This window comes from Schistocerca americana, chromosome 6 (assembly GCF_021461395.2).
Source record: "Schistocerca americana isolate TAMUIC-IGC-003095 chromosome 6, iqSchAmer2.1, whole genome shotgun sequence".
In the NCBI taxonomy this organism is placed as follows: domain Eukaryota; kingdom Metazoa; phylum Arthropoda; class Insecta; order Orthoptera; family Acrididae; genus Schistocerca; species Schistocerca americana.
In genome coordinates, this window is record NC_060124.1 from 558860208 (window position 1) to 558932296 (window position 72089).

The window sequence follows — 72089 nt, forward strand, 5'->3', positions numbered from 1 at the left end:
ACGCAAAAGGCAAAGGTCCCGAGTTCGAGTCTCAGTCAGGCACACAGTTTTAATCTGCCAGGAAGTTTCATATCAGCACACACTCTGCTGCAGAGTGAAAATCTCATTCTGGAAACATCCCCCAGGCTGTGGCTAAGCCATGTCTCCGCAGTATCCTTTCTTTCAGGAGTGCTATTTCTGCAAGGTTCGCAGGAGAGCTTCTGTAAAGTTTGGAAGGTAGGAAACGAGATACTGACAGAAATAAAGCTGTGAGGACCAGGCGTAAGTCGTACTTCAGTAGCTCAGATGGTAGAGCACTTGCCTGCGAAAGGCAAAGGTCCCGAGTTCGAGTCTCGGTCGGGCACACAGTTTTAATCTGCCAGGAAGTTTCAAAACCAGATTTATTTAGTGCATTTCCACTGATCTCACTAGATGGTACAGTTAACCTTCTGATTAGGTTAAGTGCTTGCTTTCCAAATGAGTTAATTAGTTCAGATTTCACAATAACTAAAAGTAATATGGATCCCTTGAACACCTCATTATAACGAAATTGTGAATCCAGACTTCTCGATCATTTAATGCAGGGAAGTTACATATATATTACTTCTGACCATTTTCAAGAAATGAGGCCCAGTATCCTAACTGTCCAGTAATGCTCTGATATAAAAGAAGACTAAGTAAATATTCCTGAATTCCAGTCAAAAACAACTGCCAAGATGAGAAACACAGAAGTAGATATCCATGGTGTAGCAAAGCAGCTTAAATCACTTAATTAAGGCAAGGCCTCTGGTCCAGATTGTATACCAGTCAGGTTCCTTTCAGAGTCTGGGGATATGATAGCTCCATATTTAACGATTATATACAACCACTCTCTCACAGAAAGATATGTACCTAAAGACTGGAAAATTGCTCAAGTCATACCAATACCCAAAAAGGGAAGTAGGAGTAATCCACTGAATTACAGGCCCATATCACTAACATCAAATTTCAATAGGGTTTTGGAACATATACTGTGTTCCAACATTATGAATTACCTAAAAGAAAATGATTTATTGACACACAGTCAGCACGGATTCAGAAAATATCATTCTTGTGAAACACAGCTAGCTCTTTATACTCAAGAAGTAATGAGTTCAATTGACAAGGGATGTCAAACTGATTACATACTTTTAGAATTTCAGAAGGCTTTCAACACCATTCCTCACAAGTGTCTTCTAACTAACTATGATGCCTATGGAATATCGACTGGATTCATGGTTTCCTACCAGAAAGGCCACAATTCATAGTAATAGATAGAAAGACACCGTGTAAAACAGAAGTAATGTCCGGCATTCCCCAAGGAAGTGTTACAGGCTCTCCATTGTTCCTGATGACATAGGAGACAATCTGAGTAGCCGTCTTAGATCGTTTGCAGATGATGCTGTCATTTACCATCTTGTAAAGTCATCAGATGACAAAAAAATTGCAAAATGATTTACATAAGATATCTGTATGGTACAAAAAGTGGCAATTGACCCTGAATAAAGAAAATGTGAAGTTATTCACATGAGTACTAAAAGAAATCCACTAAATTTTGATGATGCAATAAGTCACACAAATCTGAAGATTGTAAATTCAACTAAATACTTAGGGATTACAATTACAAATAACCTAAATTGGAATGATCACATAGATAATGTGGTGGGTAGAGCAAACCAAAAACTGCAATTCATTGGCAGAACACCTAGAAGGTGCAACAGGTCTACTAAAGAGACTGCTTACACAACGCCTTTCTGCCTTATTCTGGAGTACAGCTGTGTGGTGTGGGATCCACAACAGGTGGGGCTGATGGATGACATCAAAAAAGTACAGATAAGGGCAGCTCGTTTTCTATTATAATGAAACAGGGGAGATAGTGCCACAGACATGATACGTGGATTGGAGGAGCCATCATCAAAACAAAGGCAATGGGATCATCTCATGAAATTTCAGTCACCAGTTTCCTCCTCTGATTGTGAAAACATTCTGTTGGAACCCACCTACATATGGATAAATGATCATCACAATAAAATAAGAGAAATCAGGGCTCATGCAGAAAAATTTATGTGCTCGTTTTTCCCACATGCGGTTCAAGAGTGGAAGGGTGGAGAGACATTTTGAAAGTGGTTCATTCAGCCCTCTGCCAGCCACTTTATTGTGAATTGCAGAGTAATCACATAGATGTAGATGTAGAAGCTTTCATGAAGATGAATGTTCATCTACAGTAATGTGCTGAGTTGTTGTTGTTGTGGTCTTCAGTCCTGAGACTGGTTTGATCCAGCTCTCCATGCTACGCTATCCTGTGCAAGCTTCTTCATCTCCCAGTACCTACTGCAGCCTACATACTTCTGAATCAGCATAATGTATTCATCTCTTGGTCTCCCTCTACGATTTTTACCCTCCACACCGCCCTCCAGTTCTAAATTGGTGATCCCTTGATGCCTCAGAACATGTCCTACCAACCGACCCCTTCTTCTAGTCAAGTTATGCCACAAACTCCTCTTCTCCCCAACCCTATTCAATACCTCCTCATTAGTTATGTAATCTACCCATCTAATCCTCAGCATTCTTCTGTAGCACCACATTTCGAAAGCTTCTATTCTCTTCTTGTCCAAACTGTTTATTGTCCATGTTTCACTTCCATACATGGCTACACTCCATACAAATACTTTCAGAAACGACTTCCTGACACTTAAATCTTTACTCAATGTTAACAAATTTCTCTTCTTCAGAAACGCTTTCCTTGCCATTGCCAGTCTACATTTTATATCCTCTCTACTTCGACCATCATCAGTTATTTTGCTCCCCAAGTAGCAAAACTCCTTTACTACTTTAAGTGTCTCATTTCCTAATCTAATTCCCTCAGCATCACCCGACTTAATTTGACTACATTCCATTATCCTTGTTTTGCTTTTGTTGATGTTCATCTTATACCCTCCTTTCAAGACACTGTCCATTCCGTTCGACTGCTCTTCCAAGTCCTTTGCTGTCTCTGACAGAATTACAATGTCATCGGCGAACCTCAAAGTTTTTCTTTCTTCTCCATGAATTTTAATACCTACTCTGAACTTTTCTTTTGTTTCCTTTACTGCTTGCTCAATATACAGATTGAATAGCATCGGGGAGAGGCTACAACCCTGTCTCACTCCCTTCCCAACCACTCATTCCCTTCCATATCCCTCGACTCTTATAACTGCCATCTGGTTTCTGTGCAAATTGTAAATAGCCTTTCGCTCCCTGTATTTTACCCCTGCCAGCTTAAGAATTTGAAAGAGAGTATTCCAGTCAACATTGTCAAAAGCTTTCTCCAAGTCTACAAATGCTAGAAACGTAGGTTTGCCTTTTCTTAGTCTAGCTTCCAAGATAAGTCATAGGGTCAGTATTGCCTCACGTGTTCCCATATTTCTACGGAATCTAAACTGATCTTCCCCGAGGTCAGCTTCTACAAGTTTTTCCATTCATCTGTAAAGAATTCACGTTAGTATTTTGCAGCCGTGATTTATTAAACTGATAGTTCGGTAATTTTCACATCTGTCAACGCCTGCTTTCTTTGGGATTGGAATTATTATATTCTTCTTGAAGTCTGAGGGTATTTCGCCTGTCTCATACATTTTGCTCACCAGATGGTTGAGTTTTGTTAGGACTGGCTCTCCCAAGGCCATCAGTAGTTCTAATGGAATGTTGTCTACTCCTGGGGCCTTGTTTCGACTCAGGTCTTTCAGTGCTCTGTCAAACTCTTCACGCAGTATCATATCTCCCATTTCATCTTCATCTACATTCTCTTCCCTTTCTATAACATTGCCCTCAAGTACATTATCCTTGTATAGACCCTCTATATACTCCTTCCGCCTTTCTGCTTTCCCTTCTTTGCTTAGAACTGGGTTTCCATCCGAGCTCTTGATATTCATGCAAGTGGTTCTCCTTTCTCCAAAGGTCTCTTTAATTTTCCTGTAGGCAGTATCTATCTCACCCCTTGTGAAATAAGCCTCTACATCCTTACATTTGTCCTCTAGCCATGCCTGCTTAGCCATTTTGCACTTCCTGTTGATCTCATTTTTGAGACGTTTGTATTCCTTTTTGCCTGCTTCATTTACTGCATTTTTGTATTTTCTCCTTTCATCAATTAAATTCAATATTTCTTCTGTTACCCAAGTGTTTCTACCAGTCCTCGTCTTTTTACCTATTTGATGCTTTGCTACCTTCACTATTTCATCCCTCAAAACTACCCATTCTTCTTCTACTGTATTTCCTTCCCCCATTCCTGTCAATTGTTCCCTTATGCTCTCCCTGAAACCCTGTACAACCTCTGGTTTAGTCAGTTTATACAGGTCCCATCTCCTTAAATTCCCACCTTTTTGCAGTTTCTTCAGTTTTAATCTACAGTTCATAACCAACAGATTGTGGTCAGAGTGCACATCTGCCCCTGGAAATGTCCTGCAATTTAAAACCTGGTTCCTAAATCTCTGTCTTACCATTAGATAATCTATCTGAAACCTGTCAGTATTTCCAGGCTTCTTTCATGTATACAACCTTCTTTCATGATTCTTGAACCAAGTGTTAGCTATGATTAAGTTATGCTCTGTGCAAAATTCTACGAGGCGGCTTCCTCTTTCATTTCTTCCCCCCCAATCCATATTCACCTACTACGTTTCCTTCTCTCCCTTTTCCTACTATCGAATTCCAGTCACCCATGACTATTAAATTTTCATCTCCCTTCACTACCTGAATAATTTCTTTTATCTCATCATACATTTCTTCAATTTCTTCATCATCTGCAGAGCTAGTTGGCATATAGACTTGTACTACTGTGGTAGGCATGGGCTTCGTGTCTATCTTGGCCACAATAATGCGTTCACTATGTTGTTTGTAGTAACTTACCCGAACTCCTATTTTTTTATTCATTATTAAACCTACTCCTGCATTACCCCTATTTGATTTTGTATTTATAATCCTGTATTCGCCTGACCAAAAGTCTTGTTCCTCCTGCCACCGAACTTCGCTAATTCCTACTATATCTAACTTTAACCTATCCATTTCCCTTTTTAAATTTTCTAATCTACCTGCCCGATTAAGGGATCTGACATTGCACACCCCGATCTGTAGGTTGCCAGTTTTCTTTCTCTCTCCAGATAATGTGCTGAGTATGGATTACTTTTCTTTTTAATTTTTCTCTTTAACTATATACACATCTAAAGAAATCTCTGAATGCTTTTACAATTTTCTCTTGGTTTTAAGTTAGTGTGCCATCAGTAATAGCATACCCTGGATCTGGGAAGGGGGGGGGGGGGGGGGGTAACTTATATTAGTTTTATAGACTGGAGGAATCTAAGAATTTCTTGCAAAATAGTAATGAAAATTCTTGATCGACTATATTAGGTATCTATTCCTTACAATGTTCTTAACTAAGAAAGTATGGTCTGTGAAAGATTTGTACATGTATTATTGGAACTTTATATTTTAAAATAATTGTATCATTATGGAAACAGTGTGTCTACTTCCTAAATTCAAAAATACGACTTAACAATTTAATAGTTTGTACCAGCTATTGTTGATTTCTTTCATATAAACCAGCTACAGCTTTATATCTCCTGAAGCTGTCATCTTTTTTATTTTGTTACATAATCAGTACATTTAACTCATACAGAAACAACAGTCTAATGAAAGTCATTGTTCATTTCTTTCATATAAACCAGCTACAGCTTTTTATCTCCTGAAGCTGTCATCTTTTTTATTTTATTACATAATCAGTACATTTAATTCATACAGAAACACCAGTCTAATGAAAGTCATATGATTGTTTACAAATGAGTACGCATAAGCTGTTGATTTTTATTAATGTGTGAAGTATATACTTGGCACTGTAGAAAATAAATATTTGATCACACTATATGTATGACTCCCACAAATATAACAGAACTTTCTTACTTGCATAAAAGAAGGAAGTAAAGAAGGCACAATGTAATGAGGCTTAATGCTGATAAAGTCATCTTAGTACAATGTATATTGCAAATTAGCTTTGATACACCATATATCCACTCAATATCTGACAGTGCTTCATTATGCTAGTGTGTGTCACTCATCATCATAACTCTAAGTAGATTTAATAATACAATAAATGACACCAGTGTGTACATTATGAACATCTCTTTAAAGAGAGCATTTGTCACTCTAACTCATTCTCAACAGTATGTTCTGTAACATTTCTGACAGTTATCTTTTTAAACATGACAAAATATAGCAATTCAAATGCTTCCAGTGAGATAAACTGAAAGAAGTATAGAAAAAGACAACTCATTTCTCTGAATGCAGTGGTCATTTTGGAAGCAGCAACATTTTTTTTTTAAAATTGTACCACTTTAAACAAAAGGTTCATGAATGGTTGTACATAGAAAATATAGTAGTAAAAATTTAATTTTATTATAATTTGAAATAACACAAAATTTATGTCATCAAAAAAGTGAAAGAAATTTATTTTAAAATTTATGTAGTGGAAAGGATAATTCTTCAAAAGAAACACTTCACCAGAAACTTCTTGTCAGATTAACATCGTGAACAGGATGAAAGATTCATTCTGCAAAGTAGTTCATGAACAGTATCAATAACTTTGCAAAATCAGAACAGTTTGGTGCTGGTACAGAACTATGTTTCTTAAAGATTTATAGAAACAGTGGTTATTTACTGGATCAAGACATGGCACAAGTATTTGAGGGAATGGCTGACATCTTCACTGACTGGTTGATTTGGGAGAGGGGACCAAACAGTGAGGTCATAGGTCCCATCAGATTAGGGACCAATGGGGAAGGAAATCAGCCATGCCCTCTCAAAGGAACCATCCTGGCATTTGCCTCAAGCGATTTAGGAAACTCACGGAAAAAAGTAAATCAAGATGGCAGGACATGGGTCTGAAACATTGTCCTCCCAAATGCGAGTCCAGTCTTTTGCTGATGCCACACAATCTGCAACACTACATTGCATTTACCCAGTAAATGCCCTTGTTATTCAACGCTGCCAGCCATTGTTGCAAAAGAGTTCATGCCATCATTAAGGACAGACTAAAAATTTGCAAAGTGTACATCCAGTTGTTGCCTTACCATCTTTGATCAACAGAGGAAGCATGTCACATGGGACTCTCATGAACACATGCAGCTCTAGGTCAAGGAAGGAAACAAACTTGTCATGAGTACTGGCTGTAGACAATATATGGTGTCACTGGGCATCTGAGTCAAAATGGCAATCTCCAGTGGAAACATCCAGATTTGCTGCAACCCAAAAAATCCATTGCCATCCACAAAAGGGTGGGAAAGTTGTGTTTGTCTTCATCTTTGGCCAATGGTGTCTCCTCCTTATTGATTTCCTGCAGCATGGGACAATTTTAAATGTGCAGTGATACAAACCTTTACCACCATTCCAAAGGGATCACAACGAAAGGACCACAGCAGCTCACCCATGGGATCATTCTGGTATGTGATAATGCAACACACCACGCAGCAAATGCAGTCAAAGATCTCTTGCAGACATTCGAATGGGACTCCCTCAGTCACCCTCAATAAAGTCCAAAACTGCCTTCCTGTGAGTATGCCACTTTTGGTGAGTTGAATAATGCTCTGAGAGGTAAAATGTTTACCTCAGATGAAGATATCACGAGGAATTTTATGTAATGGTCATTTACTGCCTTTTGTTACAGTATGACAAGAACCACAACAGTGAAGGGGGATAAATCTCAAATAAAGGTACAAGTTCCTGTTCACTGACCTCTGGGTCATTTTTCTTTAAGGAGCTCTGGAAAGCCCTAGATTTCCAGTGTTAAAATAGGGGTTATAAATTACATGTTTTCTTAGAAAGTATTTGAGGAAGCTGAAAGCTTTACAGGTTATTTGTTGAAGTATTTGCTACAACTTAAAACAGGGACTTTTAAAAAATTTATTTCAGTTGGTAGAGATTAATTTTTTTCTATTGTGATGAAAATTCACTAGTTTTTGCGCCATTTTTTGTTTATAAATTCACTAGTATACAAGTTTATGGTAAAAGGCTGTTAAGTTATGCAGAAGGGACTATGTAACTTTTCCTGAAAGTTTGAAGCAAAGTGGTTTGGTAGATCCCAAGAAAACATTTAATTTGTATGAAAAAATAGAACTTTTGGGAACTGAGTGACCAAGTTTGGGTGACCCCTTTAGTGCATTCCATGTGATTGGATGGATTATCTTCATCTTCTGTCAACCTCTTCTGTCAGAAACCTGAAGATGTTCCTTGCCTAAAGCAAGCATCGTTCATACCATGTTGCAACCTATCTTCATTCCCATGTATCAAAATACTTTGCATCTTACAACAGTGGCATCACTGAAAGTAACAACAGCGTCATATACACCAAAGGAAGTGTTCCTATTGGAAGAAACACAATCTCGGTGATTCTTGACCATATAACACTATTTACATTTTCGTTGGGGTTTTGAGTTATTCCATGAACACACTTTTTCCAGAGTTCAGGTGCTGCTAAGTGCCTGAAAATAGGTTTTACCATCTCCATTACCACATCAGACAGTCTGTATTTATGAGTGTACACTTCACCAGTTAGCAATCTCTTGTTGTATTTACACCAACTGTTCTCTTCTTTGGAACACAAGCAATGATGGGACTTTCATCGGATGAAAAATTATGAAGAAAAAAAAAAAAGCCCAAACACCCTTCTTCTTTTTATGGACATTACGTGTGTTTTGCCTGATAGCCATTCCATAATAGTTCTGTATTTTGTCAATTAACCTTCCCTTCCCGTCCAACCCTTTACTATCACTGAATTTTTTGTGTCAAGCTTTCAGTAGCTGAATTCTCGATCCCATTCATTTCTGTACATGTCAAATACACCCAGATTTATGCACTACAATGTCATTACCGTGGGGCTTCAGTTCTTGAAGATGCTTGAAAGTAGTAGAAATGGATTAAAATATGTGCTGCGGCCAGGACTCACACCCGGGTCTTCTTGCTTGCTAGGCAGAAATGCTAACCATTACACCGCCACAGTAGTGTGGTGAACATTCCTGCATGAGTTACCCAAGCTGAGTTCCCTTCCCAACACTACTTCAATTCGCATCTTTTGCTTATTTTCCCTTATATTGTTACTACTGCCAGGGCTCTCCGGCATTGGAATAGCATCCCAGCGTTGGACATAATGGGAAAACCCTATACCACAGGTGATCTTATAGATATTATAAATATATTTTTGCCTGAGACATTTAAGTCCCGCCCACAGCACAAATTTTAATCCATTTCTTCTGCTTCAATCATCATCACAGACAAAGAAGAGACTACATGTCTCAGGGAAAAATATAATTATAAGATCTATAAGATCACCTATGGTACAGGACTTCCCCATTACATCCACTGCTGGGGTGATATTCAATTGCTGGAGAGCCCTGGCAGTAGTGACAATGTAAGGGAAAATAAGCAGGAGCGTGAATTGAAGTTTGTGTCGGGAAGGGCACTCAGCTTGGGTAATTCATGCAGGAATGTTAACCACAGTGCTGGGGTGGTGTAATGGTTAGCATTTCTGCCTATCAAGCAAGAAGACCTGAGTTCAAGTACAGTCCCCCTTCAGCATTGCAGCGGCTTGGATGTGCCAAGCACACAGGCCGGGGGGCCCCGTTTAGCATGAGCTTTGTTTACATCCGTTAGGCTTCACATAGTGGTGTCTTGACTACTACAGATCATGACGGCTCTTTCTTACTGGAAGGTGACTATCAAGTTCATGTTCGATGCACAATACACAAGACCAAAAGCACACGAATCTGAATGTTTCATGTGCAAAATGGTGAAACTAGATCCCTGGGAGCTGATAGGAATTGACCTATCAATAGTGGCCAGTGTTTTATATGTAAAACTCATAGACAAGGCATTGTGCAATAGACTTATTTATCAATCCACTGACAGTTACCGCTTTTACCATGCCGACGGGAACTTGGGAGTGATTTCTGTTGATCATGCTGGTCTTGGAGTGAGAGTGGTACATGTATTCGAACTTCCATTCAAAGTTCCTGGAGACATGGTTATCACAGCCCTTCGCCCTTATGGCACGGTCCTCAATCATGCTACAGAGAAATGGGTGAGCTTCGAGACGTATCCCACTCTCAGCGGAGTGTGCCAAATAAGAATTGAAATCCAAAAGCACATACCATCTTATGAGACAATAGATGGCTGTCAAGCCATTGTTATATACGATTGTCAACAGAAAACCTGCTCTGGCTGGGGGCAGGAAGGCTATGTGTGAACTGACTGTCTTCAGTGATGTCTAGTACAGCTACTTTGGGACACCCAGCACCCACCATAGCAGATGACATCGCTGACTATTGTGTACGTGTAAGCATTACAGAACGATGTGGACAACACTCATGACAAGCTGTTTCCCAAAGAATTTGTGAGTATCACCCCTCATCCCACGTCACTGACAGTGCAAATGGCCTCATCACACCACCAGCCAGACGCCCCACAACAACAGTGGAGCCATGGTCCTACCACGCTCCAGTGGAACCCATCTGCAGATGTGGAAGTGGATCCGCAAGAGGATCACACTGAAGAGCATCCCTCAACAGACGTGGAAGCTCCACCATGAAAACAGCGTCGAAGAAACGATGGAAGATATGGCTGTCCACAGAAGACGAGCGCCACAACCGAGGTGACGAACAAGACACTGCGAATGATCAAAATTCGTTTCCACTGCCAGGCCAGGATGACATCACATCCACAGTTTCAGTGCCACAAAGTGTGGAGAAGCCAACACATCAAAGAGACACAATGGACACAGATACGCAACAGGATGGGGTCCCATCTGCAGATGAAATTCCATTACCAGTGAGAGTCCTCATCAATGCATTAGTAGATTGGTCACAAGAAATGGAACAAACTGATGAGATGCAGGAGGCTGACCTTTAATCATTGGCTCCCACTGACAATGGGTCGGGAGGGAACCTTGCCCATGGTGGCCAATGAGGCCATGTTGTGCGGTCCTGGTCCAGGAAGAATGCTCCACCGACAGCCGATTAGTAGATGCGTGACATCACAGCAGTGCACAACCAATAAGATGTCACATGTCTACTGTATTGGTAGAGTTAACATCAGTGGTATTTGCACCTCAGTAAAGATACAAATGCTGCAGGACATAGTATTTCTGAAGGAGGTATGAAACAATGCCCAGTTGAGTTTTACAGTTATGATGTCTATTGTTCAACAGGTTATGATGACAGCCATACTGTTATGAGAAGGAATAGTGGCTGAAGATGTGGAATACTTACCATCAACCCTTGGTGTTACCCTGACTGTAGGGGATGTACCCTTGGTGAATGTTTACACAGTGTCTGGCGTGACCAAAAGGCACAAATGCACGACTTTTTACACAGAGGATGTGTCACCGCAATTTCGAGGACATCAAGAGAATTATATTGTCAGCGGTGACTTCAACTGCATTCTACAGCCCGAGGACCAACGACCAATCTTTGCTCCTTTCCCAGCATTACAGATGCTGGTTTGGGATCTTGCACTGCATGACACCTGGGAAATGATGCTCAGTGACAGCTGCGGTTATACGTACTTTACAAGCCACTCAGCTAGTCAACTGGACAGGGTGTATGTGTCACATGGGCTACGCCAGGTGATGGTTGATGCCGAGGTGTGGCCTACGGCCTTTACAGACCACCAGGCTTACATCTGCACCATCGCTCTGTCGAAACAGAAGACATGGTGCAGTAGGGGCCCATGGAAGCTTAACGTTACCGACCTGCAGGATGAGAATTGTTTACGGGAGGTTGAAGTCACATGGTGACAATGTCAATGGCATCAACGTTCCTGTGATTCAATGCTTAAATGTTGGCTCTGCTGCATCAAACTGGCTTTACGCAAAACATTCACATGATATGGACAAGATAAGCCACATTGGCAACGGGTGACTTCCGAATTTTATTTCACAGCCCTACGTGAGTTGGCGATACAACCACCGTCTCCCAACCATCAGCAAGCTGACCAATGTATCAAAGCACAACTGCAGCATCTTACGGCAGTGAAGATGGAATGAGGTAAAGTACATGTCAGGATGCTCAATGAATTACATAATGAATGGCCATCATTCCACTATATACTGAGAGAAGGAAGGCCACATTACAGAAGGATATTGCACATGCTTTTGCTCACCACTACCACAGTTTCTATGTGTAGGATCAGCTGGACAGAGGAGGACTGGCAGATGCGCTTCGTGAAATGCCAGCGGATGAGCATCCCACTGAAGTAGATGGCCTTATGGCTGAAATCACCATAGATGATATGGATGCTGCCCCAAAGTGTGGTGCATTAAACAAATCTCCTGGACCAGATGGGCTCCCCCTTGAGTTCTACCGCACATTTATTCCTCTGATGGGACGGACGTGGGTACAGATGTACAATGAACTCTTAAAAGCTATCTTAAGTGTCCCTACCGAGTTCACAGAGGGTATCATGATACCTGTTCCGAAACCAAGTGGTGGTCATAGACATTATTGAGTGGAGACTACAAAATCTTTGCACATATCTTCCGTGCTCGCCTTCAAGCACCGATGAAGGACAAAATAGATTTAGATCAAACGTGTCTAGGTGGGAAGAGCAATATACACACATTACTAGGGGCATACAGGGATATCATAGCATTGATGTCGGCATGTTGATTATGAGGAGCCCTTGTAGCAGTCAATTTCGATCACGCTTTCGACCAAGTGGACCATGTATTCCTCCAAGGGGCTGTGGATCTGATGGGATTCCTCCTCCAGTTTGTGGACACGATCATGATGTTGATTAATGGCGCAAACTCAAGAGTCTTGGTGAAAAGTATTAGCTCAGAACCTTTCATGATCCATCGCTCAGTGTGGCAGGGTTGCCCCCTTTTGCCATCTTATTTGCAGTTGCTCTTGAACCTGCAATATACAACATCTGACACTGACTTGAAGGTGTCCAACTGTGGACCGCATCTTTACAATGCTGTGCATGTGCTGACAATGGCACCAAAAATAAGTCACTTGGCACATATACTGCCATTGCCCACCATGATCGCGTCAAGACTACAGTAGTCAGCCTTCGGACATTTTGTATTTGCTGCCCATCTCTTCAAAATCAGCTACGACACCTTGACACTGCTGCTGAGAGGAAGAGGCATCAGACTTGTAAACGTGAAGAACAGGGCACATGTGCTATTTCTTAGTATGATGCAGTGCTGTCGGTAAACTGAGCACATCACCTTAATGGGTGTTGTGATCAATGAAGTGGCTTCCCATTCACTCTGTCCACCAGTCAATGTACGCCACACCACAGCACCACCTTCAAGTATTCTTCATCAATTACTGTTATGTTCAGGCAGTTATGTACAGGCAGTTTGCTGGAGACCAGGCTGCCGACAATGAAAGACATATATTGAAGCTTCCTTCAGCAACTATCTCACAGTGTGGCCGAATGGAAGTACCCGGCGGTACAGTGGCAGATAACATGGAGAGTGGTCCATCTTCCCTCTCTCCTTACAGAGGTATGAGCATTGTGGTATGTAGTGGTGAATGGCAAATTCCCAAACCATCAACGACTGTGCTCTATTCATCTGGTAGACATGCCAATATGCCCCCACTGGGCAGTTGTCGACTCTGGTGAGCACCATTTGGTTTGTTGCGTGGTAATGGACTGTTGCCTCTAATGAGGAAAATGCTGGCCCTTTTACTCCGTATGGCACACACAATGATCAAAGCTGATGACTGACTGTTCCCGGACTGAGTATACTTTCCCACCACCAAGACAAATGCTGTAAACTGGATAAAGGGGATGGCGAAGTATTATTTGTATCACACTGATGACAATAACATCATAGACTTGTGGTACATACTGCAAGAGTAACATGATATCTTGCAATGACGTGTGAAATATGGAACATGTTATTCTAATTCTTGGGTTCATTATTGATAGACCATCTGGCTAGTTGGGGTGTTCCATATATGGGAAGTGAAATGAGGAGATAGCTAACATTCAGGAACTAACATTCAAGCCTGATGTATTCAGGGCAGAATATTTAGTTTTTAAGTTAGCGAGAAGCTGTTCTGGATACATGCCAACATGGCCGTTGCAGGGTCCCATTTTCTTTTCTTTCTTTTTCTAGTAAACTCTTTAACTCTAGACAGTGTTGGTAGCAGTTTTTTTTTGTTTGGTTGTGTTGAATGGTGCCTTTAGTTTCTGTTCGTTGTGTTTAGCACCTATGAAACAGAATAAAAATCAACAGACACAAAAACCACCTCAAAAAATTAAAAATACAATAAATAAAAAAATAAAAAACTCCCTTTCATACCTTGGACCACATCACCAGAAAAGGGAGGGTGGAGACATGGTGGCCAGACCACCCTGCCTCTTCCAGCCTGTGACTTGACACCCTGAAAAAAAGTCCCAGCTGCAGTACAAATTTTAATCCAAAACTTTTGCTGTATACATACTGGTGGTAGATACTACACCATGGAGAGATGTGTGTCTCCATTTATCGCTGGTACCATCGAATGCTGCAGTCACACTGAATAGCCAAAAAACTGGTACACCTGCCTAATATCGTGTAGGGCCCCTGAGTGCATGCATAAGTGCCACAGCGTGATGTGTCACAGACTCAACTAATGTCTGAAGTAATGCTGGAGAGAACTGACACCATGAAGTCTGCAGGACTGTTCATAAATCTGTAAGATTATAAGGAGTGGAGATCTCTGCTGAACAGCACTTTGCAAGGCATCCTGGGTATGCTCAATAATGTTCAAGTCTGGGGAGATTGTTGGCCAGAGGAAGTGTTCCTGGAGCCACTCTGTAGCAATTCTGGATGTGTGAGCTGTCCCACTGTCCTGCTGGAATTGCCCAAGTCCATCAGAATGCACAATGGGCATGAATGGATGTAGGTGATCAGACAGGATGCTTATGTACATGTCATCTGTCACAGTATTTCACAGTCTAACCTAGATGTCTCAGGGGTCCCCTGTCACTCCAACTGCACATGCCCTACACCATTACAGAGCATCCACCATCCTGAACAGTCCTCTGCTGACATCCAGGGTCCATGGATTCATGAGATTGTCTCCATACCTATACATGTACATCTGCTTGATACAATTTGAAATGAGACTCATCCAACCAGGCGACATGTTTCAAGTCACCAACAATCCAATTTGTGAGCCACAAAGTTTTGTGTTGGGCAGTTATCAAGGGTACATGAGTGAGCCCTCAGGTCTGAAACCCATATCGGTGATGTTTTGTTAAATGGTTCATGCACTGACACTTGTTGATGACCCAGCACTGAAATTTGCATCAGTTTGTGGAAGGGTTGCACTTACGTCATGTTGAACGATTCTCTTCAGTCATCATTGGTCCCATTCTTGCAGGATCTTTTTCTGGCCACAGCAATGTTGGATGTTTGATATTTTATGGGATTCCTGATGTTTATGGTACACTCATGAAATGGTGAAACTCACTTAAATCTTCATAACCTGTTATTGTAGTATAATGAATTCTACTCTGTAAATGATGAAAGTCTATATGAATGCAGCTTGCCGCTAACTTGGTGTAATGTTTTGTCTGTACAGAAGTGTATCTGTCGCTTTTATCGCTCTTTCCCTCTCACACATAGATCGGTACAATAAAGTCAGGGCTTCGTGTTTTCTAGTTAGGCTGATCCGTGAAAAGACAGAGAAACAATTATGCTAATGGAGGATTCTCTCACTCTCTCTCTCTCTGTCCTTTATCTGTGTACAGTTTAACTATATTATTTACGTGAAATCAGCCTAGTAGAATCTCTGGTGGAGCCCTTCGTCTTAATGTTCAGCGGCTGGCTTGCTGGAAAAGATTTTTACATTTGTTATTATTATTAAGCGCTGCATTCAGTTGGGAAAATCGATCGTTTGAACAATTCGTTCAGTTTACGACAGATCTAAAATTTCAGATGTGGACGAAGCCTTTTTGGACGATTTATAAAAACTCAGAGATTGCAGGCTCTCTTCGTCACAGCTGAAACTTCCCAATTAATTACAGGGCCCAGACAATCATCAATGGTTCAGACAGAGAACTCATTCGTCATTCACTCTAGAATAAAATGGTCACAAACCTTATTTCTGAGGAAAATTGTATATTGAATCCATTTCCGTACATGTTCCGTTTTCTGTTGGTTCCAAGTCTCATGTAATTTTCTTTTACAGGTTTTTCTTTCTCTTTATCTATCACGCTAGCGGCACAAACTTTCCTAGCTCGCTTTAGCGCGAAGAAGAGTAAATAAATCTCCTTTAGCAATCCGACAATCTTCCAACCGATACTTCCGAAGCTGTTCCTTTTTCCCACTATAATCACCATGGAGCATACATATCTGTACCTCTGTTGTTCCAAATAATAAACGTACTAGAAAAATACCTTGGTGTCGACGAGCTGTCGGCGCATATATTACTAGAAAATCTGATCAGATACTTTTCAAACGTAAATAAATGTGGATGATTTGATTGACCATTATTAATTATTGCGTGGTAGGGGGTAATTTTCCGTGGGGAGATTACAGTAGCAGCAGTAACTGATCTAACAACTGCACCAGACACTTGTTGTCTTATATAGGTGTTGCCGACCACAGCACCGTATTCTGTTTGTTTACATATCTCTGTATTTGAATACGCAGGCCTATACCAGTTTCTTTGGGGCTTCAGTGTATTACTACCTCTTCTACATCATTCTTCATCGATTCTATATAGACATCCTTTACTTTAGACTCTATAAATCTGATACGGTTCATAAACTTGGTTGGAGGTTTTGGAAGATTAATCATGCTACAGAAAACTGTACCTGCAGTAGCACCCTTACCAACTGTATGCAAGGCATAGACAAATCTGATGTGTTCATAGATTTTATCATCATTTTCTCCATTTGGAGTTACAGCAACACTGTTACAAAAGGTTGTCATGTATGAACACTTACCACACTTCAGTTCCATTTCATTGGCAAGTCCTACATATTTTTTTACAGGGAGTTCCAGACAACCTCACTACACTGAATAAATCTTACACAGTTAGCAAAAATCACGTTGAGAACTGACATATCAAATATTTCATTCACATCTGAATTGCGCATATAACATTCATACTTTTCACTACCTGAACTGAGCTTCCTCTGCAAAGTACTTTCTTTCTCACTTTCATTACAATTATCAGGTGTACCAATGTTAGGTTCATGCACTTGGTTATCATCTTTATTGTTTATGGCAATAACACCTACATTTGGTGTCAAACATGTCTCCTTTTCTTAAAAGCCTTCAGAGGACTTCTAGCCATTTTGTTTTTATCCATGGTTATCCTTCAGTAAAATAGAAACTTCAATGAATGGAATTCACTATAAATATTTTCACAATTACAAAGAAGCAAATAAATATGAAATACATGACAATTCAGTGGGTGATATTTGTATTGAACTATCACAGGCTAGCCACAACCTTATTTTGTGACATTTATTTTCTCTCACATCACTAACATGTACATGATGTAGATTCTTGAATATAACATTTGACAGCAGTGTATCAGTGCCACATGAGACAAACCCATGCAGAAGATATTTCAAAAAATTTTAAAAATAGTTGTTGTCCTCTGAATGGAATAAAGTACATATCAACTGAAAGGGGAAAGTCTAGACTTTTAAAATGCAAAAAAGCAAAAATTGAACATTTCATGATTTTGAATCTTTCCACAGCCCCTTAATGCCCCTGATAACTTGGTGATTGACTTTTAAATGAGTCAAAGATAGAAGCTATCCACCAGTCAATCACCGGATCATTCTCAAGTGCCAAGTGCTCCCTATGTTGTTCTGTTCTGCATGTACACCCAGGGCCTTTTGAAGTGTGGTTGGTTGCATGCATGCTGCCAACACTGTTCCTTCCTTTATTCAAGCTATACTCATATTCCCAAATAAATGAAATTCACTAAAAGGAAATGGATGGAATTATTAGGGTTGCAGCAGAGAAGATTTGCTGATGCAGAACAATATCAGTGACAACCATTAACAAATGCAGAACCTGCAGTGTAATGAATCTGTTGTGACAAGTGAAAATTTGTGCCTGACCAGGATTCAAATTTAGCTGTTCTGTTGTCAGAGCAAGTCTCCAGATTCACCACAAGCTTTCTTTATTCATGGTATTTTTTCTGTTAATTTTTAACACTACTGCCTGTGTTTTCTGCAGTGAGGTGAATGAGAATAGTACCAACAGATTTAATGGGCAACAGTGGGTTGCCCTGATGCAGGGATATGTACTACGTGAATTAAATAGACTGAAATGAAATGAATGACATCAGTGGGGATGATATTGAATATGCAATGACATGAAATGTTGTCAGTGTAAACCATTTAGAAATTTTGAACCCACTGTGCAATGAGTCTACTCTCATAAACTACAATCTGCACCAAATAAAGACTATAACCTGGATATACCACTTTGGTGAGCAGCCATCTTAATCATTAGGCCGTCTGAGCACATCCCCAGAACTGGGTCAGTCTTTCATTGTCGCTGATGATCTCTGCAATTAGGCCTACTTCTGGTCATACCGCCTGAGATTCTCTCATGGGAGTATAGCAAACAGAGATGGAATAGATTTGGTCAAGGAACTATGTATTAGCCAGATGTCTATATCGATTGATCAAATTCATTGAAATGAAGGGACTGCAAACAAATTCTTACTCCTAATGATGTTATTGTTGTACATGGTGCAGGAGTACCTCTGATTAGTGACACTGAAAATTTAAGGTGTGATAAGATGTGTGGTCATACAACCTATGAGTTAAAGAATCAGGTCATTAGTATGATGTGTACCTTTAAGGTTCAGTCTGGCACAAGCTCATTTATTATGGCATATTCCATATCATTCTATCTTCATTACCACTGGCACCACTGAAATTAATGCAGTCTATATACATCCCAGTCGCTGTAAAAATGATTGTCCACCACCCAGTCAATCCAGTGGAGTTCTTCCTACATACATCTGGAAGGACCTCTGGTTATAGTGCTCAGGACTAATAGAAGGAAACATTAGCATCAATGACAGTCTGAACCAAGCATGGAAGCATGCTCACACAGACTACTATTTTAGGTAATTGCTCAAAATAAGCAGAAATTCTGGGTTAGAGAATTGGTTTGGTTCAACTTTCCATTCCTCACAACATATTAATTCCATAGTATGTTCTCCATTTCTGAACTATTGTTATGATCTTATATCATATTATTGCATACTCTGATTTTGTCCCTACTGACTCTATGTGAGTAGATTTCACTTCACTGAATTTAGTAGATTATTATATATCTTTATTGCTGGGTAGATCAGAGTCCTCCACGAGTATTCCCACATGCTGTGGGGGAATCACAGGTAGCAGTGTTTGGAGGAAGTGGGAGGAAACATCAGTGGCAGTGGATGTTTGAGTCAGGCTAGAGGTGTACTCAGATATATCAGAATGTAGTTAAACACTGACTGATTACAACAAGCAGGGGATCTAGGTTTTTAAATAAAGTTCCAGTCTGGCACAAATTTTTGTCCATCACAACATAGTAGCATTTCCTCTGACACTTTCCTCTCTCTTTCCAATTAAAGACTCTCTCTGGTCCCACAACTTAACATTTGTACAATCTTCACATTTAGATCTGTGACCACTTGGTAAGTGCAAATATTTCCTATTTTTATTACATGAAAAGGAAAGTGAGTTTCATTCCATTCAAAATGATTCATCTCCCCCTCTTTCTTTCCTTTCAGAGTCTGTGGACTGAAAAAATTAATCTTTTATGCAGATTCTGTTTGTCCATGTTGAATAGTGTGACATATTTGCCCAGAATTTTGTCTTTTCAGTGACTCGGTTTGGCAACCTGGAACAGCTAATTAGTAAAATGTATGCACTTTTATGATAAATGTAAAATTAGTTTTTGTGGTGAATATAGTTTGGTAAGCTAGGACAACTTAAATGGCAGTAATACAAAATTGCCACCACATAATTTTCATTTATAAATAAATACAGTCTTCAAATGTGCTGGGCAATCGTGCAAAATATCTTGATATTTTCTGCAAATAAAAGCACAAAAAAAATCCTAGTGTCTGGAACTATTAGTTTTTCCCTTGAAGTAGAAAGAAGAATAGGTTGGCAAGATTATAAAGGAGGGGCATGTAACTCAGACCCCAGTATGTCAGGGTCACACTTCTGAGGATCATGGACAGTAAACCTCATCCAATAGGTGTGAATAAGCCTGAGACAGGAGCCAAAAGGAAAGCAGAGTTGAGAGGAAGAACACACAGATAGAATAGTTACAGATAGAAATAAAATGGTTGTTATACTAAACACCACTCGACCCAAAACGTTGCCCTAATACTATATAACATTGCCTCTAGCATTGATGATGGCCTTAGTTCAATGTAGAAGAGCCCACTAGTTTCTTAATGTATGCCAATTTCAGCTGAAGTCACTCATCGATGATTACATCCCATAGAGCTGCCAAACTGCAGGGATGCTGAAACTTCCTGCCTGATTAAAACTGTGTAACAGGCAGGGACTCTAACTTGGGACCCTTGACTTTCATGGACAAATATAGAACACGAATGCAAAAAAAAAGCGTTAAAAGTGACTACATGTTACATCCAATTAATGGAAGGAAAGAGAGCTAAGAACAAGGTTTCCTCTTGCAGGCTGGTCCACAAAATATGCTGTAGGGACGACAGTGGTCTCAAACTAAAGATTAAATGTCTTTCACCATATTGCTACAACAAATAATAAGTAAAACACGATCAACAGCCTGTGTGTCATTTGCTACAACAGCTGATAACTCAGACAACAGACATACATTAGAATGTAAGTGGTTAAAAAAAAAGGGCATTTGGTCAGGAAATGGTGAACTGTCAGGGTTGATGATAATGAGCACAAAGTTGTGAGTGATCATCACTTAAACAGTAATGGCGAAAACTACAGTGCCCAATATGCAACCTAGGTAATATGATCTCATTGCGAGAGGGCCAAGAAGAGGTCAGCTAAACTGCTGGGAGAATTTTAATCCCCCAGAGCTTGTTCCCATAATGGGGAGAACAGTGGTTATGCCAAAGTGACATCACTTGCTGACAGCAACTCTAAGAGCATTGGAAGGAATGGAAAAACAAGTGGGCTGAAGTAGGAGGACAGCGGCCTTGGCAGCAGTATCAGCAGCCTCATTTCCTGTCAGAGCAATGTGACCTGGAACCCACAAACTCACAGAGGCTCCCTCAAGGGTGAGCACGTGGAAGCTGTCTTGGACCTTTTGCACTAGGGGATGGACTGTGTACAGTGCACAGACAGAGACTCTGAAGGGCATTGAGAGAATTGGAGGAGATGACACAATTAAAGCCTGTGTCGTCTGAAGTGCTGCACAGCCTGATACAGACTGAAGAGCTCTGCTGTAAATACTGAACAGTGTTCTAGAACCTGATACCAAAAATCGTTGGTACCAATGACAAAGGCACATCTTACACCAGTCTGAGAGCCATCAGTGTACATAAAGATATTATCACTAAGTTTCATGTGAAGGTTGAGAGACTCACAGCAGTAGATTACAGCTGGAGAAGTTTCCTTAGGCAGTGAATGAAGTCCAAGGTGAACACGGACTGCCACATGAAGGCAAGATGATCAAGGAAAGAATGGCTAAAGCACAAGAACGAAGGAAAGGCAACAAACACTAAAAGGAACAAAAGAGGACATGGAAACAACAGAGAGACGCTAGAAACAGAAGAGAGTAAAACAAGAAAGCAGATTACAGTGGCTGGCCGACCACGAGAATAAAAAGGAAAAGCCAGCCACTCTGCAACACATTAAAACCTCCACACTAAAAGAACTGGGGTGGTGGACATAGAGGGACAAAGGACATGCACTAAAGTTTAGATCAAATTATAAAACCCACCCTCACGAATAAAACATAAAACTAAATCAGCCAATGAGGCGTTGTCAGATAAAAAGAGTGCCAACAAGTCCGATAACCAAAGATTTCGTTACAGGGCAGTCAAAGTGGGACAGTGCACTAAACTATGGACCACTGTCAACCGGGCACTGCACTGAGACTGAGGTGGGTCTTCACAGTGCAAGAGGTAGCCATGGGTCGCCCAAGCGTGGCCAATGCGCAGCCAGCAGAGGACAACTGATGCCCTGCGAGAGGCCCGCATGGAAGACTTTTACACATTCGTAGTCTCCTTAATGACAAGCAGTTTGTTGTGTGTACTGTTATGTCATTCCGTGTCCCTGCGGCATAAGTCAGAACGCAGGTCACATTCAGAGATGCCTATCTCCAGAAGCAGCTTCCGAGTAGCCTGTTTGGCTAGCCTGTCGGCAAGTCCATTACCTGGAATGCTGACATGTCCTGGGGTCCATACAATCGCCACTGAATGACAGGACCAGTCCACGTCATAGATGAACTCCTGGGTGGACGCCACCGAAGGATGACGAGGGTAGCACTGGTCGATAGGTTGTAGGCTGCTCAAGGAGTCAGTACACAGAAGAAACGATTCCTTGGGGCATGAATGGATATACTGAAGTGTACGAGATATTGCCATCAGCTCTGCAGTGAATACACTGCATCCATCGGGCAAGGAATGCTGTTCAGTATTGCCTCTGTGGACAAAGGCGAAGCTAACATTACCATCAGCCATCGAGCCGTCAGTGTAAATCACTGCAGAGCGCCAGGACACTTCAAGAATCGAGAGGAAGTGATAGTGGAGAGCTGCAGGGTTAATGGAGTCCTTAGGGCTCTGCAAAAGGTCCAGGCGAAGCTTTGGCCTACAGCTACACCACGGAGGTGTACGTGAATGGATCTCGAGGAGAGGTGGTCAAGGGAAGGACTCCAGACAGAAGCGATCGCATGCAAACCGCAATCGTTAGCCCTGACCTGTGCCGCCTATGTGGGAGGTGAACCTCCATGGTTGTGAAAAGAAGACGGTAATTAGGATGTTCAGGAGAGCTATGAATGTGTGCAATGTAACCGACGAGCAGTTGTGCACGTCTGATCTTCAATGGAGGGACTCCAGCCTCCTCCAGTACGCTTATCACTGGACTTGTCTTAAAAGCTCCTGTCACTAGTCGAACTCCGCAATGGTGCAATGGGTCGAGCAAACGTAATGCTGAGGGCGCCGCCGAACCATAAATCACACTCCCTTAGTCAAGGCGAGATTGAACAAGGGCTCTGTACAGCTGCAGCAGCGTGGAGAGATCTGCACCCCAGTTGGTGTTGCTCAGGCAGCGAAGGGCACTGAGGTGCTGCCAACACTTCCGTTTGAGCTGAAGAAGATGAAGCTAAGTCAAACTAGCGTCGAAAACCAGACCTAAGAATCGATATGTCTCCACTGGAGCGAGAGGATCATCATTAAGGTGAAGTGCTGGTTCCAAATGAACGGTATGACGCCAACAGAAATGCATGACACACGTCTTCTTGGCGGAAAACTGGAAGCCATGGGCTAGAACCAGTGACTGTGCCGTGTGAATGGCTCTCTGTAGGCGATACTCAGCAACACCAGTACTGGAGCAGCAGTACTAAATGCAGAAGTCGTCTGCATACAGAGAAGGTGCGATAGAGGGCCCGCCAACTGCTGCTAGACCATTAATGGCCACTAAAAATAGAGAGATACACAATACAGAGCCCTACAGGACTCCATTCTCCTGAATATGGATGGAACTATGGGAAGTATGGGACGACAGGAAGTTTTGGATAAAAATCGGGAGCGGGCCCCAGAGACCCCTCTCATACAATGTGGCAAGGATATGATGTCGCCAGGTCGTGTAGTACTCTTTAGATAAGTAAAAAAAGACGGCAACCAGGTGTTGGCGTCTGGAAAAGACTGTTACGATGGCAGACTCGAGGGCCACAAGATTATCAGTGGTAGAGTGATCCTGGCGGAAGCCATGTCACTCCAGGACCCAAGCCAACCGCCGACACACCATATATTCCAGCAGCTTACAAAGAACGTTGATGAGCTGATAGCTATCCACATCAAGCGGGTATTTACCGGGTTTAAGCACCTGAATGATGGTGCTCTCCCGTCATTGCGATGGAAAGATGCCATCGCACCAGATCCAGTTGAAGATGACGAGGATGTGTCGCTTGTAGTCAGACAAGATATGTTTAATCATCTGGCTGTGGATCCGACCTGGCCCAGGAGCTGTGTTGGGGCAATGTGCAAGGGCACCAAGGAGATCCCTCTCTGTAAATGGGGCGTTATAGTAATCACTGTGGCGTGTAGTGAATGAGAGGATTTTCCCTTCCAGCCGCATTTAAAGAGTGCGAAAGGTTGCATACTGCTCAGCAAAGTGCTCGGCAATCGTGTTTGCGTTGGTAGATAACACGCCATTTATGGTAACACCAGGAACACCTGTTGGGGTCTAGTACCTAAAAAGACGTTTTATCTTTGCCCAGACTTGGGAAGGTGACGTATGGCACCCAATCGTAGAAACGTTCTCTCCCAACACTCCTGTTTCCGTCTTTTGATAAGCTGGCGAACGTGGGCATGGAGCCGTTTAAAGGCTATGAGGTGCTCCAGGAGAGGATGCTGCTTATGCCGCTATAGAGCTCGCTGATGCTCCTTAATTGCTTCAGCGACTTCCAGCGACCATCAAGGGACTGCCTTACGCCAGGGGCACCCTAAACAGCGAGGGATCGCGTTTTCTGCCGCAGAAATAATTGTTGCAGCCACCTGTTCAACCATCACATCGATCATTACCATGTGGGGGAGATTCAACGGTGACAGCAAAGTTGAAAGCTCCCGAGTCCGCCTTGTTTAAAGCCCATCCGGGCAGGCTTCCGTGGGCCTGACGCTGAGGCAGTGACAGGAAGATGGGGAATTGGTAACTACCACACAGGTCGTCATTTGCTCTCCAGTGGATATATGGAAGACGTCCTGGGCTGCTAATTCATAAATCAATTGCCGAGTAACTATCATGAGCCACATTGAAATGTATGGCGGCCCCAATATTTAAGAGACAGAGGTCGAACTGAGACAGTAAAGTTTCGACTTCTGAGCCTCAATCAGTAAGTGCGGTGTCACCCCACAAGGGGTTATTGGCGTTAAAATCTCCCAAAAGTAGGAAACGTTTAGGGAGTTGAGCAATCAATGCAGCTAATACATTCAGGGGTACTGCACCATCTGGAGGAAGATATACATTGCAGACAATTATCTCCTGCGTCGTCCTTATCTGACAGCCACAGCTCCAAGAGGGATTTGATGGGGCACAGTGTCACTACAGACTGAGTTTAGGACATAAAAGCAAACTCCAACTGACACTCGATTATAGTTGCTACAGTTCCTGTAATATCCCTTATAGGCGCAGAGGGCAGGGGTCCACATTGCTGTGAACCAGGTTTCCTAGGAGGGCAATGCAGATAGCAGGTGAAGGCTCAACAGTTGCCGCAGCTCAGCCGGGTAGTGGAAAAATCAGCTGCAAGTCCACTGGAGGATGACGTCATCGTAAGACTGGGAATGCATGGAACATGCAAGGAGGCAATTTACGCCTCAGAGTCACCTGTTGCCACTGACGTATTGCCTGAGCAGTCTATATCCATTGTGTCTGAGGGTGTGGCGAGATCTAGGTCCTCAGTGGATGCCAGAATATCCACCCCACCCTCAGACACAGAGCTTATAGGCAGTGGTGGTGTGGGTACCACCACAATTTCCTTATCTTTCTGGCTTGGAGGACTTCACTGGCTCAGTCTCCGGGACTGAGGATGACCGTGAAGCCCTACGACCAGCTGCTATTGAGCTCTTCAACCACTGGCAGGTGTCATCTTTTCCAGTAGCAGAAACCTGGGAAGGAAATGACCCAAGGGACCCCTTCCTAGCGAGAGAAGCCAAAGAAGACTTACGCTTCTCTGGCTTAGAAGTGGGGACAGACATCCCCAATGGTTGTGGGGGTGTTGCTCCTGAAGTAGGTGGTGCAGGAGCAACAGGGAGGGAAATGCACTCCACCATCAAGTTGGCAGGTGTAGTCTTCCAGCTCTGAGAGGTGACTGGGTTTGGTGGAGCTGATGGTGCCAGAACTGTTGTAGCGGTGGCATTAGATGATGTCATACATACAGGATGTAAGCGTTCAAATATTGTCTTAGCCTCAGTGTAGGTCAGTCGTTTCAGGGTCTTGTACTCCATGATTTTCCTTTCTTTCTGAAGAATCCAGCAGTCTGGTGAGCAAGGCGAATGGTGCTCTCTGCAACTGACACAGATGGGAGGCGGTGCACATAGAGTATTGGGATGTGATGGGCATCTGCAATCTCGTCATGTGACGCTGGAAGTACAGTGGGAATACTTATGGCCGAACTTCCAGCACTTGAAGCACCGCATCAGGGGAGGGATATAGGGCTTTACATGACAGCAGTAGACCATTGGGCAATGTACCGCCCTCGAAGGCCAAGTTGAAGACACCAGTGGCAACCTGATTATCGCTCAGACCCCGGTGGACACGCTGGATGAAATGTACACCTAGCCACTCTAAATTGGTGCGCAGCGCATCATCAGGTTGGAAAAGAAGGTCCCAGTGAAATATGATACCCTGGATTATATTTAAGCTCTTATGAGGAGTGATGGTTACAGAAACAACCCCCAGCTTGTCACAAGCGAGTAACATCCGTGACTGGGCAGAGGATGCTGTTTTGATCAAGACTGTCCCAGATCTCATTTTGGACGATCCCTCCACCTCCCCAAACTTGTCCTCTAAATTCTCAACAAAAAACTGAGGCTTCATCGTCAAGAAAGATTCACTATCAGCTTTCGAACATACAAGGTACAGAGCAGCCTTATGTTCCTCCCATGGTGTCACCAGGGAGGGGAACGATTTTGGGTCATAGTTCTGTGTGTTCAATTGAGCTCATGAACACTTAGAGACTGTTGGTGTTTCACCACCAGAAAGAGATGATGGACTACATCACGTGTCATCTGCCCTGATACCACCCACACTGTCCAGGACACGACCCGGCCACAGCAAAGGCCACCTGGCAGGCCAGGAGTCCCGATACCTGAGGGGGTTGTGCATCTACCCCTTGGCATATGTGGGGAGTTAATGGCACTGGCATCAGAATAGTGATCCCTGTGTGGTGAAGGGGAATGGTGGCCCCACCACAATGGACTGACTACTGTGCTGGATATCAAGTGCAAAGAAGTCCATGGTCATCATCAACACAGAAAGTGACACTGCATAGTGCTTGGTTGAAAACACACCCAGGAAGGTATCCTCGCCCAAGAGATGGACAATGAATGGGACTGAACTGCGACAACGAGAAAGTGGTCTCAAGATCTCAATGCATGATGGACACAATGCACCATGTAAGGTGCCTTTCCCCAATTTGCTCGCTCTTCGGTAAAATTTTGGAGAATGGAGGTCAAACCCTACAGGGGACCATCACATAAAGGCCAAAACGTGTGAAACTCCTTTTAGTTGCCTCTTACGACAGGCAGGAATACCTCGGGCCTACTCTTACCCATGGACCCACATGGGGAGTATCCACTGAGGAGAACATCACCCTGGTATGACAGTGATAGTCCGGAATATTCAGCATAGAGATTCTCAACTGGGCAAGTGTAAAATGTACCAGTAGCCAAACGGATTTCACGATGATTGATTGTATTTATACAGTGTAAGATGGACAGGCACACAGATACATAAACGAAACAGAGTCTAGTTTCGAACACACAAGGGATCGTTACAAAAGGAGGAGGGTGGCCTGATCTGTTCCCTAGCAGGTACCACTTAGGACACATACGACATTGAGAGACTGGGTGCACCAGGTGGCCAGGTAAGATACATGGGAGGACCAAGAAAGCATTTTATGGACCTTTACCACAAGAATTTCGTAGTTTCAGCAAATGGGAGAGCAACAGCACCGAGACGTAAAGATGGTGGAAGACAAACATTGCGCTGCCTGAAATTCATACAAACGGTTTTGTCAGTCTAAAAGCGAAAGCCATTGTCGATGTTCCACGAGTGAAGATGATCGAGACATCGCTGAAGACGCCGTTCAAGCTGTCAAGTCCGTGGAGCACTGCAATAGACAGCAAAATCATCAACGAAAAGGGACCCGGAGATGCCTGGTGGCACACAGGCCATAATAGGGTTTATGGCTATAGTACAGAGGACGGCACTCAGGAGGGAGCCCTGAGGCACCCCGTTTTCCTGGCTAAAGGTATCTGACAAGGCAGAACCCACATGTACCTGGAAAACTCCGTCTTTTAAAAATTGCTGAGGGAAACAGGGCAGGAGGTCTTGAAAACCCCACATACAGAGAGAAGAGGATACCAATCGTCCACCACGTTTCATAGGCATTCTCCTAGTCAAAAGACATGACCAGTCTGGTATTACCACAGAAAACCGTTCTTGACATGGCTTGACGAAGTGACGAGATGGTCAACTGCAGAATGGTGCGCTCGAAATCCTCACTGAGCAGTGGTAAGTAAACAGGGAGACTCGAGCCATTATACCATTCAGACATGAATCATACGTTCCATTACCTTGCAAACAAAACTGGTAAGAGAAATGGGGTGCTATCTAGAAGGAAAGTGTTTGTCCTTACCGGGATTAGGTGTGGGTATGACAGTGGCTTCACGCCAGCATCTGGGAAATGTGGCATTTGCCTAAATGTCATTGCACATATGAAGGAGAAAGTGCTTGCCTGAAAGAGAATTGTTCTCCAACGTCTGAATGTGAACATCGTCAGGCCCTGGAGTGGAAGATTGAGATAAAGTGAGAGCATGATCTGTCTCCTTCATAGTAAAGGTGGCATTGTAGCATTCACGATTATGAAAGGAGAAAAGTATCACCTGAGCCTCATCCACTCGTTTCCAGTGGAGGAAGGTAGCTTGATAGTGGGTGGTGCTCGAAATCTCCACAAAATACAGCCTACGGTCTTGCAGATAGCAATGGGGTTCATAAAGACATCATTTGCTACAGCCCAGAAAGTGGGAAATAGATCATGGTCCCAGAGAGGAGTCGGATGTGTGGTCATATGATGGAAGAGGGAGTCGAACTGTTACAAGAACTAGTAAATGAAATCCAACCAGCTTTTTTGCTATCCTGAAAAATTCGATGACAATACACACAAAGCTGTTTATAACGAACAGAGTTCTTCGTCACAGAATGACAGTTAAAACATGATAAGCACACTGCGGCATTCCTCAGTCCACCAAAGGACTAGGACATGGCGTGGTGATGATGAAGTGCGAGGTATGGAACATTCTATGATGGTATGGATAACATCTGTAAGGTTCTCTACATGGCCATTACAGGTGGGGAAATGTTGTTCGTCGAACGTCTCCAGGGTGGAATAAAGCCTCCAGTCGGCTTCAGAAAACTTGCAGTTGGTTTTACACATAGATAGGGTAGAAGCCAGCAATTGGATACCACACAGGAAATGGTCAGTCGAGTATGTGTGAGAGAGAATGGACCACTCGAGACAATGGGCAATCTGAGCAGTGCAGAAGGATAGGTCAAAATTGGAATTGGTGTGTGTGTGTGTGTGTGTGTGTGTGTGTGTGTGTGTGTGTGTGTGCGCGCATGCTTCAGTGTTAAGACAAGGGAGGTTGAGTTGATTAAGATTAGTCAAGAGGACACCTCTGAGACAGGTTCTTGAAGGGCCCCAAAAGCATTAAAGTCACTGAGCAGCAAAAAAAGGTGTTAGAGAGTTGACCAATAAGCTAGAGGAAGTCTGCCCTGGTGACACCAAATGACAGAGGAATGTAGATGTTCCAAAGAAAAAAGGTGAAGTAAAGAAGCAAAATGTGTGTGCAACAGCTTGCAGCTAGGTGTTCAGGAAAATGGTCTGACTATGAACGTCATCTCAAATGAGCAGCATGTCTCCTCCATGAGACGGAATGCTGTCCTTGGGGGGAAGCTTGAAGTAGTCCAGGAAAGAAATGCGAGAGATCAAAGTGCTCATGAGGACACGATTTTGTTTCCTGCAGGCAGAAAACAAGTGGACACAGATGTTTCAGAACAGCTGTAATTCCTCCTTGTTGGATCAAATGATGCTAACATTCCACTGGAGTCATCACGGGGAAAGGGGAGGAGGGAAAAAATGAAGGGTTGTCACCTCAGTGGCTGCGAAGTGCCAGCCATCAAAGGCTCGCTGCTACAGGGTGCAGAGGCTGTAGGGTCCTGTTCCACATTATCTACAGGGGTACTGGCAGTCTCTCTAGGTCGGCTTCAGATTCCAGAACAGAAAAACGGTTGGTGGAGTGCACCGGCGAAACGGAGGTCGGCTGGGTGAGGGTATCACATGGCGACACTATTGAAGAGGATCTTCAATACGGAAGGAGAAGACTGTTTGCCTTGATTTCTTAGAGCCTTTGCGGTTGACAGATGAAGATTCAGATGATTGCTGGCTGGAGGGGCATAGAAGGTCTTAATGGGAGTAGTCCATCTGTCCTTTCTGGCCTGCGAGGTGTGTAGCAGGTGATTTCGCTGCCGGAGGCGAAGATTTGGTGGCTTGTTGTACAGCTGGAGGGATGCTACCATGACACTGGCCGATTTGATAACTGTAGTGCTGAATTTCAGGTCAGATGTCTGCATTGCCATGTCCTTCTTGGAGCGAGCCATGGTTGTAATATTGACACTGTTAGCAGTGCATTGGATTTGGAATGCACGGTCAGACTGGCTTTGATCTTTGATGGAAGCACTAGTCTATCAGACCTGAGGAAAAGAATGCATGTAGGCACTAAAGTTGCATCAACATTTTTCACTACCCAGTGGACTGCAGTGGCACCCTGATCAGAGACGTAAGTTGGAATTTCTCCCTCAGGGAGACCATTGAGCAGCCTAGTGTAAATAACAGCCTAGTGTAAATAACACCACGGGCATTCAGCCTTCAGTCAAATAAACAAAAACAGGATAGACGTGGAGGAGCAAAGTTGCAAGCATTTGTTGGATTTTAATATATCAATTGGTCTCCAAAAGCAAAGTGCCGTTACGCAAACGAGATCAGGATTTCATAGGGGCTGCAACTACCTCAACACCTGTCTGGATGAAAGGGACTAACCCTAGCAAATGATTTAGAAGTAGTTTGGGTTGGTGATTGGCTCATTACGAAAAAATCTCCAATTATTGCCAGTGTTTCTGATGGCGCGCTTCTCCAACTGGGTCTCCCCTCGATGAGGGGGGAGGGGGGGGGGGGCACAACACTGTGAATGTAACAATTCAGGCAGTCATCCCTCCTTAGGCTTGGCCTGTACCAAGGGGTACCTGCAAACCTAACCTGTCGAACTGGGGCTGGGAATTACGTGTCACCCAGTCACCTGTTGTGCATCAGACATATGGGTAGCTTTCAGGAGGGCATGGGGAGGAAGAACAAAAAGAGGAACCTCAAACACCGAAGCGGAGGAAGGGCAGGAGGTGGAGAATGAAGAAAGAGGGAAAAAAGGGTGGGGGGACTTTTCTGATATCAGGCTACTGAAAATTCAGAACACATTTCCAAAAATATCCCAGACATTTTCCCCAGGGATGTGGAAAAAGAAAAGGAGGAGCGTAGACATGCAGCATGGAAGGGAAAAAATGCTGTGAGGACTCGGGCCCTGTGGTAGCCAAGCATGAACAAACAAAAAAGTTGTGAACGTCCTGGGGATACAAATGATTATATCATAGCACAAAAAGGGTGTATTCCTGGGGAAAGTTATGCATGTAAAAGGGGGACTGGCTGGCCGGGGTGGCCAAGCGGTTCTAGGCGCTCCAGTCTGGAACCGCGCGACCACTACGGTCGCAGGTTCGAATCCTGCCTCGGGCATGGATGTGTGTGATGTCCTTAGGTTAGTTAGGTTTAAGTAGTTCTAAGTCCTAGGGGATTGATGACCTCAACAGTTAAGTCCCATAGTGCTCAGAGCCATTTGAGCCAAGGGGGAACTAACTTTTCAATTTATCTGGCTGCTTTAAGGACATTTAGTGTAAATCGTAACATCTTGATGTATCTGTGCTTTTTGATGAATTGATCCTACTTCCCCAGCATAGTAAGCTGCCTTACAACCACTTACTGTTACATGTATGGTGAGGAGTCTAAGAACAAATAGACAAATTTATGTGGTTCCAAAGAATCGAATGCATCTGCAATAGGAGGTATCCGAGAGTGGGGTTCATCTCTAGTAGAAAGTATCCTAGAGTAGGGTTGAATGCATCCTGAACTGTAATGATACATTATGTCATACTGCACGTCATGACAAATGCTATGTTGAATGACATGGCGGTATGTGGCCTCAAAGCTCCATCTTGGGACTGTTGCTTTATCTTACATACGTTAAAGACCTCTTGCACATTACATTGCCAAATGCTAAGTTTGTTTTGTTGCAGATGACACAAACATTGCAATATATAGCAAGTCAAGTACAGATTTAGAAATTGATGTTAATCAAATTTTCACTGACATTGATAAATGGTTTGAAGCTAATTCACTGTCATTTAACTGTGAAAAGACCCACTACATGCAGTTCAGAACACGCCAGAGATTTAAAAAAAATGGCTCTGAGCACTACGGAACTTAACTTCTGAGGTCATCAGTCCCCTAGGACTTAGAACTACTTAAACCTAACTAACCTAAGGACATCACACACATTCATGCCTGTGTCACTGGACTCGCATTTGGGAGGTCGACGGTTCAATCCCGCATCCGGCCATCCGGATTTAGGTTTTCCATGATTTCCCTAAATCGCTCCAGGCAAATGCCGGGATGGTTCCTTTGAAAGGGCACGGCCGACTACCTTCGCCGTCCTTCCCTAATCCGATAAGACCAATGACCTCGCTGTTTGGTCTCTTCCCCCAGACAACCCAACCCTCATGCCTGTGCCCGAGGCATGATTCGAACCTGCGACTATAGCGCCTAGAGCCATTCGGCCACTCCGGCCGACAAAGATTTCATTCCAGTGGGTGTAACATATGAAGACATACAGATCGAAGAGGTTGACAGTTGAATTTCTGGGATTACAGCTCCATAATATATTCGGTTGGGAAGGGCGCACAACAGAATTTCTGAAGCGCCTAAACAAGTCTGTACGAGTATTTGCAGTGCAAAAGATGTCAGACACCGTAGATATGGAAGCAACAGAAAAAAAACTTGCATACATTGCTTACTTTGATTCTACTATATCGTATGGGATTATATTCTGGGGTAACTCAGCAAACCAAGCAAAAGTTCTTAGATTGCCAAAGCGTGCAATAAGACTCATTTGTGGTGTAAATTCGAGAAACTTGTTGATGGAACTGGGTATTCTAACCACTCTTTCTCAGTATATTTATTCCTTAATGAAATCTGTCGCCGGCCGTTGTGGCCGAGTGGTTCTAGGTGCTTCATTCTGGAACCGCACTGCTGCTATGGTCGGAGGTTCGAATCCTGCCTCGCACAGGATTACATTATGTAAGGCAGTGAAGCATATACGTGAAACATGAGCTGCGAAGATGTTACATTTTGGCAAACAAACACATTTAATGGATGTCAGTGGAATGTATTATATTGTCACGGGTTAGTAAATCTTTTTTGGAGGAATGGCGAGAAAGAGAGAGATAGGGCACATCCAGATCTTTTATAGGAAAGTGCGCCTTACATGCTTTGTGTTGTGTCAGGTCTCATTGTTGTACGTACGTTGCAGTCGGTTTTTGTGGAGTGTGAGAGGGGTAGTAGCCGTTTTGAATCGCATAAAAAAAATAAAACATGTGCCGAAACCCGGGATCGAACCAGGGACCTTTAGATCTTCAGTCTAACGCTCTCCCAACTGAGCTATTTCGGCCGACAAGAAATTCAACCGTTATCAGTTCTGACGCTGGGGCCGCCTCGCAACTGCACTTGATGGCGTAAGCAGTAACCACTCCGAGGCCTATGAGAAAGGCATGTCGCGGCGCGTCCTTTACGGAAGTATGCCTACGCTCGCTCAACTCAGCAAACTACGTTTCCACACCTATGAACTGGTAACTGTGTGTGTACATACAAACGAGAATTGCATCTTCTTCTGGAATCCGGTATTATGGAGTCTTTCTGTCATTAGTCCTACAGTGATCGGAACTCCATAGGCCTACTTATAATTCGTTACGGCTGTACCGCGCGTATACGTATAATAAAATAAAAATAATGCCAAAATCTTTATTAGTTGCATAAGGCACCACTTCTTGCATGAAATTAGGACTGTTAAGCAGAAGAGACTGAATGCTATAAAAAAGCTGTTATATTGAGTATTGATCTTAAATTTTATAGCAGTACTCCTAATCAGTAAGACTTCATAATAGCAGATTCCAGTAGAAGATGCAGTTCTCGTAAGTACGTAGACGCCCAGCCCCGAGTTAATAGGTTCAGAAACGCTTTTTGTCCGCTGAGCTGAGCGAGCGAGCGAGTTCGTGACGGCGCGCCGCGGCCTGTCTTTCTCGTGGGCCTCGGAACTAGAGATGGGCAAAACTGTTCTTTTCAGAGATTGGATCAGAACTGTTCACTCCCTGAAATGAATTAGCTCTTTTTCATGACTCACCACTCATTTACAATAGAAAATAAATGGAAGGCACATTGTCCTTTAAACTTGGTTTATTCCAGTACTACACCTGTATTTTGATCTTATTTGATCCTATTTTTAAGTAACACAGATAATGAGTAAGAATTTTGTATTGTTTATTGAAATTTCCACGATATGACAAAGTTTTTGATTATTGATTTATTTTGCACTATCGTGGTTTTTTGGGTGATCGGAAAATGTTGTAACTTGAGATTTACATTAACAATATATTTGGCTATAATGTATTAAAATTTCATTAACCTCATACAAATTCATCGCAAGCCATATATTTTTAAAGTGAACGTTTCCTTCCGAAGACGCCTAAAATCGCAAAATCCGTACCAGAATAAGAAAAAAAATATATAAATTTGACTGTAAAACGAAAGTGCTGCATATAGCCTTACGCAGAATAAAACAAGGAAAATATTGGTGTATCACATTTTGCGATACGTTTATCGGTTCGCTCGTAATTAAAGCGTAAATTCGAGTGTCCATAATAAAAATCCTATAGTAAGAGGAGTCATCAGGAACCTAATCTAATCAGTTTAAACAAATAAAAATAAAATAAAAACAATTGATGTATACATAACATAATAATGTAATATACATAGCGGTATTACTACGAAGAACAATATCCAGTAGGGACGAACTCCGATGCAGAGGCGCTGAGTCGAGCGGGTCGAGCCGCGAGCTGTATTACTGCGTGAGCTGAGACCGCAGAGACCAGAGTGACACCTGAGTCGCTTTGCTCAACGCTCTGGCTAGAGTCGAGACGGTGGGGTGAGCGTTGAGCGGGCGAGTTCCGAGGGTTGGGGGAGCGGTGAACTCACCCGCTCCGGAACAAATCGTCCGTTCCCTTGCGAGCAGGTTGTTGCAAGTAGTTCCTATGTTATCCGCTAGGTGGCTCTCTGTCCTGTTGCTCGCATCAACTGCCCAGAGGGCAGGACGTGCAACTGAAACGATCGCCGACAGAGTGCGATGCGAAGTTAAGCTGCGCCAGACACTGCGCGCGGCAGACGACGCACATGGACGGCACGGCATATGTGAAACACAAAATCCAATGGGGCACTGCACAATGCAGGCAGCCAAGGTAGAAGCAGGGCAGAGGCCGGCGCTGGCTGTGTTGTGTGGCGTGCACTGTGCTCTGACCAGCAGAGGCGCTAATGATATGCTCCGTCTCTCTCTCTCTCTCTCTCTCTCTCTCTCTCTCTCTCTCTCTGCCGTGGGAAACGTTTGGAGCTACCGTTCTTTTTTTCTGAATCACTGATTGTTCACTCCTTTGAAAGATTCAACTCTATGAATTAGTTCAAGAGCGCATCCCCCATCTCTACTCGGAACCACGTCGTCTTCCCTAGCGTGACGAGCACAGGTATGCAAGCAGAGCTGTGGGTCGCCTGGGTCAGGCGGCCCTGGGCGTGTATCGCGGGCAGGTGTTCGGATGTAAGGTGAGTTAGGTTTAAGTAGTTCTAAGTCCAGGGGACTGATGACCTCCGATGCTAAGCCCCATAGTGCTTAGCGCCATTTTGAAATTTGTTGCAAGTAATATGCCAGTTACCAACCAATAGCTCAATACATAGTATGAATACTAGGAATAAGAATTTACATAAAGACCTAAAATCACTTGTCTTGGTCCAAAAAGGGGTCCAATATTCAGGAACGCGCATTTTTAATGAATTACCACCAACCATTAAAAACTTGATTTCAGGTAAAGCACAGTTTGAAAGACTTTGATAGGGAACTCCTCCTCCTCTACAGGCGAATTTGTTAAAAGAGACTGTTGGGCCAGCTTAAGTGAAAATGTCTGTTGGATTTCACTTTTGACAGCACTTGGTCACAACAGTCAAGATTAGATTTTTTTTTGTGTATGATAAATTTATTACAAGAGCATAACTATGTTTCATTCTGCCAGTGTATTAATTCCAGCCGGTCGCAGTGGCCGTGCGGTTCTGGCGCTCCAGTCCGGAACCGCGGGGCTGCTACGGTCGCAGGTTCGAATCCTGCCTCGGGCATGGGTGTGTGTGATGTCCTTAGGTTAGTTAGGTTTAAGTAGTTCTAAGTTCTAGGGGACTTATGATCTAAGATGTTGAGTCCCGTAGTGCTCAGAGCCATTTGAACAATTTTATTAATTCTGTAAACATTAGAAGTTCCAGTTTACTGTTATGTTTGTCTGTTTTGTTTGTTTTGTTTTAGGACGCAGTGTCAAAACTGTATAATACGAAGGCAAAGAGAGGAGTGCAAACCGACTATCCCAATCAACGGAAGAGATGACAGCAAAACCCGGACGAGGAGAAAGGTCTATAAAATACGTCATAGAGAAATGGAAGTCCAGAACTAAAAATCGCCACATTGCTATGACGGATAAAAAGTAAAACGCGGTCGACAGCCCAAGTGTCGTTCGCTAAAAAGCCGGTAACCCAGACCGCAAATACAAACTGGAACATATGCGGTTAAAAAAAGGGCATTCCATCAGGAAATGGCGGACAATTAAAAGTCGAGCGCAATGTGCACGAAGTGGTGGGGGAGCACCACTTAACGAATGGCGATGGCTAAAAAACTGTGCCCAATAAACAACCTAGCTAAAATAATGTCCTCGCGTCGAGAGGGGTGAGAAGAGGTCATCCAGGCCGCTGGCAGAGGCTCAATAACCTGGAGCCTGTCCGACGAAGGGAGGACCAGTGTCATTCCAAAGTGACGCTATCTGTTGACAGAGGTCATCAGAGGGAATGTAAGAAGTAAAAGGCCGAGGTACGAGGACTGCAGCCTTGACAGCAGGGTCAGCAGCCTCGTTCACTGTCAGACCGACATGACCAGGGCCGTACATAAACATCACAGTGGCTCCATCGAGATGAGCAAGTGACAGCTTTCCTAGACCCTTTGCACTAAGGGATGGATGGTGTACAGCACACAAAACTTTTGAAGGGTACTGAGAGACACAACTGAAAAGCCTGTGTCACCAGATGCACTTCATGGCCTGATTCAGGGCAAAGAGCTCTGCTGTAAATACTGAGCAGTGTTCCACAAAAAACATTGGTGCCAATGACGAAGGCACATCTGACATCACAGTTCAGAGGACCAATAAAGTTTCCTATCGAGGATGAGCCCCAGGAATTTCGTAGTTTCAACAAACGGAAGAGCAACAGGTTCAAGATGTAAAGATGGTGGAAGAAACCAATTGCGCCGCCAGAAAATCATACTAATGATTTTGTCAGTGGAAAAACGAAAGCCATTGTAGATCCTCCTTGAGTGAAAACGATCGAGACAATACCGAAGACGTCTCTCAATGAGACAACTCTATGGAGAGATGCAGTATATGGCAGAATCGTAAACGAAAAGGGAGCTGGAAATGCCCAGTGGGAGACAGGCCATTATAGGGCTAATGCTGATAGCAGAGAGGACGACGCTCAGGACAGAACCCTGAGGCACAGGTGTCAGACAATGCAGAAGCCACACATACCTTGGAAACGCGGTCCTTTAAATATTCCTGAAGGAAATGGAGCAGGTGGTCATGGAAGCCCCATGTGTAAAGTGTACAGAAGATACCTTTCCTCCAGCAGGAGACGTAGGCTTTCTCCAAATAGAAAACATGGCCACAGTCTGGGATTTCTGCAGAGAACCATTCATGACATGGTTGGATAAAGTGATGATATGGTCAACCGCAGAACGGCGAGCTTGAAAGCCGCACTTGCAGTGGTTAGCAAATTGTGAGGCTCGAGCCACTATACCAGCCAGGCATGAATCGTACGTTCCATCACCTTGCAAACACAGCTGGTGAGAGAAATTGGGCGGTAGATAGAGGGAAAGTGTTCATCCTTACCTGACTTAGGTATAGGTATGAGAATAGTTTCATGCCAGCATCTGGGAAATATGCCCTCTGTCCAGATGCAGTTGTACGTATTAAGCAGAAAGTGCTTGCCCTCAAGAGAAAGGTGCTGTGACATCTGAATGTGAACAGCGTCTGGCGCTGCGAAGGAGGATCAGCTTGAAGAGAGAGCATGTTCTAACTCCCTCATAGTAAAGGCGGCATTGTAGCAGCGACGATTTTGAGAAGAGAAGGGTATCGCCCGAGCTTCCTCCGCTCGTTTCCGATGGAGGAAGGCAGGGTGATAGTGGAGGAGCTCCAAGTCTCTGCAAGGTTGCGACCCAAGGTCTTGGACATAGCAATAGGGCCCATGATAACTTTGTGTGCTAGTAACAGGCCAGCAATTGGGGAATGGATCTAGGTCCGAGAGAGCTGTCAGAGGTTGGCGCACACGAGGGAAGAGGGCTTGGAACTTTCGAAAGAACCAGTGAATGACATGAAATCCAACTACCTTTTTTGTATCCTGAATAACGCGACGACGACATATAATGATTGCGGTTTTCCATCATAGGATGACAGTTAAAAACGCAGAGAGCACGTCTGAATGGACGAATTGCATCGCGGCACGCCTCATGGCACCAAGGCACCAGTATAAGGCGTGGTACAGAGGAAGTGCGAGGAATGGAATGTTCTGTGGCGATAAGGATAATGTCTGTAAGGTACTCTACCTGGCCATTACAGACAAAAAAGTTTTGTGTGACGAAGGTCACAATAGTGGAGTAAAGCCTTCAGTCAGTCCTAGAAATCTTGCAATTGGATTTTTATATAGGTAGGGTAGAAGTCAGCAATTGGTCGCTCGAGTATGTCAGAGAGAAGGACCGCTCGAGACGATGGGCAATCTGGGCAGAGCAGAAGGATAGCTCCAAATGGGAATTGGTGCTCCTGTGTTTATGCAGAAGAGGTTAAGTTGATTAAGAAGGGAAGGTCAAAATGGACTGTGAAGAAATGCGAGAGCTCAAAATGGTCGTGAGGAAGCAACTTTGTTTCCTGAAGGCAGAGAACAAATGGATGCTGCAATTTAAAGAGCATACATAGATACTCTTTGTTCGGTCGAAGGCCGTGAACGTTCCATTGGAGGAGAGTAATGATGGGAAAAGCAGAGGAGGGGAAGAAATTAAGATATGTCACCTCAGAGGCTGCCAAGTGCCAGCCTTCAGAGACTTGCTGCTACAGGGCACAAATGTGGGAGGATCCTGCTCCTTGAGGTCTACTAAAGCGTTGGCACTCTCCAGCTGTCAGCCTGCAGAGTTCATGGCAAAAAAATGGAAGGTGGTGAGCACCGTTGACATGGAGGTCGGCCCAGTGAGAGTATCACATGGCGACTCTATCGAAAAGGATCTTCGAGTCGATGCAGGAAAAGACCATTTGCATTTGTTTGACTTCTTGGAGCCTTTCTGGTTGGCAGAGGAAGACTCAGATGGTTGGCTGGAGGGATGTCAGAAGTCTTCATGGGAGTATTACTTCTGTCCTTTGCAGCCGGCCAGTTGTGTAGCTAGTGACTTCGCCCCTTGAGGCGAAAGTTTGGTGGCTTGTTGCACAGCTGGATGAGGAGACGGAGACGTTACCTAGATGCCGGGCAATTTCACAACTGCGTTGCTAAATTTGAGGTTGCATGTCTGCATGGCCATGTCCTTCGTGGAGTGAGATGTAGCAAAAATGGTATTGTAGTTGTCAGATGGTAGAATACAGGGTTTACGAATAGCCAACAACTTGCGAGCGACCAGGCAAGGTAATTTTTCTTTCACCCAAATCTCCTGTACAGTCCGTTCATTCAGATACACAAGGCAATCGCCAGAGGAGGCGACATGGTCGCCATTGCATTTTATGCAGTGGAGAGAAGGAGGCAGACAATCGCCCTCATGAGCAAAAATGATTCAAATGGCTCTGAGCACTATGGGACTTCACTTCTGAGGTCATCAGTCCCCTAGAACTTGGAACTACTTAAACCTAACTAACCTAAGGACATCACACACATCCATGCCCGAGGCAGAATTCGAACCTGCGACCATAGCGGTCTCGCAGTTCCAGACTCTAGCGCCTACAAGCGCTCAAACTCCCTATCCGGCCCTCATGAGCATCCCTACCCCAGGTTACACATTTGGCTGCGTGTTGACGGGACTATCGAGTGTGGTTGTAACGATGGCACTGGTAGCAGCACATCAGGTTTGGAATATGAGGTCTGACAGTGGTATCTTCATAGCCTGCTTTGATCTTTGACAGAGGAACCACTCTATCAAAAGCGAGAAAGAGAGTGTGTGTGGGAGCTAAGGAGGCACCTACTTTTTTGATCACCTGATGGACTGCAATGACACCCTGATCAGGAAGGTACGTTTGGATTTCTGCCTCGGTCATACGATCGAGCAGCCTTGTGTAAATAACAGCATGGGAAGATTTCAGCATTCGATTGGCTTCGACACGAACAGGATAGCCATAGAGGAGTGAAGCTGCAAGCGGTTGTTGTGCTTGAGAATCAGAAGTAGTTTCCAAAAACAAAATACCACTGTGTGAACGAGAGCAGGATTTCACAGGTCCAGCAACTGCATCAACACCTTTCTGAGTAATAATACGATTTACCATAGTGAAGGACTGACCGTCTCCAGTACGTGAAACCGCGAGGAACTGTGGTGCACCTGGGAGGGTCTTTGAATCAGGAGCCTCATTCCATTCACGTTTCGTAGCTAATGACTTTGAAGATGATAGGCTCTTTACGAGAAATCCCCCATGATAGCCACTGCCTCCGAGGCGTGCTCGTTCGTGCTGGGGACTCCCCACCCCGCCTTAGGGGGTTGTTTCACCTCAGGTCACACCTCCTGAACACCTGACAGAGGGAAACATCGGAAATTTGGGAAAGTAGTAGCGCAGGCAGTCACCCCTCCATGGGCCAGGCCTTTACCACGTGGTTCAAGCGTAACCTGTCGACCCAGGGCTGGGAATTACACGTTACCTAGTCACCTGTTAGGCGTCAGACGCATGGGCCAGCCTTCAGGAGTTCACAGGGAGGAAGAAGAAAAAGAGGAACCTCAAACGCCGAAGCAGAGGAAGGCTAGAAGAAGGTGAACGAAGAAAGAAAAAAAAGGAACAGTGGACAGTTTCTAATATTGACTAACACAAATGCAGAAAATATTTACAAAAACAAACCAAACATGTTTCCCAATGGAGAGGAAAAAGAACAGCAAGAGAATAGACCCTTATCATGGAAGGGAAAAGATGCTGCAAAGGCTAGGGCCTCATGGTAGCCAAGCGCGAACCCGCCAAAGAGTGGTGAGACCCTGGAAGGAGGGATTACTGATATGCATTCACATATTTTGATTATCTTCCTACAAATGATCAGAGAAGTGAGTATCAAATTCAAGTGTTTTATGTTATACTTTCTGACTTGTTCCACACCCAAGACAATTATCTCATTTTTGGGTCTATGGAACGAAAACTGAATCAAATCTAATCTGATCTTATTTGACATGCATGTCTCATGTTACTTAACTTGACATGATGTGAAGCATTACATGGACAGACTCACGTAATTTTGTGTAAATGTGTTGTTGTTGTTTATGTTGTCTTCAATCCTGAGACTGGTTTGATGCAGCTCTCCATACTGCTCTATCGTGTGCAAGCTTCTTCATCTCCCAGTATCTACTGCAACCTACATCCTTCTGAATCTGCCTAGTGTATTCATCTCTTGGTCTCCCTCTACGCTTTTTACCCTCCACGCCGCCCTCCAACGCTAAATTTGTGATCGCTTCATGCCTCAGAACATGTCCTACCAACCGGTCCCTTCTTCTTGTCAAGTTGTGCCACAAACTCCTCTTCTCCCCAATTCTATTCAATACCTCCTCATTAGCTAAGTGATCTACCCATCTAATCTACAGCATTCTTCTGTAGCACCACATTTCGAAAGCTTCTATTCTCTTCTTGTCTAAACTATTTATCGTCCATGTTTCACTTCCATACATAGCCACACTCCATACAAATACTTTCAGAAAAGACTTTCTGACACTTAAATCTATACTCGATGTTAACAAATTTCTCGTCTTCAGAAACGCTTTCCTTGCCATCGCCAGTCTACATTTTATATCCTCTCTACTTCGACCATCGTCAGTTATTTTGCTCCCCAAACAGCAAAACTCCTTTAGTGCTTTAAGGGTCTCATTTCCTAATCTAATTCCCTCAGTATCACCCGACTTAATTCGACTACATTCCATTATCCTCGTTTTGCTTTTGTTGATGTTCATCTTATATCCTCCTTTCAAGACACTGTCCATTCCATTCAACTGCTCTTCCAAGTCCTTTGCTGTCTCTGACAGAATTACAAAGTCATCGGCGAACCTCAACGTTTTTATTTCTTCTGCATGGACTTTAATACCTACCCCGAATTTTTCTTTTGTTTCCTTTACTGCTTGCTCAATATACAGATTGAGTAACATCGGGGACAGGCTACAACCCTGTCTCACTTTCTTCCCAACCGCTGCTTCCCTTTCATGCCCCTCGATTCTTATAACTGCCATCTGGTTTCTGTACAAATTGTAAATAGCCTTTCGCTCGCTGTATTTTATCCTTGCCACCTTTAGAATTTGAAAGAGAGTATTCCAGTCAACATTGTTAAAAGCTTTCTCTAAGTCCACAAATGCTAGAAATGTAGGTTTGCCTTTCCTTAATCTATTTTCTAAGATAAGTCGTAGGGTCAGTATTGCCTCAAGTGTTCCAACATTTCTGCGGAATCCAAACTGATCTTCGCCGAGGTCTGCTTCTACCAGTTTTTCCCTTCGTCTGTAAAGAATTTGCGTTAGTATTTTGCAGCTGTGACTTATTAAACTGATAGTTCGGTAATTTTCACATCTGTCAACACCTGCTTTCTTTGGGATTGGGATTGTTATATTCTTCTTGAAGTCTGAGGGAATTTCGCCTGTCTCATACATCTTGCTCACCAGATGGTAGAGTTTTGTCAGGACTGGCTCTCCAAAGGCCGTCAGTAGTTCCAATGGAATGTTGTCTACTCCCGGGGCCTTGTTTCGACTCAGGTCATTCAGTGCTCTGTCAAACTCTTCACGCAGTATCGTATCTCCCATTTCATCTTCATCTACATCCTCTTCCATTTCCATAATATTGTCCTCAAGTACATCGTCCTCGTATAGACCCTCTATATACTCCTTCCACCTTTCTGCTTTCCCTTCTTTGCTTAGAACTGGGTTTCCATCTGAGCTCTTGATATTCATACAAGTGGCTCTCTTTTCTCCAAATGTCTCTTTAATTTTCCTGTAGGCAGTATCTATCTTACCCCTAGTGAGATAAGCCTCTACATCCTTACATTTGTCCTCTAGCCATCCCTGCTTAGCCATTTTGCACTTCCTGTCTCATGAGTTCTGTGTAAATGTAACTTTGCAAAAACGACAGGTAGCCAGAAATGCTCACTAATCTATTTTTACTGTAAATGACCTCACATATAAATAACCTAAGTGCGTTAACTTTAAGAAATATAATTTCATAAATATCATTTCAAAGCTGTAGTGGCAGTTAGTCTGTGGCTGATTGCAATCGATTATAGAACTTTTTTGTTTTAGAAACTAAGTGAAAAGCGTTCATGCTCTGATCTCTCTCTCTCTTATCAGTTAGCTTTTTTACTGCTAGGACGCACTAGAGCTGCGTTCCTTGTGTACCAATAACTAATCTTTCTTTTGCGTAGATAAATGTGATGTAAGTGTACCTTTAGAAGTACTCGTAATTAAAATACTGTAAATTAGTTGAGTCTCATGAGTTCTGATTTAACAGTTCTAATAGATGTAAGATACAAGTAATATTTTATTGTTGCAGCCGACGACCAATACGAGCTTAACGGGTCATTCGTGGAGACGCAATGGCCGAATGTAATTAGTATTATTCCAGTTATTTGCAACTTGCTACAGTGTCCCTGAGATTAACTGCCGATCATCGCAAAGGGTTTTGCAAACCTGAATGCAAGCAGGGGACTTTAAATGATCTGGTCATAGTCTCCAAGCTACGATTCCATTTCGCCCATAGGTGATGTTGTAAGATGTAATCTTCTCTAAATTTTACAGCGTTTCCCTGTAACTAATAAAAATGCATCCACTATCAATAGTAGATATCTGCTATAGTTAATTTTAATAGTTTTCTTTTCAGTGATTAATTTCAATTTCTACGTAAAACAAAATGGTAGTAATCTTGCGTGAGTATACGCGTCAGATGCATTATACACTGTAAAACCAAAGAAACTCGTACAACTGCCTAATGTCGTGTAGGAGCGCCGCGAGTACGCAGAAGTGCGCAACACGCCATGGCATGGATCGACGTCTGAAGTAGTACTGGAGGGAACTGACACCATCAATCCTGCAGGGCTATCCATAGATCCGTAAGAGTACGAGGGTGGAGATGTCTTCTGAAGAGCACGTTGCAAGGTATCCCAGATATGTTCAATAATGTTGATGTCTGGGGAGTTTGGTGGCCAGAGGAAGGGTTTAAACTCGAAAGAGTGTTCCTGGAACCACTCTGTAGCAATTCTGAACGTGTGGGCTGTCGCATTGTCCTCTTGGAATTGCCCAAGTCCGTCGGAATGCACAGTGGACAGGAATGGATGCAGGCAATCAGAAAGGATGCCTACGTACGTTTCACCTGTGAGAGTCGTATATAGACGTATCAGGCGTCATATTTAACTCCAACTACACACGCCCCACACCTTTACAGAGCCTCCACCAGCTTCAACAGTCCCCTAGTGACATTCTGGGTCCATGGATTCATGAGGTTGTCTCCATACCCGTACACGTCCATGCGCTCGATACAATTTGAAACGAGACCCGTCTGACCAGGCAAATGTTTCCAGTCATCAACAGTCCAATGTCGTTGTTGACGGGCCAATGCGAGGCGTAAAGTTTTGTGTCGTGCAGTCATCAAGGGTACACTAGTGGGCCTTCGGCTCCGGCAGCCCATATCGATGATGTTTCGTTAAATGGTTCGCACGATGAAAGTTGCTGATGGTCCAGCATTGAAATCTGCAGCAATTTGCGGAAGGGTTGCACCTCTGTCACGTTGAACGATTCTCTTCAGTCGTCGTCGGTCCAAACTCACTTAAATCTTGATAATCTTCGACAGCAGCAGTAACCGAAATAACAACACCACCAGACACTTGTCTTATATAGGCGTTGCGGACCGCAGCACCGTGTTCTGCCTCTATACATGTCTCTGTATTTGAATACGCATGCCGATACCAGTTTCTTTGGCGCTTCATTTCATTACATAAAATGGATACTAATATTAACAAGTGAGAAGGCGCGAATATGTCAAGATATGTTTATTTAAACACATTTGAAGCCGCCAAATAAGTCCAAAAGCTAGTTCCCTTCTTTTACATTCCTAACTCTCCCCAGGACAAATTCGCCTTTTTTGTGATGCAGTAGAAGCATTTTCATTCACAACGCCACGACGTTGGGATCACAGACATACTGCGAACTTTGTACACCTTTAGAAGGCCATTAAAACAACATAATGCGAAAGTAGAAAGGTGCACTACTGTGGCAATTCCGAGAAAATTTCAAGAGGGGTTTTACGCGTCTGTGGTCTGGCACTGTGTGGCTTATTATATTACCGAATAACGTCAATCACGTCATTACCTATCGAGGTTTGACTTGGGCCTTCCAAGCCAGTCCCTCGTCCTTGAAAATTTAATTGATAGTAGTAAATGGTCAAACAACACATGAAATTCGCTATAACTTCATGAAAATGCATGTGTTGTTTTTCATTATATTACCTCTCAGAAGTCAAATTAAATAATGTGACCACTGATGAAAAAAATGGAGGACGGTTCGAATTGTCACCTCGTCCACGAGGCTTGGCAAAGCGCGAACGTTAACAACCTCACCACAATGATTTCTTATAACCACCCCTTTCGCATACATGCATAAGTTACATAATAGACACGTAAAACTTCTCTTCCGATTGCACCTTATTACTTGCACATTATGTAATTTTAAAGGCGTACTAAAGCTGCACAGAGTTTGAAGTGAATCCGTGACCCGAACGTCATGGCCTTCCCTTGTCAGAGGAAGTTTACTCCGAATTTTCATAACCAAATGAATAGTGGGAATTAGATAAATGTGGTATGAAATTAACCACCGTGATGTCTAATTTTACAAAGAAGGTTTAGTTGCTTGTAAGTACTCAGTAATTAGGAAAAAAGTGCTTTGAGGGATAATAGCTGCTAGCTGCATCATGGAGTGTGAAGAGAGGTTCATTATTTCAGGGCCTAGCTACTTTGCATATAAACGTTACTAATGTAGAAATTCCTGAATACTTTCTTTCGTGTTGGATAGATAAATATCAGCTTATAGTATAAACTGAAACTTCGTTGCTTTGTTTTCATCTGCATGCTGCTTATAATAGAACATAAATCTATAAATATATTTCATGCCTGCTGAGAAAAACTTGAAAATTAATATTTTTGAAAAAATGATCAAATTCTTTGGAAAATGATTTTTTTAAAAGTAAGACACAAAATAGATTACAAACACATTTGGCATGCCTCATTTGTTTTACATGATTGACAGCACCATTGAAACATGTATCAACTATTTCTATAACCTATTTTATCTCTTACGTTTTGTTACAGTGTAAAGTGAAGCGCCGGCACGCCAGTTGAGAACGATAGAGAAGAGACGGCTGTGAGAAGACGTCAGCAAATTGCATGCTGACCGACCCCTCTCCAGGACGACAAGGCGACAGCAGCGGCCCCTATGTGAAGATGACATATGCGCTGCGACCGGCTGGCGACGCCCCAGTTCAGTAGTAGCTTCAAAGAGTAGTGATTTGCGTAGAAGCGTCAACGCTCGTTACTTCGCTTGTGCACTCTATGTAACATAAGCTTGGGAATTATTATACTGAAGAGACTGCTTATTTTGTATGTCGCCCTTTGCTTGCGTCACATATTACTTTTTTGTAATAAAACTCGTTAATACGACTTGTTTGATTTGATTGCCTAGCGAACTGAGTACGAAGGATTCCTTGACATGCCATCTTTGACAAAAAGGCTGGAGACAAAAAACTTTTGGACACATAATTTCACAAAACGTCTGGCCGTTTTCTCAGTTTCTTCTCTCCAAAAGGGAGTTTTTCGGTGGGGAAACTAACTGCGAGACTATCGTAAAAAAATGAGATTGCGCCACATTTTTCAGATTTCGTCGCTTAATACCATTGTACTCTATGTCTGATAGAAGTAATTATTTCTGTATCGAATGTGACATGTCCAATGTTGTACTGAACGGTTCGAGGACGTGTAGGACTAAACAAAACAAAAAAAAACCATTAACACAGATTATAATGATGCCCTATGTACCTGTACACTTACAGATGTTTTAAGTCCTAAAGACATCAAAATACTCCCAATACTACAGCAGTTATTTCATCCTATAGCTGCAATTAACATCAAAATATTACATGAGCTGGATTTAAGAGGCGAAACTACAATCGTTAGACTATGTATAATGGACATCCTTGAGAAGCACAACCTTAAAGAAAGTGACTGGAATTTTTTTCAGACAATGCCGATAAAAATGCTTGTCAAGGATAATAATAACGTTTTTCTCTAACTTCATGCTGGCTGCGTAGCACACGTAGCACACGACGCTATTCAAACATCGGATCTATACCAAGTGACGTCTATCCACACCTAATTTCTGCTGGAAACACCTTCCGGCACTTCCCAAGGGATCTTTTTTGAACTCACCGGAACGAGACGGCGCCGGTGATTCGAAATAGTACACGTGTGTTGAATCAACCAGTGAACGTCGAAATAGGCGACCAACGTGATGTTATGGGAAGGGACATGAGGTGAGAGGCACTGTGTGTGTGTGTGTGTGTGTGTGTGTGTGTGTGTGTGTGTGTATTACTGGTGGGGGGGGGGGGGGGGGGGGGGAGGTAGATGGCTGAAGAGATCCGTTTCGGCACTTGAAATTTTAGAAATTAAGCTCTTTCTTAAACTTTTACATACCTCCAAAGATGTAATGGAATTATTACACAAACACAGTGGGTTTAGAAGCTCTCCAAGATTATTGCGAAGAAGTGGAGATGCAACACAAAATGTTGGATCGTATTGGTAGTGAAACTTGTTGTCCTGTACCTTTGCTTGCATTTCTGAGGGTCTTGCAAATTTTATTTGTAGTTGTAATCTTACTCGTTGCCGCAAGATATATGTCTTGCGGTTTCTGCTCTCATTCTCGAAGCTGTAGTTAAAATTCGTACATGCTCAAGCTGCAGCTCGACAGTTCTGTGATAGTGATTAAGGGACCCAAAACCAGTCGTAATGCAGGTTTGCCACTCGTTTGTGGATTTAAAAAACAAATACGCAAACCGCTTAGAAATTCATTGTATTCCGCTGAGCACATGAAACGACTTAAACCGTTGTTGAGAGTGGGCAAACCTAAGGAAATTATTTCATGGGCTGTATATGTAACTTGCATCATACAGGGTGACAATTATTGAACTATATGAAAAATTGTAAATTAGTTACTAACTACGACATGCGCACACTTTATTCAACACGTAAACGTTGCTACCGTTATTCGGATTTAGGTTATGACATATTCGATACTCCTGCCATCATTGGCGATGGTGCGGCGCAGACGAATAGGGAAATTCTGCATGACCCGCTGAAGTGTCGAAACATCGATGCTATCGATGACCCCAGTGGCTGTTTTAAGCTCAGCAGTGGTGTTGGCGTTATTGCTGTACACCTTGTCTTTAATATAGTCCCACAAAAAGGGGTCGCATGTGATCAGATCCGGAAAATATGACGGCCAATCGAGGCCTATTCCAAGGGCCTCTGGCCACCCCAGAGCCAGAATGCGGTCCCCAAAGTGCTCCTGCAGGACATCGAACACTCTTCTGCTTCGTTGGGGTCGAGCTCCGTCCTGCATGAACTACATCTTGTCGAAATCAGGGTCGCTTCGGATAATGGAGATGAAATCACCTTCCAAAGCCTTCACGTACCATTTGGTAGTCACCGTGTCATCAAGGAATATTGCACCGATTACTCCGTGGCTGGACACTGCACACCACACAGTCACCCGTTGAGGGTGAACAGACTTCTCGATCACGAAACGTGGATTCTCAGTCCCCCAAATGCGCCGATTTTCCTTCATCTACATCTACATGGATGCTCTGCAAATCACATTTAAGTGCCTGGCAGAGGGTTCATCGAACCGCCTTCACAATTCTCTATTATTCCAGCGCGCGGAAAGAATGAACACCTAAAGCTTTCCATACGAGCTCTTATTTCCCTTATTTTATCGTGGTGATCGTTCCTCCATATGTAGGTCGGTGTCAACAAAATAATTTCGCATTCGGAGGAGAAAGTTGGTGATTGGAATTTCGTGAGAAGATTCCGTCGCAACGAAAAACGCCTTTCTTTTAATGATGTCCAGCCCAAATCCTGTATCATTTCTGTGACACTTTCTCCCATATTTAGCGATAATACAAAACGTGCTGACTTTCTTTGAACTTTTTCGACGTACTCCGTCAGTCCTATCTGGTAAGGATCCCACACCGCCCAGCAGTATTCTAAAAGAGGACGGACAAGCGTAGTGTAGGCAGTCTTCTTAGTAGGTCTTTTACATTTTCTACGTGTCATGCCAACACAACGCTGTCTTTGGTTAGCCTTCCCCACAACATTTTCTATGTGTACATTCCAATTTAAGTTGCTCGTAATTGTAATACCTAGGTATTTAGTTGAATTTATGGCTTTTAGATTAGACTGATTTATCGTGTAACCGAAGTTTAACGAGTTCCTTTTAGCACTCATGTGGATGACCTCACACTTTCCGTTATTTAGGGTCAACTGCCAATTTTTGCACCATTCAGATATTTTTTCTAAATCGTTTTGCAGTTTGTTTTGATCTTCTGATGACTATTAGTCGATAAACGACAGCGTGATCTGCAAACAACGGAAGACGGCTGCTCAAATTGTCCCCCAAATCCTTCATATAGATAAGGAACAGCAAAGGGCCTATAACATTATCTTGGGGAACGCCAGAAATCACTTCTGTTTTACTCGATGACTTTCCTTCAATTACTACGAACTGTGACCCCTCTGACAGGAAATCACAAATCCAGTCACGTAACAGAGACGATATTCCATGAGCACGAAATTTCACTACGAGCCGCTTGTGTGGTACAGTGTCAAAAGCCTTCCTGAAATCCAGAAATACGGAATCGATCTGAAATCCCTTGTCAATAGAATTCAACACTTCATGTGAATAAAGAGCTAGTTGGGTTTCATAGGAACGATGTTTTCTAAACCCATGTTGACTGTGTGTCGATAGACAGTTTTCTTCGAGGTAATTCATTATGTTCGAACACAATATGTGTTCCAAAATCCTGCTGCATATCGACGTTAACGATATGGGCGCGTAATTTAGTGGATTACTCCTACTACCTTTCTTGAATATTGGTGTGACCTGTGCAACTTTCCAGTCTTTGGGTACGGATCTTTCGTCGAGAGAACGGTTTTATATGATTGTTAAGTATGGAGGTAATGCATCAGCATACTCCGAAGGAAAACTAATTGGTATACAGTATGGACCAGAAGATTTGCTTTTATTAAGTGATTGAAGTTGCTTCACTACTCTGGGGATATTTACTTCTACGTTACTCATGTTGGCAACTGTTCTCTATTCGAATTCTGGAATATTTACTTCGTCTTCTTTTGTGAAGGCATTTCGGAAGGCTGTGTTTAGTAACTCTGGTTTAGCAGGCCGGCCGCGGTGGTCTAACGGTTCTAGGCGCTCAGTCCGGAACCGCGCGACTGATACGGTCGCAGGTTCGAATCCTGCCTCGGGCATGGATGTGTGTGATGTCCTTAGGTTAGTTAGGTTTAAGTAGTTCTACGTTCTAGGGGACTGATGACCTCAGATGTTGAGTCCCATAGTGCTCAGAGCCATTTGAACCATTTTTTTGCTTTAGCAGCACTGTCTTCGATAGTATCTCTATTGTTATCGCGCGGAGAAGGCATTGACTGTTTCTTGCAGCTAACATACTTCACATACGACCAGAATGTCTCTGGATTTTCTACCAGGTTTCGAGACAAAGTTTCGTTGTGGAAACTGTTATAAGCATCTCGCATTGAAGTCCGCGCTAAATTTCAAGCTTCTGTAAAAGATCGCCAATCTTGGGGATTTTGCGTCTGTTTAAATTTGGCATGTTTGTTTCGCTGTTTCTGCAACAGTGTTCTAACACGTTTTGTGTACCAAGGAGAATGAGCTCCGTCGTTTGTTAATTTTATCTGGTATAAATCTCTCAATTGCTGCCGATACAACTTCTTTGAATTTAAGCCACATCTGGTCTACACTTATATTATTAATTTGGAATGAGTGGAAATTGTCTCTTAGGAAGGCGTCAAGTGAATTTTTATCTCCTTTTTTGAATAGTTATATTTTTCGAGGATCTGGGGATTACAATATTCAATCTCGCTACGACAACCCTGTGTTAACTAATCCCTGAATCGGTTTTGATGCTCGTTATTAACTCTGGATTATTTGTTGCTAAGAGGTCAAGTGTGTTTTCACAACCGTTTAGTATTCGCGTGGGCTCATGAACTAACTTCTCGAAATAAAACATGTATTTTCGCCAACATATCGAGGGTAAATTAGTCACCACCAGCTATTATCGTATAAGTCGGATACATGTTTGAAATCAAACTCAAGTTTTCTGTGAACCTTTCAGCAACGGTATCATCTGAATTGGGAGGTCGGTAAATGGATCGAATTATTATTTTATTCCGGTTGCCAACAATGACCTCTGCCCATACTAACTCACAGGAAGTTCCTACTTCAATTTGGCGACAAGTTAAACTACTTCTAACAGCAATAAACACGCCACCGCCAACCGTGTTTAGCCCATCCTTTCGGAACACCGTTGGGTTCTTCGCAAAAATTTCGGCTGAGCTTACATATGGCTTTAGCCAGCTTTCAGTGCCTATAACGATTTGAGCATCAGTGCTTTCTATTAGCGCTTGGAGCTCTGGTATTTTCCCACCACAGCTACGACAATTTACAACAGTTATACCAATGGTTCCTATATGTACGTTCTTCCTGCGTTCAGTCTGCACTCTTTGTGACTGAAGCCCTTCTTGTGTTTTCCCGAGACACTCTAACCTAAAAAACCGCGCAGTCCACGAACCTATTCAAATGAAAGTGGGCTTTGTCGCTAAACCAAACCATAAAGCGCATACTAATTCCCCACCGAGCGAGGTGGCGCAGTGGTTAGCACACTGGACTCGCATTCGGGAGGACGACGGTTCAATCCCGTCTCCAGCCATCCTGGTTTAGGTTTTCCGTGATTTCCCTAAATCGCTTCAGGCAAATGCCGGGATGGTTCCTTTGAACGGGCACGGCCGATTTCCTTCCCAATCCTTCCCTAACCCGAGCATGAGCTCCGTCTCTAATGACCTCGTTGTCGACGGGACCTTAAACTCTAACCACCACCACCTGTGTCATCGCAGCTGCGCAAGAGCGGTGGCGCCTGTTATCTGGCGCTCTCTGGCAACTGCTGGAACGAATTAGTTTCTAACAGGTCACGGGAAAACATTGCGGATGGTGGTTTGAAAAGTTACTGTTGTGACTTGGCAAGACAGCCAAGTCACAATAAGAGGAAGCCGAAAGGCACGCGTTAAGCTCACGCAGATTGGCGTGAGGTCTGGAACAGTTAAAGGAATTAATAGTAGCAAATATAGTACGTAGTTGATGTAATACTTAACTTTAATCCACAATTGTAGAACATCTCTCTTGACGGTACATGTTATAACCACAATATAAAATAATATCAAATGCTATGGCGCCCTGCTAGGTCGTAGCAAATGACGTAGCTGAAGGCTATGCTAACTATCGTCTCGGCAAATGAGAGCGTAGTTGTCAGTGATCCATCTCTGGCTAAGTCGGCTGTACAACTGGGGCGAGTGCTAGTAAGTCTCTCTAGACCTGCCGTGTGGTGGGGCTCGGTCTGCAATCACTGACAGTGGCGACACGCGGGTCCGGCGTATACTAATGGACCGCGGCCGATTTAAAGGCTACCACCTAGCAAGTGTGGTGTGTGGCGGTGACACCACAGTTACTTTCACAGTAAATTTCCTTTTACACAAGATGAACTATATGCGAGAAAGTACGATGAATTTCTTAAATCACAGAGCGTTTGGCTCTCAATTAAAAATCAACTCTTTGAGGACGACCATCTAGGAGTATTTTGAGCCCAGAAGATCAGACATTTACGCCGTTATTAAAAATTTTACTGGCACATTTGTGTGATATATCTCAAAGTGTAACACGCACAAAAAAGATCAACATTATATGTGGAAGCTTAGCTTTTCTTGCAGCTTATTATTCTTTGAGACCACGATTATATGTGAAACCTTTGTTTCTCTTGAAGCAAAACTATGTATATTAATTTAAACCAGCAACTTTTCATATTTGTGTGTTCGGGCTACTGAAGAGTGATTCTGCTATTGGCTAACTACATCACGTGTCCTATGCTGACATCAGCTGGCGACATCACATGACATGAGCTATGACTGGCTTATAAAAGCGCGTCGCAATATCGATTTCAATGCCTTGGAAAGTAACATGCGGTGTTTGGTGGAATTCGAATTTATATCTTCGTAACACGAAAATAGGGAACGTACATGTTGCTGCTGCGCATCAAATGTCTTACTAAAACTGCCCCCCCCCCCCCCCCCCCCCCGCGAGTTTCGTTCTCTAAAGTGCGGGAAGATTCTACGTCTGCGTATAAAACCATAAACATTCAAAAGACCTATAAGTTTTACAGTGCCGAGGAAAAGTATACTCTCACATAACACGGGAAAAATGTATTTTCACCCGGGAGAAAATGTATTTTCTACCGAGAAATCCTGAAAAATCCGGGAATCTTTTTTTTCTTGTCCTATTATACACCCTGAAATTAATAAAAATATCATTCATATGAAAAAAACAATTTCAACAATCAACGAGTACTGAAGCACCTTACGATGCTTTCATAATCTCAGCACACCTGCCTTAGGCACCCACCCACTTTCACAAGAATATCCAGGCATTAACTTTCCATAGAGTTGTCCGCCTTTTGGTAAACAAATGGCTCAAATGGCTCTGAGCACTACGGGACTTAACATCTATAGTCATCAGTCCCCTAGAACATAGAACTACTTAAACCTAACTAACCTAAGGAAATCACACACATCCATGCCCGAGGCAGGATTAGAACCTGCTACCGTAGCAGTCGCGCGGCTCCGGACTGAGCGCCTAGAACCGCTCGGCCACACCAGCCGGAAAACTCCATGCTGATCACATGTTTAAATTCACTTACGTTACTGAAAATCCCCTGCGAATATTTTAACACGCTGTTTCTAAATGTAATCCAGTCGAGAACCCGACATTTGGTTACCAAATAATTACTTAGTTGATTGGTGAACATAGTCCAAGACACATTATCCTTCGTCTCAGGACGATACGTGGGGTGCAAAATAGCCAAAACTGCTTTTGAAACAATCATTTCATGAAGAACAGCATGACAGAGCCTTTAAAGTACTGCATACGTGAATAATTAAATGTGTCAAATAATTCGCCAGGCAGCACTCATCTGGCAGTGCTTTGCGTGGAACAATTCGATGCCATGACGGTCTACATCTTGTATTAAATTACCTAAGGACACGAGAATTGTATTTGCAACTAATCTAACATTGTGCGAATGGGCAGATGGTATGAAAGCCAACAGCTGCACTTACCGGATGCAGTCTGCGAGGCCTGGTGGAGCACACTAGAACAGTCGTGGTGTCACGAACGATGGTAGCTGGCACTGCCCGGCATTGCATTCCGTATGGCTCAGGAAGCGATGTCACAGTACATCCTGTTTCGCTCCGCCCGTGTCTGCATTTCTCGTGGCACGACTTGTATCATTCGCATTACCTCTGGGCGATTTAATACCTCGGAACACTGGTGTTTAGGTTGCTATTTTCGAAGTTCAGAACAGCACCGTGGGAGTTACCAGACGAAGTCAAAGGCAGCCACGTGCAACTCTCAAGTGACGTTCGTCGTTTTCGCGATTCCTCAAACGCCGGAACAAGCGCGCGCACGCACGAATGTAACTATTCCGCGTCCTCTCACTGTATCAGCCCGGAGGACGCGGAAAACGTACGCACTGTTCACCAGGAGGCCTCCAGTTTCCGGTTTCGTGCGTTCAGTTTCAGTTTGTAGTGCAGGGAACTAGCTGACCTCGGTTTGCTACGATACCCAAAGCTGCAACAGAGAACAATGCCGCATTTTTTATAAAAAAACCGTCATTGAACAATCACCTGAAACGAGCCACAGCAAAGCAGCCGCAGAGTGATCACTTTCTGCACGCTGCCTGCCACAGTTCAGTGTGTAGCGTCCTTTCACCGCGACGCCTGCCAGGCACCTGCTCAGTCGCTGAATGACGGCACTACAGGCCGAGGTAGGGGCCCAAAATTGTGGTTACAAATGTCACGAGGTGCAGTCTACACCGGGCAGGTTGACCTGGTCAGTTAAGGGCCCAACCGACCGACCGACAAATCTGACGTGTTTTGAACGACCGACAGCCGAACACACAATACGACTGAAGAACATACAGTACGGCTGGTACCACCCGACAGCTGACCCCTCACCATTCCACCCAACAAATTGTGCCGTGTATAGCGCTGTCGTGCCAACCTCCCGACAAAAGTTCGTCTTTTGTCACTACGAGCGGGATTAAATGCTGTTCTAATACACATGACAGCATTTAAGGTGGACGGAACTTAATGGGTATTTAAGGGTATTTAGTAGAGAAATTTAAAGACCGCAAATGTTTGTGGGACGATCAAGCAGATATGTGCATATAGCCACCTGCTGATTTTTGTAATTTCGACTTAGAGCATGTGGAACCAATACATCTGATTTTTGAGCACGCCCCATTACAAGGAAATGTCGCTCAATGATCAAAGTTCATCACGTTTGCCTCATCTTGAGTACATTGAAGTGGACTGTTGTGAATTAATGCATTTAAACGATCTGCATCAAACCCCAAATATCTTCATCCTGCTTGAAACGACAAAACCATTTTACTGCTGTGTTCTGTCCAGTGGCATTATGCCCATACACGGGGCAAATGTTTCTGGTTGTGTCCACTGCTGTCAACCATCTACTAAACTCACACAGAAGCACATGTCGGAAATGTTCCGATTTCCCCTCTTTGCACTCCATTTCCTAGGATGCACAGTTCCACTCACTATCTCCAAGTGACAAAATGACAATATGAAAACTCAAGTAGCAACAGCGAGCTACAAATAAAAAATGACACTCGATAAATAAATCTATAACAACCGCAATGCCAACATGCAAAAACAAAAAAAGGCTACGAACTTTTGCATCAGAACATCGGCCAGGAGTTACTCCTAGCTTCCGGCACTTGCAGTGAGAGGTGGTTGCTATGTGACTGCGGAATAATTGCCATCGATTGAGGCTCTTACATTATTAATAACATATTTGAAACGGGATACTTAACTTTTTTTTACAGCTTCAATCGATCTTGCCTGCAGCTGACTGAACACGATAACCACACGAGGCATTACTTTTTGGAAGAGTGCTAGCTGAATGAGGAATTATTCAATTTGTAGACCTCGGCAGAGTCCAACTGGTAGACAACAAGTTTGGTGGGGTGGTGATTCCTTTTTCCAGCACCGATAAAAATTCCAGCAGCAAGGATTTATTTTTTCACACCACATTTAGGATCAGTGATTTAAAATTCCATCTAGTACCTGGCCCACTAGGAATTCTCCGTGTTGCAAAAGCCTCTAACACGGAACGTCGTTGGAAAACCTGACAAATTTGAAAAGCACACTCTAGCCGACAGATTTTGTGAAGCAGCGTGGTCCAATGTTAAATTTAATTGGTGTGCATAACAATGCACATAATGAGCGTTACGACTAAGTGCTTTGCCTACGCACCACCTTTACAGCCAGCCACCATTCTTTGCCGTTGCACCGTCGCATGTTTGTGCGATAATTTTGTGGGGTGTATCTTTGAACAAAGGGTCTATAACTTTCAAAACACATGCTTGAGCATCATAATAAGCCTTTCAGCATTGAAAATCCCCCGGTACCTTTCATAGGGCAAAATATCTGTCCGTACTGCACCGCTAACGTTGACTCTATCTTTTTGAAAATATCTGTGGTTTCGTCAGCCATTATAATAGCAAACATAGTGTCCTCTATTTCTTCCGAAATAACATCACAGCAAGTTTCCAACATACAGTTCAGCAGCTGATTTTTGGATGGATTTTGAAATCCCCTTAAAAACCCATCACCGTCTAAATGTTTTTCCATTGCACTGTCTATATCAGAAATTAGGTCTATCAGACTAAAAGAGAAACTTGCATTCAGCGATGGTTCTGTATTTTCACGCCCTCTCAAAGTTAGTTCCCAAGTACCACAGAATTTTGTACTACCAATAATTGTAGAGTTCTTTTCTCCTCCTGACTGTGTTTCGTTATGTCGTCATGATAGCTGGGACTTATATTGTTGCAGTCTTACCTTTACATAATGATCAAGTATGTAGTTTATATGTTTATGATTTCTATTATGGTTTTTTTTTTCGACCTTTCAAGCCCCCTGTACTCCATACATCACTGTTCCTAAATAATCAACGTGCAAATCAAAAGTTACATTACCAACTTGACGTCCACTGATCCAACTGTTTTCGTACACTTCCGTATTAAATTTCCTACCATAGACGCTTCTTTTACCACCACCAATAGCCTCACAACACAGGTTTGTACTTGAAGTAAACATTCTCCTCCAAAGGTCTACAGCAAAAGGGCTCCTTAGTCCATCTTCAGAATTTACCACACTGCTTGCACAACACTTTACGCGCACTTTCAAAGAAAAAAATGCGTTGTAAGACACTTCTTCCGGGAACCAACAGCGTTCCATAGCAACGCTCCACTGACGTGGTTCTAGGAGAAATATAGCACCGTCAGTGACAGCAGGGGTGACGTCACGTCAGAGCACGTGTAGTTGAACAAAGGCAGTTGCAACCTTTCTCTGAGTGGATTGCAGCATATATGAAATCATTTTAGCACTCGACTTTGTGGTTTCTAGTTACCGTGGACAGAACACTACAAAAGACGTTTTCATCCAGTTTGTGTGCATACCAGCCTGCATTCGAAGAATAAAGAATAAAAAAGTAAAGGAATGGCCTAGCTTTAGTCTGATTCCTGTACGTATATATCACATCTATCGATTTACGTCCCATTCGGATTCCTTTGTGGTGCATGGCTTTTTACTGTTTTGTCTTTGAGTGTATATCAGGAAACATTACGCTGCAGATTTTTGTTGCAGAAATCGCATTTGACTGCTTTTTTCTTTTTTTTTTGTAAAAAGATCCTCTTATATACCGTGTAAGAAGAAGGAATGACTACCAGCACATGACAGAATACGACAGAGTCACGATTGTGCCCTACCAAAATTGTTGTTCGTCGTTCTGCGAAATTGCTGCTCACATTGGTTGGTATGCTGATATGGAATCAATGGGTTCATGATGGTATTACTCAGCGGCCCCATACGGCTAACACCTGAGAGGACAGACACTTTGTCGATTCGGCCGTGCAGTATCATACAGCCCACCCACAGACTTTGAGTCTGGAAATGGGCTTTTCTGCAGCAATAGGTGTGTCCACAATCACAGTGTGACGACGTATGGAGCCTTACAGACCATCAACACGCTGAACATTGCTGAGGGCTTACTTGATGCAGAGAGGTGTTGCCTACGGTGGCACGTTGTCTTCTCAAATGAATCCATCACGACGGTTGTATGCACTACTTGGAACTCTGAGCAGAATGAACGTTGGCGGAATGCATCCGTCATCGTCGATGCGAAACAGGTCCAGCACCTGGCAAGATGTAATGGAGTGTCATTGGCTACAAAACACAGACACTTCTGGTTCACAAAGCCGGCGATCTGGACAGCTGACATGGCATTTCTGACGTGTTAAAGCCAGTGGATGCGTCCTGTCTTCGAGATTTCTGCAACGTTGCCTTTCAACAAGATAACACAATACCGCATTTTGCTACCATGTTGTCGAGGGCCACGTCGGTATATAAGGTGTTCGACTTATTCACTGTTCAGCATGTGCTCCAGATGTCTCACCCACTGAAAACAGCTCCTAATGGGCTGCCAAGAGAAGCAAGTCAGTGCTCATCAGGTTGGTTGGTTGGTTGTTTTGGGGAAGGAGACCAGACAGCGTGGTCATCGGTCTCATCGGATTAGGGAAGGATGGGAAGGACGTCGGCCTTGCCCTTTCAGAAAAACCATCCCGGCATTTGCCTGGAGTGATTTAGGAAAATCACGGAAAACCTAAATCAGGATGGCCGGACGCGGGATTGAACCGTCGTCCTCCCGAATGCGAGTCCAGTGTCTAACCACTGCGCCACCTCGCTCGGTTGCTCATCAGCCATTGCAAATCTGCGACTCTGGTAGGATGTGAAGCATGGTGGAATGACGTACCCAAGTATCTGTCATCCAAGCTTAGATCGACTCAACACCCAGCCATTTATAAATAATGCATGATGAACTTGTTATTCTGCAGTCTCCTGAAAGAGTCCCCATAACTCTGAACAAACTGAAAAACTGACTCACGAAATAAATATCCCATCTGTAGTGAAGAGACGCTCAGCAGACAGTATCCACGTCACAACGAAGATTTACATCGGGATAAAACCTAATTTTGCCAGCCTGAAATTTCCACAACCGGTGAAGATAGTAATTCTTTTATCACTGAATGATCCAATGGACGGGGTACTTTGTTGTCCCCTTAAAACTTTTAAGTGTTTTTATTTATCAAAATACGAAAACAAAAGCGAATGCAACTAATATATTTTGAAGGGCATACAATATTTCAAAAAAACGTAAGTATAGTATCGTGTAGTATATGATAATGTTTATAGTGAAATATTTTACAAAAATATTCTGGAAGTTTGGTCGCACTATCCGCCTATAAAGGATAAGTTTCTAATGAAGTCGAGGTCAAACAGCATTCTGTTTACCAGACTTTGAACAAACATTTAGGGCATATTTAAGCATTTTAAGAAATGAAGTTTTCTATCTCTTCCCTGCCATTAGGATCGTACAGCCAACAGGTCTTTGAGTTTCTCAAGGACAGACGGAATTAGAAGGGTATAACTTTGCGACAGTGCACAACGAAATTCAGTGTCCACTTTTGTGGTATAATTTCTAATGTGGGTATACTATCTGTCCAAAAGTATGTGGACACCTATTAGTGGACTTTAATAGGGGGATTGTACAGTTTTTTCCTTTATAATGTCCTGAATTCTGCTGGCATCACCTGCACTGATGTGTCTGAAAGTTTGTGCAGGAATGGCTACCCAGTCTTCCCCAAGAGCCGAAAATGAAGAAGGTAGTGATGCTGGAAGCCAGGATATGGAGTGAAGTCGACGTAATATCTAATCGAAAAACTGTTGTACTCGATTCAGGTCAGGACTCTAGGCAGGTCAGTCCCTTCCAGGAATGTTATTGTCCACAAACAGGGTGATTTGCATGATGATACAAATAGTCGAGTCTCCGAACTGTTACTCTGCTGGAGACAGTACAAACCGCTGTAAAATGTGTTCATGTCCTTCCCTATTTACCGTTTTCTTATTCGCAATAAGGTGGTCAATCCCAAGCCCTAAACTGTAACACCACCTCGTCCATAATTACCACAGAACATTACGGCAGATAACGTTCTGTAGCCATTCGCCAAATCTAAACCCTTCCAACGGACTGCCACCGAGTATATAGTGACTCATCACTCCGATTTATTCGCTTCCAGTCATCCACCGTCCTGTGGCATTGCTCTTTACACCACCTCAAGTGTCCTTTAGCACTGACTATAAGAATATGTGGCTTGTGAGGAAGCTGTAAGTTGAATCCTGCCTAGTCGTCGAATATGGGGTGTCTAAGAAACATGCTTTCTCGGATCGCTAGACAACAATTGAAGCAAATCGTATTAATGAGATTTATTACGAAAATTAAGTGCCAGGATTTGGGCTGGACATCATTAAAAGAAAGGCGTTATCCCTTGCGACGGAATATTCTCACGAAATTCCAACCACCAACTTTCTCCTCTGAAAGCGAAAATATTTTGTTGACACCAAACTGCATAGGGAGAAACGATCACCACGATAAGATAAGGGAAATCAGAGCTTGTACGCAAAGATCAAAGACATAGGTGTTCGTTCTTTCCGCGCGCTATACAAGATTGGAATAATAGAGAATTGTGAACGTGGTTCGATGAACCCTCTGCCAGGCACTAAAATGTGATTTGCTGTGTATCCATGTAGATGTAGACATTACTTAACTTTGAGAAATACACAGATGTGTCGCAAGCAAACGGCGACATGCAAAATAATCAACGTTCTTCAGTATAACAATTCCAAGATTGAGGTACACAGAGTGAACGAGGAAAGTAATGAGTTTTGAAGCTTCTATCCAGTTGCTAGTCTTCAAGCTGCCATGTAACTGGCCGCAGCACAGGCTTACTGATTGTCCTGTTGTAACGAAATGCCACTGGACTGAGCCTGTCTGACTTTAAAGAAATGCGCTTGGGGGTTCATGAAGATGAGGCTTTGGAGTGTGTGCGTGTTTTTATGGAGATGTTTGTTCTGTGTGGTCGCATCCAGTCAGGCACAGCGCTTATGTTCTCTTCGCAGAGAGGCAGCGGCCGTCGCGTTGTCGTCCTGGAGAGGGGTCGGTGAGCGTGCGATTGTCTGACGTCATCTCCACAGCCCTCTCTTCTCGCTCGTTCAAGACTGGCGTGCCGGCGCTTGACTTCACGCAGTAACACTACACACCGCTCTTTTTAGCTCCCTAAGCACAGTCATTGTTCTACCTGCACTACTTGTAGCACTTGAGAATTCAAAAATGATTTCTTCCCTCGATATCAAGCGGTATTTTACAGCCGCCTTCCATATATTCGACGGTGCCTCTCCGTCAGCACGCAAAGTCCGCCTGATCTTGGTTTAGCTGTGGTTAGTTCTTCACGTCTCCACTTGAGAAACACATCACCAGCAGTGGACTCTGACATCATTAGAAGTGTTGAAGTGTCCCTCATGGATTTTTTCCTCACGTCAGATCCAGTGACTAGTTCACGTTCTCCTGACCTACCAATTCTCGTGTTACTGCATCTGTACTAACAACACAGTACTGCCCGCCTACTTTTGTTCTGGCGGGTCCGCTGCTCGTCACCTCTCGTGGTCAGTTCCTTATTACGCAGGGGTGTCCGGATACTTTTGGTCAGATAATACGTCTACAGCCGACTGTAGCTGCCTAGAGGAAACGTTCTGTCAACTTGTTACCAAATTGTGGTGCTTAATACTAAAATCTGGGTTCAATTTCTTAAATGAGATGATTCATGCCAAAACTCCGTCCATTTTATAATTGTCTTCCTCACCTCAGAAACTGGCCTACAATCTACGTTCTAGACTCTAGAGCATCTTATTCATCTTGTGGTTGGAGCTCACTCTTGTGTCCACGTGTGTAATTAAACTAAAAACACATTAATAATGGTACAAGGTACCTCCGTCATGAATCGTATGGCAGCTTGCAGATTATGTATGTATACGTAGACTTAAATGTCGACGTGCATATGTAATTTATCCCCTTACCCATTCCCACTGTATAACAAATGAGAGTAATGAAATGAAATGTCGTGTGGTGAGGGTCTCCCGGCGGGAAGACCCGATCGCTCGGTGCAAGTCTTTTGAGGTGACGCCACTTCGGACCCTTGCGCGTCGATGTCGATGAAATGAGGATGATGAAGACGACACAAACACCCACTCCCTGAGCGGAGAAAATGTCCAAACCAGCCGGGAATCGAACCCGGGTCCCCTGGCACGACAAGCTGGCTTACGGCCACTCAGCTACAGTGGCAGTCATGAAAGCAAGAAATGCAGCCTACTTGAAAAATAATTACTGTGTGAAAGTGAAAGCATTACATAAGGTATAATGTTATAAACAAAATAGTAATTAATTAATTAGTAACCATGCGTTTTGCTTGAGTCTTGCTCTTATGTATTTACAGATACCTATCAACGTGTCAGGATGTTGCTTGTAATGGGAAGTTACAAAATCCAGGTTTGAAGTAATTTTGAATATCTCAGAAAATAATTTCAAGTTTACAACTGAAACTCTTACAGTGCTTAGCTATTGTTATTGTAGTACCGGCAAAAAACACTCGTCGGCAGTGTGGTGGTTCTTAGATTTACTTCTGGAGGGGGCCGAGTTGATGCTACAACACACACAAAGTAACAGAGCACTCTATTATAACTTGAACAAGATGAGATACTTAAGTTTGATACAATCCATGTCTACAGACACTTCATGTATATTTGGTACTGCCACTGAACACTACCGTATCACTTGGTACAATACAAGATAATGTTCTCTGCACTAAATGTACAATGGACTACATACTTTGCTACACAGACCTTTCTAATACAACTCTCGCACTGCTGGCTCTGTAGTGAGACAAGGACGTAGACAAAGGGGGGATCCAGGGCATCCGGACCCCTCCCTCCCCCCTCCCTTTCCATTATCTACATGACATTACATACGACCTCGTTGCCGTCTAGAGGAATTGAAAAAAAAATTGATTTTTAATCATACAGCGAAAATGGGATACTCACTATCAAAACTCAGATAGGCCAACGTTAGATTTAACAACCGTAGCACTATCAGCTATCGTCCATCCCTATTTCAGCCAAGACAGTTGTTGGTCGTGCTTCAGCTCAGGTGTCGTTTTGTTTATCAGTTCATTTCTTACTTGCAGTTGAATTTAATGTAACTGTTATCGTTTGTTGGTTCTGTACTGTGTGCTATTATGAGAGTTTCTAATTATGAATAGGTTTGTAACGAGAAAGAAGAGGAAAATCAATTCTGAGTCTCCCGTTAACGAAATGGTAAGTTAAAAATGTGTACGCACTGCTATAAGAACATAATTACCTTTCTACATATCTATCTGTCTCCAGCAGCACTGGAGTTATTATTTGGAGGCTGGCAGAACTTTGGGGTGACAATATTTCAGTATTTCACCAGGAATTGTAGCGGTAAATATCATTACAAATAACACTAAATTAAAGTCAGTTCATAAAAATACATTATTATTTGCCTGAGTCGCCCAAAAATCTCGTTGATCACAAAAGTATCGCCCAAATGGCAATTGTGGCATTCTTTAAAACATCTGCTCAATATTTTATCATTAGTAGCGCAAATGACAAAATGTCGCCCAGTCTAGTCATTCACGCTGTACTCAGTTACGAAAAGCATTTCAGATACGGATCGCTGAGAAGTGGTTCGCGGAGAGCAAAAGGAGTATGTGATGACAGCATATTTTGTAGTTCATCCGTTTCTAAAAGATTTTTTCAGTGGGATGCTTTTCATTCGAGCCTAATGCAACCTACACACCACCCTCCCACTTTCGTCCAAAATCTCTTCGTACTACTACACTCAAGAGCCAAAAAAAAAAAAAATAAATAAAAAAAAAATAAAATAAAATTAAAAAAACCTGGTACACTAAATCCGTATGAGTACGAAGGGGGTGGAGATATGTTCTGAACAGCAAGTTGCAAGCCGTGACAGATATCCTTAATAATGTTGATGTCTGGGGAGTTTGGTGGCCAGAGGAAGTGTTTAACCTCAGATGAGTGTTCCTGGAGCAACTCTGTAGCAATTCTTTACGTGTGGGGTGTCGTATTTTCCTGCTGGAATTTCCAAGTCTTGGAATGCACAAGAGACATGAATGGATGCGTGATCAGACAGGATGCTTACGTGCGTGTCACCTGTCAGAGTCGTACGCAATTGTATCAGGGATCCCATATCACACCAACTGCACACACCCCACACTATTACGGAATCTTCAGCAGCTTGAACAGTCCCCTGCTGACATACCGGGTCCATGGATTGATGAGGATGTCTCCATACCCATGTACGTCCATCGAGTCGATGCAATTTGAAACGAGACTCGTCCGACGAGGCAACATGTTTCCAGTCATCAATATTCCAGTATCGGTGTCGACGGGTCCAGGCGAGACGTAATGCTTTGTGCCGTGCGGTCATCAAGGGTATACGTGTGGGCCTTCGTCGCCGAAAGCCCATATCGATGATGTTTGGTTGATTGGTTGATTGGTTCGCACGCTGACACTTGCCAATGGCCCAGCATTGCAATCTGCAGCAAGTTGAGGAAGGGTTGCACTTCTGTCACGTAGAAGGATTCTTTTTAGTCGTCGGTGCTACCGTTCTTGCAGGACCTTTTTACTGCCGCAGCGATCTCGAAAATTTGGTGTTTTACCAGATTGCTGATATTCACGGTACACTGATGAAATGGTCGTACGGGAATGTCCCCACTTCATCGCTATCCCAGAGATGATGTGTCCCATCGCTGATACGCCGACTATAAAACCACAATCAAACTCATTCAAATCTTGATAACCTGCCATTGTAGCAGCAGTAACCGATGTAACAAATACGCCAGACACTTGTCTTATATAGGCGTTGCCGACCACAGCACAGTATTCTGCCTGTTTACATATCTCTGTATTTGGAGACGCATGCCTGTACCAGTTTCTTTGGCGCCTCACTGTATAATACTAAATAACTGAAGCCAGAAATTCCACGAGCAATTAAATCTTAAAAAATGCATACATTCACACTCTATGAAATGACTTAACACGCACAATTCAGGGAAAAACATGCATTATCAGGATTCAACATTTTGTTGCAACGCACTTTATTTTATTTTAAAACAATGTGCAACAACCAGTTGTTCCAAATTCTGCATTGACTTGGGATGGCTCTACGTGTTGAGCCGCTGAGCTAGCAGTCCGTGGATTCGGGAGGTGATGTGGTTTGAAAATGCTTTTCTATGGTTTCCCATTTTCAGTTTCGGTAAATACTGTAGGCGACAACCAATTACTGCCTATCGAGCGACATGGCGCAGTGGTTAGCAAACTAGACCCGCATTCTGGAGGACGACGGTTCAAACCGGCGTCCGCCATCTTGATTTAGGTTTTTCGTGATTTACCTACGTCGCTTCAGGTAAATGCCGGGATGGTTCCTGTGAAAGGGAACGGCTGATTTGCATCCCCATTCTTCCCTAATCCAATGGGACCGATGACCTCGCTGTTTGGTCCTCTCCCCGAACCAACCAACCAATTCTTTCCGAATACCTTTGATTGCTGACAGATTCCACTTCCCTTAAAGAAGCAGACCCTTCGCTTAAAGGAAACGAGCTGCATCGAAGCCGAGTCGACCATCTTATTGGAGACTCCTGGCACCAAAAGGCATATGATAAATAAATAATATCCAAATTCTCCTCAGTTAGGCTCATGCACTTGTCTGCTGTGGCATTCTTTAATGTAGATAACGGTCTTTCGCACATTGCAAGGAATGGAAGATTCATACTTACGTGAGGATATTTGGCAAAGAGTAAGGTTGAATATGGTTCAAATGGCTCTGAGCACTATGAGACTTAACCTCTGAGGTCATCAGTCTCCTAGAGCTTAAAACTACTTAAACCTAAGTAACATAAGGACATCACACACATCCATGCCCGAGGCAGGATTCGAACCTGCGACCGTAGCGGCCGCGCGGTTCCAGACTGAAGCGCTTAGAACCGCTCGGCCACTCTGGCTGGCAAGGTTGAATAATTCCATATCAGTTATGGATATTTTAGAACCAATTACTGTTAACTGAATGCAAATACGTTTACACTGCGAAAGCGCAATTTTGTCAGCGTCCAGAATGCGCTCTTCAACTGTTGCTCGTTACAACAACCTTGAAAAAAGATGTGATATCCTGATTATGCTTACCATTTCGGATATTTTAGAACCAGTGGCTGTTAACTGAATGTAAATACTGCACATAAAATTGCAACCAGTCACCTTTTTGAATAGTTATTTATTATTCCATCAACCGTGTTTCGAACCTTTTCGGGTTCATCTTCAGATGGTTTTCTGAAAATTACATCACTATTTCTAGCATAATAATGTAGCGCCATGAGTATTGTTAATATGGCAACAAAATTTTATTTTTGTATTTACTACGACAGTATGGATGGCTTTTATCCGTTAGTGTTCAACTGTCTGCCTCCATTTTGATGGCCAGTTGGTACATCACTTCACACACTTTTACACAATCTGTATACATTTACACTGTGAGAGCGAAATTTTGCCAGCTTACTGCGTGAGCTCTATGACTGTTGTTCGTTACAAAGACTTGACAAAAGATATGAAATAGGCCTATATTTTATAAAGATCTAAACTAAAATTTTGCATCCATATCGACAGATAAACAATACTCATGGTGATACATTAAATCAAGTTCCATGTTTGTCACAAAGCAAGCACGCAGCATTGTGCTAGAAATAATGATGTAACTTCCAGAAAACTACCTAAAGATGAACCTGAAAAGTTTCGGAACCCGGTTCATAGAATAATAAATAATTAAAGTAAGTGACTGATCACAGTTTTATGTATTTACATAAATTCCAAATACTTCGAACTTTCGCTACCAGGAATTGTTCTAGCTTCACTGTCGAACAGAGAACCTTCCAAAAGTGCTGTCGCTAATAATAAGTGTGTCGAAAAAAATTAGTGCTCGAACATTCCTGATCACTTCCTCAGCTCATATCTAAAGAAGAAGAGCCTAAAATTACCTGGGAGGATGAAGGGAGATTGAAACACGACCGCCTCTTAGTGGTTTGCCAAAATATAGCATCAACAAGTAACGAGATCATAAATTCGCTTGGAGAAAACTCTGAGATCATTGTCGAATAAAACGGTTTATCGTTCTTTATGGAAATTTCCATGAGACTTTTTAAGGTCCTCTTTAGCGAATCGGACACTCCGCCCCCCCCCCCCCCCCCCCCCCCTCAAAATCACTCGTTTTGAGAAAATCCTGGCTACGTCCTCCAGTGAGGCTATCCTGTCGTCTTCGGCGATCCTTGCAGACTGAACCGAGCGGCAATCCGCTCTGACGAAAGTAACCATCCTGCAGCGGTGGTGTGTGGAGCTCTTGAATGTGTGTCAGCCACGACGTCTCGCGTTTTTCGCTGCACCTGCAGCGAATCGGCTTACTTTTGCTTCCGTCGCGAGGTACCCTCTTTGCCACTGGGCCTCGTTCTTTGGACGGCACATAAGTTATCTTGAGAGCTTACGTCGAATTTCATGGCGATTGGTGCACGCAAAATGACATTATTAATTCACAGGTTGGTGTCTAATTTTTACGACCAGCACAGCGTACAACGTGCGACTGGGCCTGATACTTGCGAACACAGAGATGACAGATGGCAGTTTCTCCTGGGGACGCCCTTTAGTGCAAGCGGGTACTGAGAGCAGTAACGAGACTCTTACAACTGCATAACTGTCAATACAAATAGCAATGCCACACTTTCAGTGTGTCCGGTTTCGTCTTTGGCAAATAACTTCCGAGTAACCTTTCGTGCAATATGTCTTTGTGGTCGAAGACAAATATAGAAACAGCTGAAGCTGATCATAGCCATTAATATTTATTCCATACAAGACTCACTGAACAACAACAAATAACTATAATAAATTTGTTGGCCCATCTGTTTCTGATACTCTTCTGATTAATAGCAAATAATTGTTATAAAATGATCGGCTTGTCTATTTCTGATGCTCTCAAATGTTACTACCTGTAAAGATACGAATGTTTGGTTATATAATTCTTAGCGAAAAAATACAGATTTACCGACAAACGTTTAAATTTCGCACAGGCTTGTTCACAGGTTCATGTATTATCGGTGTAGTTTTCCCCATTTGCATCAGAATTCTGAATGTAGAAATAAAATTTGTATGAACAGTAAACATTGTGAGGAGTGACCTCAAGTTACGCCGCGGGGGCTTAACATCGTTCTCGGAGCAGGCCCTTAACAATACAACATCGCCTGAAGCGGCTTGTGCTGTTGCCTAGCATTACTTCGATATTGATTCGATTTCTTCGCGAATTAGTATCTCTCACCGAGCGCTTGATTTTGTGGAAGAAGTGTTAATAGTTCCAACCAGGAGTGAAAAGCGGCTTCGTATCGAACCTTGAGAAGGAGCTGAACGCACTCTCTCAAGGCGGGGCTGTGAGTCAGCTGAATAAGGTACGTGATGAAAGTCCCTGCTCATAGCTCAAACACACCGTCCTCTGTCACATAGGCTGGCCATAGAAACTCTTCCTCTCTGCGCGAGAGCGTTGACTGTTGACATTCCCAGCCACTTAAAATGAATAGAATGATGGTTACTAAGATCAATAACTTCGGTTCAGCAGCGTGTACCTACACCATCTCTGCGTTTGAGCCATACGTATTTTAGTCCCTTCTAACGCGCAAATTTGTATAATACACTATGTGATCAAAAGTATCCGGACACATGGCTGAAAATGACTTACAAGTTCGTGGCACCCTCCATCGGTAATGCTGGAATTCAATATGGTGTTGGCCCACCCTTAACCTTGATTACAGCTTCCACTCTCGCATGCATACGTTCAATCTGGTGTTGGAAGGTTGCTTGGGGAATGGCAGCCCATTCTTCACAGAGTGCTGCACTGAGGAGAGTATCGATGTCGGACGGTGAGGCCTTGCAAAAAGTCGGCGTTCCAAAACATCACAAAGGTGTTCTACAAGATTCAGGTCAGCATCCTGTGCAGGCCAGTCCATTACAGCGATGTTATTGTCGTGTAACCACTCCGCCACAGGCCGTGCATTATGAACAGGAGCTCGATCGTATTGAAAGATTCAATCGCCTTTGTGCTGCACGTGTCACTTCACGTTTCCACTTCACTATCACATCAGAAGTAGTGCCCCTAGGGATGTTTAGGAGTGTGGAAATCTCGCGTACAGAGTTATGACACAAGTGACACCCAATGACCTGACCACGTTCTAAGTCTGTGAGTTCCGCAGAGCGCCCCATTCTGCTTTCTCACGATGTCTAATGACTACTGAGGTCGCTGATATGGGGTACCTGGAGGTAGGTGGCAACACGATGCACCTAATAAGAAAAACGTATGATTTGGTGGTGACCCGATACTTTTGATCACGTAGTGTATGTACTAGGCGGGCTCAACCATGTTTGCTGAACTCTATTTCCTGTAGACATAGTCAGCGTATGTAATTATTATTTTTTTAAGATTCTACTGATTGTGCCGCATCCACTTTTATTTTACAATTTTTTAGTCTACGATAAATTTCATATTTTCTCTAATTTAATTTCGAGCTGCGTGTGACTGCACGTAAAATCTTTTTGTACTGTTCGGTTTTCATGATGGTTACAATCCAGTGTGCCTCATATACAGATCAACATTGGTTTTGATGAAAAAGAGTCAAATTATATTTGATTAATTTATTATACATATTCTGCAACATTTTGTCGCCTTTTTATTTACGTTATTAACGACACACCCTAGACCCCATTTTCCCGCCTCTCTTCCGGCTTGGGGCTTTTAAAAGTTAATAACTACAGGAGGACGTCTTGTGTGGCGTAATGATAACTTTGTTTAGCACGGGCCACTGTGTAGAATTATGATTATAGCTTGGAGAACAAATATAGCTAACTGAATATTAACTCCAAATTATAATATAACTTAAAACGACATAAGCAGCAAGTGATAGGAAATTTTTCGGAGGCACGATTTACCGACAAACATCATCTTAGTTCAGCCAATTTTAACGAAATATTTATGTTATATTCACAAAAGTTACTCGCGAATCGGTCTGTATATTGGTGAATGCCGTATCGAGAGTCCTGCAGTTGTTCTTGAGATTAGCCTTCAGACACACACAGATAAAAACTAGACCTGATTGAATGCGGAGCGTAATAAGTATTGTCTCTCGACACAGCAACTATAAAGGGCGATCAAAAAGTTTCCGTTTGAGGACCTTGCTGCAGCGCATATGCAACATACTGCCACTCCGATGTAGGTATATAAGCGCTGAATGCAGAAACGAGAACTATGGCGATGTTATCACCAAATGCGTCCAAACAGGACCAACATGCTGTTAGTCTTTTCTTGGATGTGGAAGAACAAACACTGGTAGACGTACATCAGAGCCTGAAGAATGTGTTCGCAGCGCGGGATAGCCGCTCGGTCTCAGGCGACTTGTCACGGTCCGCGCGGCTCCACGCGTCGGAAGTTCGAGTCCTCCCTCTGGCATGGGTATGTGTGTTGTCCATAGCGCAAGTTACTTTAAGTAAGATTAAGTAGTGTGTAAGCTTAGGAACCGATGACCTAAGCAGTTTGGTCCCATATCATGGAAAAAAAGTTTCGGGTCAGCACGTCTGTGGAATGGTGAGCCAAGTTCTGTGTTGGTCGCCATTCGAGACAAGACGCCAGTCGATCTAGGAAGCGAGCACAAGTTACTTCAATTCAGATGTGAGACACTCGAGCACCGACCCTATAGTCCAGATCTCTCCCTGTGCGGTTATCACACCTTCGGTCCCTTAAAAATTGCCTCGAAGGGTCTACGATTGCTGTCGGACGAGTATATGCAGCACGCAGTTACAGACTTCTCCATGCAGCAGGACACAGTCTTTGACCAAATGGTTGTCTTCCGCCTGGTGCATGTGCGGGATCATTGCCTCAATGCTCACGACGATTTTGTCTAACTGGCATATCGATTCTGGACTTAATGACCTTGGA

General features: G+C 43.3%; 1 non-coding gene across 1 annotated transcript; it reads right to left on the reverse strand.

Moving 5' to 3' along the window:
• Window positions 1-33682: 33682 nt before the first annotated feature.
• Trnaf-gaa lies at window positions 33683-33755 on the reverse strand. The gene has a single exon. It is a non-coding gene; the product is annotated as a tRNA-Phe (tRNA).
• Between the last annotated feature and the right edge of the window lie 38334 nt (window positions 33756-72089).